This window comes from Nicotiana tomentosiformis, chromosome 7, assembly GCF_000390325.3.
Source record: "Nicotiana tomentosiformis chromosome 7, ASM39032v3, whole genome shotgun sequence".
Lineage (NCBI taxonomy): Eukaryota > Viridiplantae > Streptophyta > Magnoliopsida > Solanales > Solanaceae > Nicotiana > Nicotiana tomentosiformis.
In genome coordinates, this window is record NC_090818.1 from 115,364,199 (window position 1) to 115,436,287 (window position 72,089).

General features: G+C 38.3%; 4 protein-coding genes and 1 long non-coding RNA gene across 7 annotated transcripts in view; 3 read left to right on the forward strand and 2 right to left on the reverse strand.

The window, feature by feature from the left end:
• Positions 1-770: 770 nt before the first annotated feature.
• On the forward strand, positions 771-2,279 carry LOC104097647 (DNA topoisomerase 6 subunit A). The gene has a single exon (XM_009604249.4). The coding sequence runs from the start codon at positions 863-865 to the stop codon at positions 2,123-2,125; it is 1,263 nt and encodes a 420-aa protein (XP_009602544.1). The 5' UTR covers positions 771-862; the 3' UTR covers positions 2,126-2,279.
• Positions 2,280-2,529: 250 nt separating this feature from the next.
• On the reverse strand, positions 2,530-13,975 carry LOC104097648 (pentatricopeptide repeat-containing protein At5g02830, chloroplastic). Of its 2 annotated transcripts, none has more exons than XM_009604251.4 (12): positions 13,275-13,975; positions 12,732-12,819; positions 10,554-10,758; positions 9,700-9,807; positions 8,818-8,982; positions 7,610-8,200; positions 5,955-6,020; positions 5,757-5,837; positions 5,077-5,174; positions 3,866-4,073; positions 3,400-3,460; positions 2,530-3,098 (listed from the first exon to the last, which is right to left on the reverse strand). In XM_009604251.4, the coding sequence occupies exons 1-12, from the start codon at positions 13,801-13,803 to the stop codon at positions 2,749-2,751; spliced, it is 2,550 nt and encodes an 849-aa protein (XP_009602546.1). In that variant the 5' UTR covers positions 13,804-13,975; the 3' UTR covers positions 2,530-2,748. The 2 variants fall into 2 exon arrangements, with proteins under 2 accessions (XP_009602546.1, XP_009602545.1); XM_009604250.4 differs by having other exon boundaries at positions 10,554-10,779; positions 13,275-13,940.
• Positions 13,976-17,278: 3,303 nt separating this feature from the next.
• LOC104097649 (zinc finger CCCH domain-containing protein 11) lies at positions 17,279-24,304 on the forward strand. 2 transcript variants are annotated; one of them, XM_009604252.4, is made up of 8 exons: positions 17,279-17,613; positions 18,343-18,427; positions 18,889-19,029; positions 19,145-19,242; positions 21,439-21,627; positions 21,738-21,868; positions 21,987-22,086; positions 23,613-24,304. In XM_009604252.4, the coding sequence occupies exons 1-8, from the start codon at positions 17,446-17,448 to the stop codon at positions 23,847-23,849; spliced, it is 1,149 nt and encodes a 382-aa protein (XP_009602547.1). In that variant the 5' UTR covers positions 17,279-17,445; the 3' UTR covers positions 23,850-24,304. The 2 variants fall into 2 exon arrangements, with proteins under 2 accessions (XP_009602547.1, XP_009602548.1); XM_009604253.4 differs by having other exon boundaries at positions 23,631-24,304.
• On the forward strand, positions 19,772-20,139 carry LOC138896569 (uncharacterized). The gene is made up of 2 exons (XR_011409930.1): positions 19,772-19,862; positions 19,942-20,139. It is a non-coding gene; the product is annotated as an uncharacterized lncRNA (long non-coding RNA).
• A 47,129-nt stretch (positions 24,305-71,433) lies between the features above and the next one.
• Positions 71,434-72,089, reverse strand: part of LOC138896241 (uncharacterized) — a 945-nt gene continuing 289 nt past the window's right edge. The window contains exons 1-2 of the mRNA XM_070181033.1: positions 71,925-72,089; positions 71,434-71,636 (exon numbers count right to left, since the gene is read on the reverse strand). The exon at positions 71,925-72,089 is cut by the window's right edge and continues 289 nt beyond it. Coding sequence (XP_070037134.1) covers positions 71,434-71,636; positions 71,925-72,089 — 368 coding nt within the window. The remainder of the gene's footprint in view (positions 71,637-71,924) is intronic.

Below are 72,089 nucleotides of genomic sequence, written 5' to 3' on the forward strand. Positions count from 1 at the left end.
GAGTTAAAGACAAAAAGAATAATCAAACCAATTGTGACGTTAAGGCCGGACTTAGATTAAAGCTGGACAGTAGTTCTCCCCTCGACCGGACTCTCAATTCGAAGCCAATTGTGTATAAAGAACATCAGTAAAATAAGAAACTTTCAATAGCTAGAGAGCAGAAAAATGAATTTGCATTGCCTTAGTTTGCGTGTTACAATGTGTGTTATCGAATAAAAAGCTTCCCTTTTATATATTAGGAGAGTTTCTTCCCTAGTACAATTCAAAAAAAGGTAAAAATTCTCCTTTCTCGTCAATTATTGATCCGCTGATGACATAAGGCGAGATCCGCGTCGTGATATCCGGTGAGGTGCGGATATCACGGCCCTCTGTTAGTCGTGTGCAACCGTTGCCATGCTTTCCGAGGTCTCGAGGCTCGTTCTAGGTTCGGGGTATATTATCTTATCAGGCCTGGTGGCGAGCACCCCATTCGGACCTCGGTACAAGAAGTTCCCAGCTTCGATTTCGATCTCATATACTGTTACTTTGTTTGATTCACCGGGAAGTCGGGGTGTGCGCTAACCCCGATTTCACCCGTATACACATATAATAAGCAAATTGTTATAATGTCGAAAAACATAAACACATATTTTAGATTATACATTGTACACTAATTTGTAATATATAAACTAATTATCCTACAAAAAATAATTTACACTACATCATAATCCCAATAATAGTACATTACTATTATTTGCATTACGACCCCTCTCTTTACCAACATTTCCATAAGTTGTCTATGAGCCAGAAAAAGACCTACTACTTCTTTCCCGCTTCTTTCAACTCCACTTATCCACTAACGCCGCCGTAATCACTGTCACTAATGGCGGACAAGAAGAAACGCCGGCGAGCAGCTCACGACTCCGACTCCGATTCCGATGCCCTCCCTTTCAAATCCAAGCTAAAACCCGATTCCGTCATCCTCCAAACCCTAAAAAACCTCAAGGCCTCCTCCGCCGCCTCCAGTTCAAAAACCCTAACCCTCGCCGATGTTGGCCTCTCCACCACCTGTCGTGAAGTCACCGACCTCCCAATCGACGAAGTACAATACAATATTGGATCAGTAATGCTTAACCTCGCTCGTTCCATCCTCGCCGGCGAAGGTTTCTCTTTCAACGTCCCTTCCCGTTCTTCAGCTAATCAACTCTACGTCCCCGAACTCGACCGCATTATTCTCAAAGACAAATCCTCTGTCCGCGCCTTCAGCAATGTGTCTACTGTCCGTAAAACAACTATTACTACTCGAATCCTTCAGCTTATTCACCAGCTTTGCACAAAAAACATCCATGTTACTAAGCGTGATCTGTTTTATACTGATGTTAAGTTGTTTCAAGATCAAACACAATCTGATGCTGTTTTAGATGACGTGTCTTGTATATTGGGATGTACTAGGTCTAGTCTTAATGTGGTTGCGGCTGAAAAAGGAGTGGTTGTTGGTAGGTTAATTTTTAGTGATGATGGTGATATGATTGATTGTACGAAAATGGGAATGGGAGGGAAAGCTATTCCTCCAAATATTGATAGGGTTGGGGATATGCAGAGTGATGCATTGTTCATACTGTTGGTTGAAAAGGATGCAGCTTATATGAGGTTGGCTGAAGATCGGTTTTATAATCGATTTCCTTGTATAATTGTGACTGCAAAGGGACAACCAGATGTGGCTACTAGATTGTTTTTGAGAAAAATGAAAATGGAGCTGAACTTGCCTGTTTTAGCGTTGGTTGATAGTGATCCTTATGGGTTGAAGATTTTGTCGGTGTATGGGTGTGGATCGAAGAATATGTCATATGATAGTGCAAATTTGACTACACCGGATATCAAGTGGTTGGGGATTAGGCCGAGTGATTTGGATAAGTATAAGATACCGGATCAATGTAGGTTGCCAATGACTGAACAGGATATTAAGACGGGGAAGGATTTGTTGGAGGAGGACTTTGTGAAGAAGAATCCAGCATGGGTTGAGGAGTTAAATTTGATGGTGAAGACTAAGCAAAAGGCTGAGATTCAAGCGTTGAGCTCGTTCGGGTTTCAGTATCTATCTGAAGTGTATTTGCCATTGAAGCTGCAAGAGCAGGATTGGGTATGAGTGTTGCAGCCTGTAATGGCAGCTCTTGCATACTTATATCTTGTATGGTGAATTTGTATCTCGTTGTTTAGTTACTTGAATGTTATTGTATGGTTTACTTTTTGTTGATATCAAACTTTCATCAAATTAGAGTTCAGCTTTTGTTAACCTGGAACTTGATCTCTTCTTTTCTAAGATTGGTGTTTTCCTTTATTATTTTTTTAGTTCAGAGTTATAGTTAGACATAGCTTGGTTTATATATTTTTTGGTGAATGGGATGCTTTTGCTCCTCTAATATATGCAAATATAATGTACCAAGCAGGAGCTAGTGGAAGCATAATTGGAATTTTACCAAACAGCTATATATAATTATATATGTTATGTTACTACGACAAAAAATCCAAATATTAATGAAAGGCACCAAGAGCACAACAATCAGAACACATGTTATTTTACAGGTTGAGAGATGTCATTTTTCTTCTGTTCTGTTTACATTTTGATGGTAAAAGGTGAAGTTTTCAGCACATGTGGTATACTGGTGTTGTCAAGTGTACAATGCTATTCAGTAGCTAAAAGAATAAAGATCAAAGAACTCTACAAAAACAAGAGTTCAGAAACTTTTATACACAATATGTTTCTCATCATCATTGCTCTATAGAAGCATCTAATCTTCTTGTTAGCCAGGACTGCAGTGATTCTTTAGGTATCCTCAATTTTTGCAAAACCGCTGGTCGCCTAGTTGGAGAATGCATATTTGCTCGTAAAATACCTCTTTCTGCATGTTCTTCCATGTTTGAACACTTCTCCAGATTGTTTACCCCATCCTGGTTTTTGTCATTTCCAATTCTTGATGTTGCTGAAATTACATCAAGTCCCAAATCATGTTGCAAAAGTTTGATTACTGCTCCCTTAATTACACTTTCTTGTCTGACAGCACGTATGCCTACTTCTTGAACTCCTAGAAAGATTTGCACGTCGTCTTTAATTGAATCTCCTGCAACCATATCCAACCACAATATTGATACTTTAAAATTTATTGTAATACGATGGATCTTTGTGCTATATGGACTGCTGACATGACCACAAGTATGCCGAAATCACCATTTGGCCAATCTAATCGTAGTAAAAGGCAGATGTTATCTAAGGGTATATAGTACTTATCAAAAAATTCAAAGAGCTTATAGTAGAGTCCTTGCTGTAATTTACTCTGCATGGATCCAACCTTCTCTAAAGTAAATATTTTGAGACACTGAAGTTGAAAAGGCCAGATCTTTTGAGTTCATCTATTTTCTCACCTGCAGTGTACTTCTCTCTAATCATTCTCAAAACTGCTAGAACCACAATCCGAGCTTCAACCTGTATGTATGCAAAAATTTGATGGGATAAATCAAGAGAATATGTTAAACCATGAAAGTCTACAGAAAGATCAGATGGTTGTATAAGACAAAGGGCGGAGCCACAATACGTGTTACGGGTTCGGCCGAACCCAGTAACTTTGGTCCAAACCCTATATTTGCCATAAGAAATCTATTGAACATGTACAAATTCTTAATTTAGCGCCCAGTAACTTAAAAGAACTAGAATTTCGAACCCAGTAACTTCAAATTCTGGCTCCGCCTCTGATAAGACAGACATCCTCCAGACAAGATAATGATATTTCGATAAAATGATAAGATCACAATGGCAGACCAAGAGATGTGTGTTTAATTTGCTTTTTCCAGAATTTTTTTGTGCGAATATCTAGCTGGATTTTATATTTACCTTACTAAGCCCACGAAGATTAATGGATACACTATTTGCATTATCCTTCTGCAAGTGTTCTGCAACTTTCTCTAGAATCATACTTTCAGGCTCTAAACCAGATCTATTGCGAGAGCTGAAGTAGCCTTTCCTCTGATTGCCATTTTGGATTACTCCTTCACACCACTGCTCAATTAGTTGCTTGAGATAGTAATCATTGGGTTTATACCTGCAATGTTTCATTTGTTGTAAATGAAGAGCATATTGAGAATATATTAAATTGATTATGTTCCTAGACCAATGCTAACCCAATGGTACAAAATGTTATCCAAAAAAGAAAAAAGAATAGAAAAAAAAAGGAGATATAAAAGTGCCTCCTAACTAAAACTTGTACACGCTCTACATATGCTGTAGAAAATAAATAAACAAGTCAGAAAAGCTATTAATGATATTAATTGGGACCATCATCCTTGTACCTTAAAACTAAAAAAAGAACAAACCAAGATGTCCCACAGGAAACGGTGTCTCAACCTCCTCCACTACACCTCCACCTCCCAAGCATGACTTTCACATACCTCCCACTGATTCATGTCCCGTTTATCTCAAGATCCCCTCGAACTTGATATTGCATTTTCACATATCAACACTCTCGAGCTCATCGATACAAAATCCAAAATGGAAATTGAACTAAATTCCAAGGTCAACAGCACCACATGCACCCAGCTCCTTGACAATGCTATTTCAAGTCAATTTGAGGAGAAAAGTATAACCACAGATGACCTCACCGTCAAGGATAACTTTTGGGAACGATGTTGCACTTAGTTTTTAGGGAATCAAAGGATTTCCTACTATTAAGGATTCCATGTGGTTCAATAAACCAAATTGGATTTCCATCGCAAGGTCACAGGAGTGAGTCTGCACTAGCAAATGGCTTTTGAAGCTGATCATTACTGCTTCAAGATAGCCAGCTTTTCTTTCTTCTCTTTTTTTCCTTGATTCTTACACTTTCCGCTATCTTAGTGTCTGTTCTATTTATTTTGTTCGGAGCAGGCTATGTTGCCCATTTATCCCATCACAAAGGGAAAGAAGAGCGCAGTGAAATTTTAAAACAAAACCATAAGCAAGGATCAACAGCAAACACCCATCTATCGAGTGGAATATCTAAAGTTTCTAATGGAACACCAAAGTATAAGAAAAGGCACATTAAGCCTAAAAGATTTCGAGTTACATACCCTGCTTTCCGCATGTCCTGATATATAGCCAAGCATTGTTGTACTTCCTGCAGAGATCCATATCTACTACGAGCTCTAAGTAGAGTATTATATGTGACCTACAAAGCATTATAGAGGTTATAAAGCTGTATATGAATTTGTCGATGTCACATGACAGCCCCCGGGTACCAAATTGCCCTTATTCATTTAAAATGTTATTTCAAGTGTTCTAAAAAGCGCAAAAAGTAACAAAGTGTTGAGGCTTAATGCGAAAAGGGAGAAGTGTAAAGCACCCTTCTTTGAAGTGAAGTGCACAAGTTACAAGAAATTAAAAACTATCAACCATCTATGAATTTAGTACAACAAATAATAAATTGCAACAACTAACTCACTTCAACATCTAATATACAATAATGCTGATATTAATTCAACTCTACAACAGTGAGATTCAAAAAAGCACAGGACACTCGTTGAAATCACTTTTTGAGTCATTGTTTGAAACACTAAAAGGCATGACTCCGCCCATTAAGCAACAACAGTTTGCTTCATATTGCTTCATCGCTTTAAGGCAACAAAATGATGGCTTTTAATAACACTGGTTATTTCAAAACAAAAGGTGTGAATATAAATAAAATTCAAGTAATTTCAGGTGGAAATAAAATCAATGCCGTTTTAAGTGCAATCTAGACAAATTAACTCACCATATTTGGTTTTATCTGATATCTTTTCATTGCTGCAAATAATGAAAATGCACTCTTGAAATCTTTAGTTTCCACGCAAACCTGTTAAGTGAAGAGGAATATACAATATGTGAATCTATCATATCAACCATACTTATATAAACATCATATAAACTGTTCATGAAGTAACGTGCTATTAAGAGAGAAGAAAGCTCAGACCTTGATAATTGTTGTATATGTCACCACATCAGGTTGAATACCAGCCTCTCGCATGGATCTCAAAATCTGCATTTGCATGAAACAGGTGTAATTCATGTTGCTGTAAAAAAAATCTTATATATAAAAAATTGCATTTTTATTCCATACCTAGTTTTTATAGAGCTGTGTTTTTTGTAGAATTCTTTATGTTGTGCACACAACTCTAACTTTAACATTTACATTAAAAAGTTGGAACCTCATACTAAAGGTGTTACACTTTTGGACGAAACAAGTCATGTACTTTGCACATGATCCATTTTTTAGTCCTTTTTCAAAGCCGAATTTCACTTGCACATCTATTCATTTGTGAATGAAGTCATCAATTGTAATCAAACCTCTAATTTGCCTACAATCCTCTTAATATAGTATTACAAGTTAGTATTTATTTTATAAATATTTACAATAACATTTATATAGTTTTTTGTGCCTTTCTAATGTGAATATCTATAACCTATCTCAATTGGAAATTTCTTAAGTTTTAATTGAATGTTGAATACTCAAGAAAGCAAAACAAAATCTCTTACTCATGCTAACAATAAGTAAGCAAAAAATAAAAATTAAAAACAACTCTTGCATATGTAACTTCTTTTTCGTTGCAGATAACATTTCGCAACCAACCAAACTATATGCAAAGGAATTTCAATTGCAATGCCTGTTTTTGTCCTCTATGATAACTAATTTCAGTTTCAATGTGTAAATTCATATCTTTTGAACTATGTCAATCTCCCAAGTAATATCTGAGCCTAGCTAGGTTAGGATTAGAGAAATGAGTAAACAAAAGAAGTCAAATACTAACAGAGGCAAAGTAGCAGTTAAGAAAGTTAACTAAACTCCACATTCCACCTTTCTTTCTTTAAAGCAAGCACACAATAAGGCAGCTATGGAATTTAGTAAGATATGCAGACCAAATAGTTATTTATACTACAAAATATCTTTCCACGTCTACTAGTACTTGCAAGGTTCAATTATTTGAAGAGTTATAGCAAATTCCCAAGACAATCAGTACTCCATTAACCCATGCCGTAGCGGAACTGGTTAGATGTTGGCAAAACAATCAAAAGAAAAGGTGATCTTTTTGTCTTCTCTTTCTTCCTTTTCCATTTGGAGTTGAACAATTTGCATAGGGCATGGACTTCAGAACCATTGCCCGCCGAACCAAAACAACAGCAGAATTTGGATGAATTAGATGTAGGACAGATAGCAACTGCTGGTGCAGAGGAAAAAGACATGTCATTGAGTGCTTAAGACCTAATTAAGTTAATTTCATGGCTCTTAGCAGCTTAAAAGTTTTACATAAAAGTGGAGGTACAAAACTGCAAAGGGACTTCCTAACAGGATGCCGTGTCTCTTGTTTGTTTCAAATGCTGATCATGATACTTATCACATTAAACCGCAAATGTAAAGAAAGAAAGAGAACATGTTCAACCCCCAACAAAAAGCAGTGACTAAGATAACGGAAATAGCACTACTGCATGCTAACTGAGGGAAGTGACCTCCAACAGTTGCACAAGGTGATGGCTTAGACTGGCGCAGGGCATCTTTTAAACAAAAAGACCAGCTAAATATGGTCTAAGTGCCATGTTCCTGTTACAGTTAAATGAAATAGATTACATTACCTGCAGAGCACCCTCTACATTTCCTGATCCTCCACAGATGTCAATCAAAATAGACCAGCTGATATGGTTAGGAGAAAGACCTACTTTCTTCATCTCTTCCATCAAAGCTTTTGCTCGGTAGTAATCACTCCCGCATGCCTTCATCAAAGTATTATAGATCGAAGTAGTAGGTCTAAATGAAATCCTTGTAGAGAAATGTCCATGAGGTGAAGCAGAAGTGCAGTCGGGTATACTACCAGAAACCATAAGTGTGGGGGAGAGATCAATGGTATTGTCTGTCTTGCTGCCTAAATCTCCACAATTATCCTTCTGCAGAGCATGTTCCTTCCAGGACCTGAATAGTCGAAAGGCCCTATCATATTGGCAGGCCTCAACACATGCATGAAGAAGAATGTTGTAACATTGTGAATTAGGTTCACAACCAGCCTGAAGCATCTCTTTAAATAACTGAATGGCTTGGTCTACCAGGCCTGCATTGGCACAGGCACTGATCAATGAGGACCAAGTAACAATATTGGGAGTGACACCAGCTGATAGCATATCTCTTTTTATTTTAAGTGCCATCTGCCACATTTTTGCGTCTGCAAATACCTATAATATCAAAACAGAGGATGTGAATATATTCTTTTTCCTGATAAGTCAAAAAGTATCATTTATAAACACCACGGCGTGTCAAAAAAGTGTGTATGAGATGTGTGTGTGGCTCTGATCGAGTCATACATTGTCTTCCACCAAGTTTGACCAACTATCCATACAACATGATATTTTCTCGTTACACCAAAAATCCAATTGAACTAAAAAAGATCTTAATGCTTTCTACATCATTCTCACTATGTGTAGAAATATAGAGGATGTGAACATGTAATCAACAACGTATCACACAGCAGCTTTACCTGGATGTGGAAAAACGATTCAGGGATAGTGAAACCAGTAAATGTGTTATCTAATCTATGGATCCATGTTCAAAAGAATTCCTCTCTTTTTTCCTTATTATTTAATATAGCCCCTTGCCTCTAGGAGAACATAGTAAAGTGAGATATTCAGTCAGAGAAGCACATCAACTATCTCAGTTTTATACTGCAGCACGAATAAGGTGAGACTTCACAGCTTTTTGTTCGTAGTTATGGGCGATATCAAGCAATGGATTCCATCCACAAGGTTTTAAATGTTCAACACAATTCTTCTTAAATTAGGAGGCCCAGTTATACCTTAATTAAAGTGCTGTACGTGAAGACATCCAATTTCAATGTTCCTGCGAGTTCTAAATGCTTTAGCTCCCCATATATTTCTTTGGCCAGATCAACTCTTGTAGCAAGACAACATGACTTCAGAAGGATATTGTAAGATGTCAAATCAGCTGGAACACCTAGTTTCTGAATGACAAGAAATGAAGTGAATAAAAATTCTCCTCCTTGGTATTTTCAGCTAACAAGAACACAACAATAGATAAATCTTGATAAACAAACAAGATCCCATGCCCAAATACAAATCACAAAATAGGAAAAAATAAATTGAACATTACATTTTAGAATTCTTTAATACTAGCCAAACTTCCCTCATCAGATGCATTTAAGAAACAAATTGAAGATTAAAAAAAAAAATCACCCTGTGCCAGCAGAAAACTAAATTTATATCATACACAGGATTTGTTTGGGATGAAAAGGGAAAGGATTTGGAGGAATAAAAAATGTATTCCCCTTATTAGGTCAGGAAATAAAAGAGTGCTATACAGCAGTCCATCTCAGCTTCTCAAACCCTCTGGAACTTAATGGAAAGGAGAAGTAAAACAGACTTCCTCACTGGCTGCGCGAACAACTAGAGGTAAACAGTGAAAACTTCACCTAAATTTTTTTAAAAATAAAAATTGAAATGATAAGGTTTTATCATACAGCAATAAGACTGTGCTGGAGATCTATGCAGTGAAAATTTCAGCTAATGGAACTAAAATACTTGTAAAGAGCATCTATCCCTTCATTACTGGACACTGCACCTCCTTTTACATGTGAGTTTTTCTGCATGCGAGTTAGACTTGTTGATGTTGTGTATGTGTGCTTTGTGGTGCAGAACAAAGAGAGTAAGAAAAGGCTTACTTGCATTTGCTTGTATATATCCAAGGTGTAACTCAAGTCACAGGCATTTACATTCATGAGGCTGTTGAAGACATAAATGTTTGGTGTAAACTTGCTAGCAATTAACCCCTGCACTGAAATTTAATGTTATATACGCATGAATCAACCAAGAATAAAGCCGAACTACAACCAAAAATAAAAGTAAAAGATCATTCTACTTGTTCCTTTATAAGTTTGTTACATCTGAGCTCCACCTATGCTGTAAAAAAATGTCTCAGAGGAGAGATGCTTGTTTCTTTGATTATGTGTTTGATAATCAGCATATGGGCAAGCCAAATTATTTTATGGGCTGCGCAGGTGGAAATAAATTGATCCCAGGTAGCAGTGAGACTCGAACTTGAAAGTTGAGAACTCTATCAAGTTCGACTTCGTTCCGAATTACAAGCTCTAACTTTAATAAAAGCTTAACTTACTAGAGAAGGGTGAATTAGTTAGTTAGTTACTCAACAATTTTATTTTATTTTTAAAAAAAAGCAAAAACAAATAAGGAATTAGAATGAAGTCAAGGATATTCTAATTTCTTTTACTATGTGTGATGCGCAATTCCCATGCCTCCATACAACTATATTGTTTTCCAAATCCCTTTATTACTCATAACAATAAACTGATTCTGCAAATAAGTATTTATCAACAAAATCTTAATGAATCGACAAGGTTTTCTTTCTCATATAATCGGATCACCTGTAACCCCTTTATTGTGATAAATAAGAGCAATTTATTGATTGCAAGCATCAAGTCTTGGATTACCGTAACAGGAAATCTGATTTATTAATTAGATGCACAAGTCTATCTAAGATTCAAATGGTATACGATACCTCATATATGGACCTGGACTTCATGTAGTCACCACAAAGACCACAAACATCTATTATTGTGCGGTAGATATACAAATTCGGGGTGTCCTGGTTCTGCTTGGATGCTTCAAAGACAGTTAGAGCAGACGCCAAATCTCCTTTCTTCCCAAATTCAAGAATTACAGTACAGAACATAATGTCCACATGTGGAAAAATATGTGCATACCTGCAGAGAGTCATGATTGAACTTACACAGTAAAGACATGTCAGGTAATCATGGTTTCCTCTATGATAGTACTATGTTTAAAGCATTTCTCAATCCATTATAAAACCAAGAGAAGTGAATTTCCAAGCACAAAAGAAAAGAAAACCATTAATTGGATAATGAATGCAGGAAACTGACAAGTACCTGGAGCAAACAAAGTTCAAGACCAGGCGGATAAAGTGAACCAACCAACTAAACATAAGATATCTGGAGCTTCTATTTAAGTGAACTAACAGCCCTGGTAATAAATATCATTCATTTTGTGCAGGTATGCCATATATCTGCTTTTCAGTGCCTCAATTCAATCACAAGCAATGAAGCGTAGATGAAAAATACTTCTAACCCATTCCTTGATCATAAAAGAAAAAAGAGTTTCTAACCCATTCCAAGAAATAATAAGAAGGCAGGCCTAACGTATGACTAACTATCACTGTGTCATTGACAAGTTACGTATGTTCAACTGAAGAGGCTTTAGCCACCCACAGGAAAGAGTGTACAGAACAGAAAAAGTCACTAGTCTAACTACCTTTCCTGGAACATGTCTCAAAGATGGTATATGAGATGAATTTTTTTTTCGATAGGTAGTATATGAGATGAATATCACTTATGCCTCATCCAAATAGCTAGGGCTGCTATATGAATCCTTTGCATCCATACTATTATATTCAGGTCCATTTCATTCTTTTGATAAGTCCATTCAGGTCAATTTCTTTACAACACTAAAAAGTTGTCATATAAGGCAAATTAGTAGTTCTCCGAAACTAGAAATGCTATCAAACGCAAATTTATCCCAACACTGTCATACAAGTCTCTGATAAAGAAAAAGGACTCTTGAAAATAGCAAGTAAACTTTAATTCCAACTAGTTGCCGTCGCCAAAAGAGATGAGCTTGAGAACCAACAAGCACCATTAAAATAATGCCAAGAAAAGGAGAGAATGGTGGATAAAGGTCCTAAATCTTGTCCTATTATGTTCCTTATTTTCATTTCGGGAAAAAGAAGTATCAAACCCAGAGTCTCGAGCATATCTACTACAGATATCCAAGTACCTATGTGTATTTTGGTCTTAAAACCATAATCTTTACATATATTCAACTTTAAAGTTTTAGAACTAGCCGTGTCCCGGTCCACTTGTGTGCACCTTGACTTACCTCCTACCAGTACAGCTACCAGATAACTCTGCCCACCTAGACTAACATATGGGAAGAAATCATGCTGTGTTTTTTCTTTCGGCTGGGATTTGAACACATCCTCCCAGGACTTTCCCACTTCATTGACTACAAGGCCATACCTTTGGGTGCACATTGATCTCTATGTTCTGATGTCCATTAATCTTTATGCATGCCACATGTTAGTCAAACATATTCTAGATGATTGATCACTCAATATGACCACAAATGTATATATTCTCCTCAGAAGAAAATAGTGGGAAAACTAACAACTCTGCTATCAAGAATAATTCGGTAAATGTCAAAAACGATATTTCAGATAAATAAAATAAAGAAAAATGTCTTAATGGAGTCACCATTACAAGACATATTCGAAGAACTGCACTATTTGAGAGAACAAAGAGAATTTGAACCAAAACCCAACTCTAAGAGGTCTATGCGAAGATTGGGAAACCGAAGCTAACTAAGCATATCACTGATAGAGAGTCTAAACACAATAAATATAGTGATTCCACCTAGATAGTAGGAAGATGCATATGTTACATGCTTAGGCACATGGAGTTTGTCAAAATAAAAACATTAGAGGTGCTGCACAATAGAAAAGGACAATGAAAAGTGCTTAATGATAGTTACTTGTTTCATACTCACAAAAACAACTGTTTTGTTATTCATGATAAACAACCATTTTATTTTTATGCAGTCATCTCAAATGGAGCATTATGTATCAAGAACATTTCAAATTCATGCCAAATTGGAAGAGTAATACCTTACAGCTGTATTTGGCTTTCTTTGGCTGATACAAAGTCTTATAATCTCAGACGGCTTCACTAATTCCTTAATTGGCATACCACACCCTGAAGCAATAGCATATCTTAAAATATATCAAAATGCGAATGTATTTATAATAATCTTCACAAGCCTATTTGGAGAAAGATTTTTGGCCATATGCAATTCAAAAAATCTATAAACTTCAAGCATTTTGGTTTTGCACCTTTTTAGATATATTAGATATACCAAACAAATGTTGGAATTTGAGATACATACTCAAACACTAGTCATTTAAGCCTTTAATTTAGATTAACAAATAGAGTTAAAATTATATAAAGCGTCGGTGTAAGGAATTTTTACAACATCATGTCACATTTACTGTATAATTTTCAAGAATACAAATCCCATACTTTAAGGAAGCTTTACCGGTAGATATAACTTAAACTCTAGCAAATAGCACTTGAAAACATATCTGAAATCATATATGTATACCTTAACAGTAATTGGAGAATAATGTAAGAGCATAACACATAAATTATACCTTTAAGTGTTTCCATCAAGCTCACAGCTTCCTCAATTTCACCACATTCCATAGTCCGCCTACACTCTCGAGAAAGAGAATCAATAGCAGCTCCATCGAGCAGCTTCAACGGCTCAATCCCTAGCTTCTGCGCCCCCGTCAAAAGCTCAACAACGCTCCTTAGCTTCCCTTCCTCAAGTAAACGAACAATTCCATCAGAAACAATCTTCGCATTCAACAAAGCCGCGAATTCCGCCGCATTCACTCCCGAAACCACAACGCTCTCCGCGATCATCAATGAATCATTGAACCTCCCATCCTGTGCTAGCTTCGACGCCAATTCTGCATAGTATTTGAGACCGTGAACATTCTGTGAAGCGGAATCCCATCGCAGTGTAGATAGAAGTGGAGACTGAGTAGGCTTTTGTTTGGGCTTGAATTTAGGCTTGGGCTTAGCGGTGGCGCTGCGGTGGTGATGTGGCGGAGTAGGGGAGGAATTGGGCGGGAGAGTAATGGAAGAAGATGGAAGAATCACCAGCGCTTCTCTCATTCCTAGCCAACCGTTTTTCTGTTGGATGTGAAATGCATTTTTAAAAAGATTTTTGGTGTTGTGCTGTAATTTTTGGAGACTGGGATTGAATTTGAAAGGCGGAGGCGTTTGCACTTGCTGTGTACTTTAGCCGTTGTTTGGTAAGTAAAGGATAAAAATGAAAGGGGAATATGGGAGAAAATGGAGGAAATCCACTCTTTTTCACAAGTTGAAAGAAAGAGAAAAATACAAATAGAATAAGAAAATTGTGGATCAAAAGTTAAAATTATTTTTACGTCTCTACTTTTTCCTTCTTCTTTTTTATTTGCGTTAAAGAGAGAAAAAAATGGTTAAATTGTATGTTTTGTTTTATTTTTCTACTATGCGAGTGAAGAAATGGATCCTATATTACAGCTTGTTTGGATGGTTGTTACGTATCGTTTCATAATGTATCGTATTGTATTGTATTGTATCGTTTGATGAATATAATTTTTGGATAGATTGTGTCGTTTGCCATCATTTTATGATATCACACACCAACAATATGAATAATAAACTTGTAATATTATTAAAAAAAATTATGATATGGTATATAAAAAGGTAGGGTAAATAATAAAATAAAATTATTTTATAATAATGAAGGGTGAGATTGAGAGAAAAAGACAAGGTAGCGACGCGACCACACCAAATTCGTTACATAAAGTGGCACATTTCGTCGTTACGTAATGACGGATTAAACGATACGATACAATAAAATTTAACTAACAATCAAAACAGACATCATATTTAAATTAACAATACTATACAATACAATAGGTAACAATCCTCCAAACAAGTTGTTAAGGACTTAAGGTGGTATCATTTTCTTTATTAACTTCTAATCATTTAGGGGTGGTTTGGTAGCCGGTTAGAAAGGAGTTATTCATGTATTAAAAATAGGATAACTTTATACATTGTTTGGTTAAAAGAATGGGAAAAAATAATCTCCACATAGAAGCTAGCATAAATTATACACAATGTTTGTTTTTTTTTTCCTCTTTTCCACATAAAATGTAGCATTGCTAATACAATATTTGGTTCATGTTTTTCTTTTCCGCATAACTAATACATGTATAAGTTATGAGGGAATCTATGTATTATTTATGAAGGGTAGAAGGTGGAATAACTTATACATGTATTAGTAATACTTGTATTAAAACACAAAATGACAAGAATACTATTTATTCAAACTTATATATATATATATATATATATATATATATATATATATATATATAAACTATACTAACAATTTTAATAAAATAAAGTAAGCTAATAATAAATAACACTCGCATTATATTTATATTATTAATCTCCCCATAACTAATCCATGCATAACTAATCCCAACATAACTCAGTCTTGCATAACTTATCCCTGCATAACTAATACATGCATTACTTATTCCTGCATAACCAATACATACATAACTAATACCTGCATAATTAATACATATATAACTAATACCTGCATAACTCTAACCGACAACCAAACTGACCCTAAAGGCTTTACCATTCTCTTTGCAATTTTAAACAAGATACGTTAGTAGGATTTTACCCCAGCATTGTATGTTCTTGCAGGTCGTTCTTTAATAATTTAATTTTGGTGTGTTACTCTTTAATCTTTATGATAATTATATATTACTCTTAATTAATTATCTTTTATCACTATAGTCTTACACCTAACCAACATTGGGAGTATATAGTTCGGTTTTTTGTGGTTTTTGTCTTAATTTTCACATTGGAATTAAATGGGTAATTTTTAAAATTTAAGAACATAAATCAATCAAATGATGAAGAAGATTAACGAGTCTTAGTTTATGAAGAATATTATGTTGTTTAAACTTAAAGGCGGACATGCAGGAGCTTCATAAAATTAAAAGTCTAAGTTTAATTGTTTTATTAAAGAATAAAACTTAAAAATAAAAGCAACATCTAGAAGGACATGATTTGTTAGAAATGAAAGCGTGAGAAAGTTGACGAGAGAGAGTTTGTTTCTTATATGAGACACATGCATTAATGAAATACGAGGAATAATAGAAAGAATTAAGAGACGTCACCAAACGATCACATAAAAAACTACAAAATGATGAAAAATAATAGAGAAAATGAAATTATATTGTGAAAGGCCGAAAAGGTATAATATGATATGCCAAAGATCCAATTATTTAATTCATGTTTAGTGAGTCACGCAATCATAAATATTGCATATAGTAATATGTGCTTAGTATTAAAATTTGTGGCTCACATGATGATTTTAAAATACAAAATGAACTTCAACATCATCGAGTTATCATCAAAAAAAAATTGCGACATTTATTGCATAGGGAAGGGGATCCCATGACCAAGGTTACTTGGGCCAACTTAGGAGCCCTTTATGGTCAAAATATGATCTTTTTTAGACCAATCAATTTGCACGCGAAAATATTTGGTGATTGAGAATGTGGTACAATATTTAAAAAGTTATGTACGATGCATTATTCTTAGACCTTTCTAATATGCAGGAATGATTGACGATGAAAGTGTGGTGTGATGCTATTCCATATAGCTCGAAAAAGCTTGAAGATTGCATGAATCAAAGTTGGAACAAAAATAAAAGGGATAAAAAACTAAAATTGAGAACGGTATCATAGCGGTAGTGTACCAATATTATAGTTTCTTGAAAAAGAATGCAGTAAAGATAGATTGCTATAGCATTGGTACAACACAGTTATACCTAATATAAAAGCTTCTTAGCTAATTTATTGGTTAGTATATGCTTTGTTCTTAAATTAGAAGAACTCTTAAGAGAGATCTGATACCTCTTGGTTCGCATTTAACTTTGGATTACTTATTTTCAAGAGTCAAGATTCTTGAGAGTAATTTTTTTTTTTAATTTTCTCTACATATGAGGTTCTATCTCGTTGTTCTTTAAAGGCAATCGGGTTAGTTGTCGATTGTTGTCCCAAATCTTCAATTATTCCATTTTCATATTCCGATGTCATTTATATCTCAAATCATAAGGTTGAGTGTTGTTCTAACAAAATCCATATATCAGTATCCATGTAAACTTCTATAGAAACCTATTTTTTAGCGAACCACGTGAACATGTATGACTTAATCTAACACAAATTGCATAACCAAATAAGGCAAATGTAAACCAGAATCATTTTAGGTCGAAGGTCCACGAATTCAAATATTACTTATGGCGTAACCCCGAAATCTTTTATATGTGAAAGAAACTCGAAAGAATCTTTATCCATACCAACAACTCATCAATGGATGAATAATCCTTAGCCACCTAAAAATTTTAAGTCTTCACATGTTTTATTAGGCCGATAAAAATTTTAAGAAAGAAAAAAAAAGACTTTATTGTAAGAAAACATTTATTCTTAGTGACTATAGTGTACCTCTCACAACAAATTAGGACTCATAGCGTCATTTACAAAAGTTGAAAGATTTGCTATTTTAACCATTTCTTTCCCCTAAAACACCTTCTCACAAAAGCGTCACACATAGAACCCCATCTCCGCCTCCGGCCACACTCATTAATCTCCGAGCCGCCTTTAGGGTTTTGAATCGCCGGAAAAATCCGATTTTGCGACGAAACTATCTAGGTGATTGTGGGGATTGGATGATAATATAAAGATGCCACCAAAGCAATCGAAAGCGGATTTAGCAAAGAAGCAGAAGGTAGTAGAAGACAAGACATTCGGTCTGAAAAACAAAAATAAGTCCAAAAATGTCCAGAAATATGTTCAGTCCCTTAAGCAAAATGCTGTGCCTAAACCTGACCCTAAGAAACTTGATGCCAAGGTACTACGCTATTTTGTGTTATTATTATTTTTTGTGTATTTTTCCCCGATAGATATACAGTATTGATGTAACTCACATCGGCTAGATTTTTGAGGTATACTTGTTGTATCATTTTTTTTGGAATTGTTGTCTTATGCAGGCTAGAGAGGACTGATATAGCTGACTCGATTAGTTTGGAATTGATACATAGTTTGTGTTGTATTCTTTTCGTGTGATTTTTTCCGAACCGAAATAGAGAAGGTGGATGCAAAGGATTCATATATCCTACACTAATTAGCTTGTTTTTGAGACACAGTTGTTTTTTTAAATAACTGTGGTGTCCGGGCTAGCTTGCCTGAGCAGATGGGAAGAATTTTTTTGCCTCTGCTGGGATTTGAACCTTAGACCTCATGATTCTCCTCACTTCATTGACCACTTGGCCACATCCGTTGGATGCTTAAGACATGGTTGTTGTAGTTTTTTTTTTGTTTTTTTATAAATATTTTTAAGCCCAAATAAGGCAGGTTGAATACAGACCTCTATATAGCTGACTCCAACTAACTTGAATTTGACTACATAGTTGTTGCATTTTTTGTTTGTGCCGTTTCGAGCCCAAATAGATCGAATGAAGTGAATCACATAGCTGGCCGCCTGACCCCAATTAGTATGTGATTGTTTGTAGTTTCTGTAGTATTATTTTTGTGTGATCTTTTGCTTAAATGTTGACAAGTAAGCTCAATTTTGTCACAGAAAAAGAAGGAAGAAGAGAAAGCCAAAGAGAAAGAGCTGAACGAATTGTTCAAAGTCGCTATTAGCCAGCCTAAAGTGCCTCTTGGTATTATTCATGTTCTTCTTCTGACTGATTTCTGGCATCAATATTTTTTTTTTGGTTGGTGCATAGTAGTCTCAATATTAAAGAGTTACAGTGGCTTTGTTTGATCGAAACAATTGGAAATGTAGTGTAGGAAGACTTGTAGCAATTATCTGCTCTTTCCTACATCAAACTGGGTCTGTCGAAGGCTGAATTATAAACTTGACTTTTTGCCAGTTTTTATAAAGCTGATAAACGTTGTAACTTTATTATGGCAATTCCGAATATGGCTTAATATAGCCTGTCAATTTATTTTAAGAGACTTTTTTATCGTTCATAGTTGATTATCATTGTCTCTTATCAGTAGTAGTTTGTTTTGTTTCACTCGCTTCTTGCTTTAAAGGGTTGATCTTGTTTCAAATTTTCATATGAAATGCTGCAGCAAAAATTATCATATTTCAAGAATGTTGGGAATTTGTGTTCAGGTGTTGATCCAAAATCTATCTTATGTGAGTTCTTTAAGGCGGGGCAATGTGTTAAGGGTTTCAAGTGCAAGTTCTCTCACGATCTGAATGTTCAGCGAAAAGGAGAGAAGATTGATGTTTTCAGTGATAAGCGTGATGAAGGTGGTTAAACAACACCTTAACAGTTGACATTTTGCATAAACTTTTCTGTTTCTGTGTAATAATCTGTATTATGGTTTTGGTGTTTATTAACTGGCATTTCTTGTCTAAAACATAGATGGAAAGGAAACAATGGAGGATTGGGATCAAGAGACATTGGAGAAGGTCGTGGCATCAAAAAGCCAAGAGTATAACAAGAACAAACCAACTGACATTGTAAGTGTTATCCTTTCCAGAGTATACCTTGAACTGCTTTGGTCCAAACTTGAAAGTCATATTCCGGGGATGATTTGAATTTGTTGATCGGACCCTTTCAATCATTTGATATCAGCTTACCAATATAGCAGTGATTTCAGGATAAAATTCATTGCATATGATCTTCTAAATGGTTACTTTCTTACCTAATTTACTTTCCACTGATATTTACTGTTGTGAGGAAACTTTGGTTATGGTCTATTTGTATAAAATGAAATCCTTATGTGGTCAAGTATTTATCTTCTAGGAGATACAAGAGATCATCATTGCATAGTGTTTTAGACGTCAAACGAGTATGCAATAGCTTGGTAACTAGTCATAGAACTTACAGAATCTGCAGACGTTGCACCTAATGTCCTTTCTTGATGATTTTTATTTAAATTAAATTGCTGAATTCTGTAAAGTAAATGGGTGAAAGATATGGAAAAAAGTAGTTTTTTTTGTTGTTGTTGGTAAAGTACTAATTTTATTAATATGTGGGCAAACAGAAGTAGCTAATAATGAGGAATCGGTGTGCTCATAGACTCAGGAAGTAACATACTGAAGAAAGGCTTTCTCAGAGATATTTTCAATGAAGAAAGGTTCTTCCACACTTTTGCATTACCAGGCATTTTGTTGTTGGATTTGACGCTCTCTGCTACATGTTTTATGACTTTTCAGAGGCTTCCTAGAAGTTGGTCAGCTACAACCTGCAGAAACCAACAGCGAATTTATTGTGATCAGCATACTATGCCTGGTGACAAGAGCAAACTAGTCCATTGAAATGGAACAAAGCTTCCAAATTAGATATGGCTATTGTGATATCCTATTATCATCCACAAAACAGAAAAATATTCTCACTAAAGCAATAGAAACTACAATTTTTCATAGTTTAGTAATACGAAGGAGAAATGGTAAACCACAGAGCAGATATTTTAGTACTGCTCTTTTTAAATGAAATATTCTTTTCTGTTGATCCCCAAAAAATAGAACTATTTACCAGTTCATGAACTGTACTATCCTTTGCTCAGAAACATCTACATGTTTAGAAAAGTGAAGACAGAAGATTGCAATCAGATTCAGTGACAGCTGAAAACAGAGCTTGTCATATTCACCAAAAAATTAGAATCCCCATAAATTTGTTGAGCTAATCCATGATATTCTGGTTGGTATTGAGGTTTGGTTGAGTGATTCCATGAGTTTCTGGTTAGCCTTTGGACATCAAGTGGTTCCTAGTGATTGTGTATCGCAATCTCAAGAATATGGATGGCAAAATGTTATGTACCTAGAAATCAGGACGGATAAAGAGTACCGGAGGAAATGATGCGATGTGACTATAAACTTGTGTATCTCTTGGATAAGTGTTATGATAGATAGACTTTTAAAAGTTCGTGGTTGGTTGTCATGCGCTGGCCAATAGGATGACCTTAAAAGCCCCCAGGGCTTTGGTTTAATGGTAAGGACGCACCGCAGAAAGTGTGGATTGAGCGTGCATCACGGGTTGGACCTTGCCGTTGACACAAAACCTAAGTGGGAGCAGGGGAGAGGGACAGGTCCATGCTCCCCAGAGTTTTGAGCATGTGAAAATAGGATGACCTAGATAGTTTGGTCGTGCAGAATGCATGCAATATCATTTAAGTATTTGTGGACATTGAGAGTTGGGGAAGAAATGTTACTGCTCTAGCACTCCACTTAACTGTCATAATTATTTTGATTTTTCATTGCATGGAGCATGGGACAATGATATGTAGTCCTTTGGTTTGACGTAGTAACTATGACCATATTTCCTCATTTTGAGGTGTATTTTTATGCTTTCATTTTAGTTTGTCATTTGAAAAAGTCGTATTGTAGCAACAAATTTACTACTCTATTCCAGTTTCTTCAGCACGCTTTCCTCTTTAGTCCATGCCAAAATAATCAAAATAAAAAAAGCTTGGCACCTTTTGTATCCAGAAACTATTTAATCTTTACATGCTCATTTTCTGCTTACTGTTATCTCCACTGGATAGGAAAGGAGGGGTTCTTTTGGTGTTTTATAGCATTTATGCATATTTAGCTTATGTGCCTAAAGTTTTAACTTTTTCCGTAAATCCGCCTCCAGTTAAATACTGCCAAACATATTGGAATGGAGGGAGTATTTGTTTCTGAATTCAAACTTTAGATTTGGCTTATATGCAGGTATGTAAATACTTTTTGGAAGCTGTGGAGAAAAAGCAGTATGGTTGGTTTTGGGTCTGTCCAAATGGTAGTAAAGAATGCCATTACAGGCATGCGCTTCCTCCTGGATACATTCTAAAGTCACAAATGAAAGCTTTGTTACAAGAGGAAGCTGACAAGATGCCTATTGAAGAAGAAATTGATGAACAGGTGACTGTACTATCTGAGTATTCATATTGCCAACTACTGATTGCCATTAAAACTTTTATAAACATGTTCATTAATGGAACTGCTTTACATGTTTTCTGCTCTGCCTGCAGCGTGCAAAATTGACTGCTTCAACTCCTTTGACCACTGAGTTGTTTATGGAATGGAAAAAGAAGAAGATGGAAGAAAGAGAGGCCAGTTTAGCTAAGCAGAGGGCAGATAGAGCTAAGAATGATCGCATGAGGTATCATTCTTTTCACTTCTTTTCCTCTTTAGTCAATAATATGTGGTCATCAGCTGGGAAAAGCTCTTTTGGTGGATGCTTATACTTATTGGCAAATCTTATGCTCTCTTTCTTGCAGTGGTCGTGAGCTGTTCATGTCGGACGCTAGCTGGTTTGTGGATGATGTCGGGGCCTATGACAAGTATGAAAGGGAAGAAGAGTCTGGTGAACCCCCGAAGGTAAATATGTTATGATCAATTTTTTTCCGCGTTCTATATCCTTTGTTGGACTGTGTTGAGCATTCAAGATTTTCCGTTGTCCACTGGTGACTGTCATAGATCTACTCATCTATAGTACTGCATAACCTAGGATAGGTAAAATGTCTGGGACTAAGCAATTAACCTGTGTGTAGGGGTAAGAGAGCATAAAAAAACAACAATGTATAATGATCTGTTGACTTTTAGCAATAATTCGCATTGTTAGATTAAACAGTGTCCATTTGATCAAAGTAATAATTTGATTGAGATGCTTCTGGAGCCTTCATCATGATGAATTTTTCATTCATTTCTTAATCTAACTCGAGAGGAAGTCTTAGTCAGATACACTTTTTTGATAGGTAAGCCAGTCAGATTCACTTACTAGTACTGTTTCTTCACATGCTTTTTTTGGAATGCTCTCTGATTTTCTTGCTATTGGGGTTTAAATTTATGAGGTTGATTTATATGACTTAACCTTTTTTGCTGAAATTTTTAAAATTATGTTATATAGTACCTGAGCGAGATATTCAGAGTTGAATATTTTCAGCTAAGTGATAGGTTGTACTAGGCAAAGATTAGGGGTCTTGCTTGAAAAGTTTGTTCCCTCTACTTTCACCTGCCTTGGTAGATTGTATGCAAGATTCGATAGAACTAGCAGATGACAAATTTTCTAAAATATGCAGAATGAAATACAAAATGAAAGACTAAAGCATCTATTTGAAAGCGTTTACTTAACCACAGATCTTATTGATCATTAAAAGAGGTAAGTTTTTGCTTGGGAGGGCCAAAGCATGGTGTTTGTAATCTAGCCATGACTTGGGAAAGTAGACAGAAAAGTGTGCATTCATGTGGTGGTTGTTGGTCTACGGCGGTATAAGTATTACTTTAGAAAGAGTAGGGGTGGCAAAATGGTTAAAAGAACACAATTAACCATCCATATTATCCACTAAAAAATGGGTTGGATAATGAACTTTTTAAAAATGGGTCAAATTTGGATAAGAACCATATTATCCATTTAGAAAATGGATAACCAATAGGTAACCAATGGGTTTAACTTTTACATTTGTAAAGCCTCAAATTGGGGGTTCCTCAAGTTTGGGAGACTAAGAATTCTCCCAAAAATGTTCATATTCAAGAAGTCAGGGATAATATGGTTATCCGTTGGTTAACCCATTTTTTATCCATATTAAATATGGGTCGGGTCGGATAATCTATCCGTTTTTCATTACCCGTTTCGACCCGAACCATACCCAAACCGACCCGCCCGTTTGCCACTCCTAAGAAAGAGATTTGAAAATCCAAGTGTGTAATAGTTGCAGTGTTTTTTAAATTAAACAAAGCTATGCCTATTAGCCAATGATCCCCTAGTTTGGACATTTGATGAGCATGATACTGATGCCATGTGTTTTTGCTTGCTTATTAAAAAAAATAAACTGTTGCCATGTGCATTTCTTGTGTTGTGCTGCTAGTTTATATGCAAAAGCGTCTGCATATCATTTTCTAAATAGATTAGATTTCCTTTACAGGAGAATAAGGAATCTGCTAGAGATGAGGCAAGCTCCTCAATGTCAGCCCAGAATATTCATGATGGTGGTGAGGCTTCTCATAACAACGAAGTTAATGACAATTTTGATGATGATGATGACGACGATGATGATGACCTGGATGTGGACGAGTTAAATGAACTGGAAGCTAGCCTTTCAAAAACATCGTTACAAATCAATGAACCTGGTAGTCACGCTTGATCCTTGTGCCCCAATTTTTGCGTACGATCTGCTTTTCGGTGCATGCTCTTTCATGTCTACGTGATGCAGAATCATTATAGCATGCAAATGGGGTGGAGTGAAATAGCATAGCATATCCGTGTCGTGATGCTCCTAATAATAGTTTGCTATTTTATTAGGCTTTTTACCCTCAGTTCAATGAGTCGTGACTGTTGCTTCCGGAATTTTGTGATGAATTGAACTTTTTTAGTCGTTTTGCCAGCAACATAGAGAGCTATCATTTGTATTTAATTACTGCTGCTACTACTATGCTTTGAAGCATGGGGTGGCCTTCTCCCCTCAATAAATTACAAATTCTTTGAGGGCCATTATGTCATCTGTTGAGGTTTGCTGACAGTTTTATAGGTGTTATGTTGTCTGTCATCTGCAAACATGTTCCAGGAAGTAATCAAAGTTCCATGTTTATTCTCACAGAACTGATAGAGTACTATGACCTGTGCCTTCTTTTTCCTTTCCAGTTCTTTATACGTATGTGATTTAATCAGGTGTGTATTTTTTATCACGTTTTCAATGATTCTCATATCCAGAGGTTGCACATGTCCATCAGTAATAGTGTTACTTCCTCTTGCACTTGGTCTAGTATCTCTTCAGTTCTAAAATGACCACATTTTTAGACGATATGTTGTGTTTTAAAGGTTTGCTTTAGCATAGAGCATAAGTGATTAGGTTACTTGCTGATTAACCAGTTACCACCTTATGGGCTGAAGATATACTTTGTCAATGTGGTGCCTTTGCTGACAGGCCATAACTGAACACTACTCTCTCCTCTCAAAAAAGAATTGACGGAGTTCGAGATATAAGAATTAGAAGCACTGGCGGTGTAAAATTGTTTACACCATCAGCAAGTAATTTTCATTTAATAAGCTTTAATTGATAACTTATAGTAAATGGTAAGTAACTTACTACTATAACATGTTAAGTTGCACTATTTGTGTAAAAAATCTTCACTTAAACTACAGAAGCAAATCCTCGAAATCAGTGATTTTACTGCTTTCGGCGATGGAGGTTGGAAAAAGGGGGTAATTCTGATTACAAGTACAACTTGGAAGTAATTTTAGTTACAGGTCGGAAATTGTTTTACGCTATCCGGTTGTTTACCCGTAAAATGGTACAGTTGAAGTTATATGTGGTTTCTAGAAAAGTGAATTAATTTGATCCTGAAATAAATAAATAATTGAAGAATTACGCAATACTTAGCCTTAAGATATAGACGAAACAGCAGAAACAACAATTCCGGGAACAAGGTTTCCGGGCACAATAACAAAAGGATTGAGAAATAAGACGATAAGATTGGATTGAACTTTGTATAAAATATAGTGTAAGCTTGCCAGAAAATTCGTGTCCTTTAAAATGACAACCGAGCTCACTATTTATAGCTATGAAGAAGGTCTTAGGGTCGTGCCTTTCGTTAATGTCAATTATGAGGAACATTGATGAAGATGTAACGGTGAACCTAAATGCCAAATTCCTTGTAACAGGTAACTGCTCTTAATGCTATGAATATTTTCTATTGAATGCTACTGGGAGAAGAGCGTTTATCACATCTTTATGAACATTATTCTTCCCGGTGACAAACGAAACAGTTGTCTTCAGTCTTCAGTCATCTCTTGTCTTGGGTTCCACGTGTTCCTTTCTCCGACGGCCACGTGTCATAACATATTTTACCCAATACAGATAGTCCCCCTGCTTTCCGGTGACATAACTTTGTGTTATCGGGAAGTTGATTGAAACACTCTTTTGACGGGAATTACTATAATTCCCTCTAAATGCTTCTGTCGGTTGATTAGACGCATGTCTCTCCGCATTTAAGGCTTCGAACACGCGTCTTCCCATGATTCAGCACATCTTTTGTCGATTATCGAGATAATCCTGACCATGAATTTAGCCGCCAAAACTTTTACTTATACGTATCAACTTCCACCCTTATACTTCATAACTTTTCAAACTTACTTCATCTAACTTGCATATTGTTTCTTTATCTTTTTTCTAATTCTCTTCAAACGAAAGACCCTTTCTTTCCTACAATGGCTTCTTCCTCAAAACGTACCGGTTCCTCAAAAAGAGAAAACAAAGCCGAGGACTTTGCTCCTCCAACAACGGGCTCCATCATCCTTAGACGTCTTATTACCACAAAAAACTTCGAAGAGAAATTCCCTATTGCTAATTCTCGTACGTGGGCCGTTAGCAAGTACTTTTTTCCATACGTCCTTCGAGCATTCCTGCTGTGAAGGAAGAATGTCGCTGCCATGACTTAGAAATTATCGTTCCTGATCTATCGGAGCGAGTCACCCTTCCCAAGGAGGATTTTACATATGTTTACACGGATCCCTTTACTTTGGGTGTGTTTTCTTTGAGCGGAGAGCTTGACTCCGTGATTGCAGAGTTTTGCCTCCGTTATCAGGTGTGTTTGGCACAAGTAAGTCCTTTCGTGTGGAGGACAGTTGCTTGCCTTCGACATTTGTGCCAGGAAACTGGAGAGGAGCTAACTGTAGCTCACATTATGAATCTTTATTCTCCCAAAATCTTACGCAGGGAATGATAAACCTCTGCAAGCGTGGCCACCATGCTTTATTGTCTAGCATGGATGATGACAATGACCGTGGGTGAATGGAACGGTCGTTGCAATTGCCACCGACGACATCATTCCGGCAACAACTTCATCCTTTCCGACCACTTGGAACCGCACTCGTAAGCTCTTTGTTTAGTATTTCCTTTTACTACAATATTTTTAATGGCCATATTGATCCTCCATCCTTCATTTGTTTCAACAACTCGATGGTTCCCACCGGTGATTGAAGGTTTGGACCAGTGGGTACAAAGAATCTTGGGCGTTACGATGCCCGAGACTCGCTTGTGGAAAGAACTGGCCCCTAAATACGGGTGGAAGGCCAAGAATCATCGTAATTCGAACTCATCTTGTTTCAATTTTTCATGTAAAGAACTTGATTGATCTCTTCTAACATGTCTATGAAATTAGGTCTACTTGCGGGCTCTGTTACTGTTCCCGAGGAGGATGTCTTGGCTGATCCTGCTGATGTAGCGAGGCTGCTTCAGGAGGCGCTTACTCGAACAAGTAGCTCCGGGCCTGTTTCGAGAGCAAATGCTTTTTTTCGGAGTCCCCGGTTGGAAGACAAACAACCAAAGAGAAGACGTTCCTCTGCAGCCGGGGAAAAGAATAAAAGGGCGAGGACCGATGCCCCCGAGTCTTCTTCGGTAGCGATGGTGACTGGCTCTCCTTCCGGGCCGTCCATAGACACCGTGATGATCGATAATGATGAAGAAGCTAGTGATGAGGGAGCTTCTCTACATAGAAGACGACGATCCTCATCATCTCAACAGGACGCTCAACCTGTTGAGAGAGTTACACCAACCAAGGACGATGCCTCGACACTTTGGGGAGAATTTGATTTAGTAGATAATGTCAACTCCCATTTTCGGGCCCCAATTGTTGTGTCCGGTACTGCGGAGCTGAGTACCGGACCCTTACCGTCTTTGGTTGGCGAGCATCTAACAACCAGCACTGCATTTGACGCAGTTGCTTCTCACTCTTCAACTCCATCAGCTTTATCTCCATCTTCACCAACACCAACAACTGCTACATCACTTTCATCTTCATCCATTCTTCTACCAGCAATTGCTACACCACCTCCGTCGGTTGCGTCTGACGATGAAGAAGGTGTTCCTCTTCCACAGTCCCTAGTTCATGGGAATTTGGGGCAAAATTATGCTGCCCCTTCTGAAGATCCACAAAGGAGGAGGAACGTTATTCTTTCGGTCTCTACCGGATGCAACTTGCTATTCCGGCTGGTGGAGCTTGCTAATTATCTGAAGCTTTTGGCTTCAGAGAAAGACTGGGAAAAGATTCAAGCACTCTCGGGAGAGTGTTTGTTGAACAATGCTATGCATAACGCTCAACGGTACGTTCCTTTATTACTTCTTCAATTTTTGGGTGTGAACATCTCCTGAATTTTACCCTTATTACTTTGTAGGCCAACTTTCTTGCTTCCGAGGGCCTTCAGAGGTTGATTCGTGAAAAAGAAGAGATTATCTCCGCACGGGATCAGCTTTTGGCAAAGCAAGAGCAACATATCGCTCGCTTTTCGGAACTGGAAGCCAAATCCTCTGAGGCTGTTGTATTGGAAGATTATTTGCGGTAGAGTGAGCAAGAAGTAGTAACCCTTAGCCAAAAAATTGGTCCTCTGAGGGTTAGATTTGACGAAACCAGGGCCAAATGGGTTAAAGACCATAACGCCGTTCTTGCTGCAATCGAACGGGAGGCTGCCTCCGCCGAAAGAGTGATAAACTTAGAGGCAGCCTTTAACTCCAAAATTGAAGAGCTTCCTGCCGTGGGAGCGAAACACGCCCAGCTGGAAGAGAAGTACAGGAAAACTATCGAGCATAATAGGCCCTTTAGTTCAACTTTCCGCGACCTTGATGTCAGCCTCAAATTTGCTAGGTCCTCCCGGGAAAACCTTTCTGACGAGGTAACCTAACTCAAAGAAGAACTCAAGCGCCGAGTGGCTTCCCTCGTTGTTGAAAAACCTTACGCCATGTACAACATGAGGAGAAAAACCTTGGAAGAGGCCAAAGCTGGTGTCATTGATTTTGATGCCGAAATTGCTAAGGCCCGCGAGCTTGAGTTAGCTGCTAAAAGTGGACTCCCATCGAGGTCTGATGCACCTGATCCTTCTGGTTCTGGTTCTGAGTTTTCGGGAGCTGAAGAAGAATCAGAGGATGATGATGTCGAAGGCCAAATTGGTGAAAATGTTGAGCCATCGGTGGATCCGTCTACTTCTTCCGGGGGCGCGAACACTTCTCTTCCTCCTGGTTCCGGAGACAATTCACTTTAGCTTTTCTTTTCTTTTTTCAGTTCTCGTATCTATGCCATTTTGTCATGTTGTTGTAAATAAAAACATCTTTTGCTCAAGTATTGTTTGAGTCTTCTCATCATTAGAATATTCATGCAAGCCTTTAATCTTTGCATTTTCTTTAAGAATTTTGCGCAGACTTTATTGCGTCTTGTTATGTGAAACTTTTGGGTGTATTCTCCCCGAAAGCATTTTTGGCTCCGGGCATCAGCCCTTTTCCGTGAGGGCTTTGATAAGTATTTGCGCAAGTTTACTTTTTGCGTCATTTTCGTATGCGACTTCGGGTGTATTTTTTCCCAATGGCATTTTTTATTCCGGGCATAAATTCTTCCGGAACCAACCCTTTAACGTGAGGGTTTTTATAAGAGAGGGTTCTCTTATATTTACGGTGCTCTTGAAGAGGACGTCTCTTGTTCATTACGACACTAGCATTTGAAGTACTTGTTTAACTTTTATATGACAAAGTTAATTCATCGTTCAGACAAGAAACAAGATAAAAACAAAAGGATTTCATTTTACTCCTTCTATTTTCAAAAAATACATAAGCATTTGCTATGCTTAAAATAAATTGAATTACTTGTGGCTAACTTGTACAACTTGTTTCTACGGGGCTGTTCGCGCAGTCCCCCGGTCGACGTGGAAGTCATTGTTGTCGTATCCTCATATCATTCCCCCCAGTATTCGAATGCGAAGAATGCGAATTGGAACAATGGAAGTCTTGTATCTTCGAAGATTCCACTAATGCATTACTAGATAATCCTTAACTTGGCAACACACTTTACTTCCCCTTAGGAATTTATGCTATCGAGCGAAGGATTATCTAACAAGCCTCTAGTGATTTGTGCTTGTGTATGATCAGATAACCTTTGCGCAATAGCAAACTTAACTTCCCGGTGGGAATTTGCTATAGAGCAAAAGATTATCTAGCCATCCCCAAGTGGATCTCTGCTTGTGTACCTTGCTCTTAAAGGTTTTATTGCTGCTGTCTTCGTACTATGCTTTCTGTTGCTGCCTCGTTAAAAACCTTTTCAGAAAAACTCAATTGGGACAAAAACTGAACGAAGGGAAAAAGAGTGCAGCACATACTTTCTTATCGGATAATGTTCATAAGCAATAATATCTTTTGAGGTGTGCCACGTTCCAATTGCCGGGCAACTTCTCTCCATTTTGGTTTTCCAACACGTATGAACCTTTTCCGGTGATAGCTGAAACCCGGCATAGGCCTTCCCACGTTAAACCTAGCTTCCCCGCGTTGAGCTCCCGAGCATTATGAGTTACTTTCCTTAGTACTAAGTCACCTACTTTGAAATAACGGAGGTTGGCTCTTCGATTATAATACCGCTCCATTTTTTGCTTTTGAGCTACCATTCTTACATATGCCAATTCCCTGCGTTCATCGAGCAGTTCCAAGTTGACAAGCATTGCTTCGTTGTTCGATTCTTCTTCTGCCTGGAAGTATCTCAAGGTTGGTTCCCCTACTTCCACCGGGATTAAAGCTTCTGCACCGTACACGAGGAAAAAAAGGTTTCCCCTGTGCTCGACTTGGCCGTAGTTCGGAATGCCCATAGAACTCCGGGTAATTCCTCGGGCCAATTTTCTTTAGCCGCTTCTAACCTTTTCTTGAGGCTTTGAATAATTACTTTGTTCGTTGACTCCGCTTGACCGTTTGCACTCGGATGATAAGGGGAAGATGTGATCCTTTTTATTTTCAAATCTTGGAGGAACTTTATAACTCTTGCGCTGATAAATTTGGTCCATTGTCGCATGCTATATCTTTTGGTTTTCCGAACCTGCAAATTATATTTTTTCACCAGAAATCCACCACTTCGCGTTCTCCAATTTTCTGATAAGGACCTGTTTCCACCTACTTAGAAAAATAATAATTTAAAATTAAAAGAAATCTTACCTTTTCGGGAGCCGGTAGTAATGGTCCGACGATGTCCATTCCCCATTTCATGAACAACCACGACGATATGACCGAATGTAAGGGTTCTGCCGGTTGATGCACCAGTGGCGCGTAGCGTTGACACTTATAACATTTTTGCACGAAGTCCTTGACGTCTTGTTCCATGCGGGGCCAGTAATATCCTGCCATTACCAACTTCAACACCAAGGAATCTGCGCCCGAGGGGTTGCCGCATATCCCTTCGTGAACCTCTCTCATGACATAGTTAGCTTCGGACGCTCCTAAGCATCGGGCCAGCGGGCCTTGAAAAGATTTTCTATACAATTGGCCTCCCTTGAAGCTATATCGCATTGCATTGGCGCACAACGTCTGAGATATTTTGGGGTCTTCAGGTAGCTTCCCATGTTCGAGATAATCGATAATTTCATTCCTCCAGTCCCAGACCAGACTAGTTAAATTTACCTCGTAGTAACCATCTGTATCCAAGACTGAGTTCATCAGTTGTACTACCGACTCGGGCTCCGATCCCTTTGTTTCTGTTGATGATCCTAGGTTTGCCAATGTGTCTGCTTATGTGTTTTCTTCCCTTAGGATATGAGTAATTGACCACTCTGGAATCGCGCCAGTAGAGCTTGAACCTTTACAACGTATTGTTGCATGCGCTCTTCTTTGGTCTCGAAGATCCCGTAGACCTGATTTACCACCAGCTGTGAGTCGCATTTGATTTCGATGACCTCAGAGTCAAGTCTCCGGGCCAACTTGAGTCCTGCAATCAAAGCTTCATACTCTGCTTCATTGTTAGTTAAATGGACCGTCCTGATGGCTTGCCTCAGGGTTTCCCCCAAAGGCGTGATTAAGACTATTATACCGAGCTCGGACCCTTTCACGTTGGAAGCTCCGTCCGTAAATAAGGTCCAAACCCCTGATGTCTATTCTGACATCATCATTGCTTCCTTGGTTTCCTGAGGCAATAATCCCGAACTGAAATCGTCCACGAAGTCAGCCAAGACTTGCGACTTAATTGCAGTCCTCAGCTTATATTCTATGTCAAACTCACTCATTTTGACGGCCTATTTGGCCAATCTACCTGAGAGCTCAGGTTTATGGAGGATGTTCCACAAAGGAAAAGTAGACACCACGGCTATCGGGTGGCATTGGAAATAGGGCCTCAGCTTTCGAGCGGAGACTACGAGGGCTAAGGCTAATTTTTTCAAATGTGGGTAACGAGTTTCTGCTCCCGTTAAAACTTTACTAACATAATAAATGGGAGATTGAGTACCTTCGTCTTCTCGGATTAAAACCGCACTTACCGCAACTTCCGAGATCGCGAGGTAAACCAGCAACATTTCCCCTTATTTTGGTTTTGAAAGCAATGAAGGGCTTGACAAGTACTTCTTTAAATCTCTCAAAGCCTGCTGGCACTCTAGGGTCCATTCGAAGTTATTTTTCTTTTTGAGCAGTGCGAAGAAATGATGACACTTTTCTGACGATCGAGAAATGAATCTGCTCAAAGCTGTCAATCTCCCCGTAAGCCTTTGGACTTCCTTCATGCTTGTCAGTTGGTCTGGGATATCCTCTATGGCCTTGATCTTATCAGGGTTTACTTCAATTCCCCTTTGTGATACCAGAAATTCCAGAAACCTACCAGAGCTGACCCCGAATGCGCATTTCTCGGGATTAAGCTTCATGTTATGCTTTCTTAGGATGTCGAAAGTCTCTTGCACATATTTAAGATGATCACCTGCATTTGAAGACTTAACGAGCATATCGTCTATCTAAACTTCCATAGTTTCTCCTATTTGATTTTCAAACATCTTGTTCATGAGCCGTTGATAAGTGGCTCCAGTATTTTTCAACCCGAAGGGAATCACATTGTAACAATATACACCTTCAACACGAAGGGAATCACATTGTAACAATATACACCGAAATTCGTTATAAACGAAGTTTTTTCCTGATCTTTCAAGTTCATCTTAATTTGGTTATACCCAGAATAAGTATTGAGGAAACTCATTAACTCGTGCCCGGTCGTGGCATCAATCATTTGATCGATGTTTGGCAGTGGGAACGAGTCTTTTGGGCACGCCTTATTAAGATCTTTATAATCTACGCACATGCGAAACGTATTGTTATTTTTAGGAACTACTACTACATTAGCTAGCCAGTCTGGATATCTTACCTCTTGGATCGAACTGATATTAAGTAGGCGGGTTACCTCTTCTTTGACGAATTTATTCCGTCTTACTGGAGGTATGTTAGGATCCAAGCTTAACTTGTGTATGACTACCTCTGTCGGGATACATGTCATGTCCTCATGCGACAATGAAAAACAATCAGCGTTAGATTTAAGGAATTTAATGAAGTCGGACCTGAGTTCTGGGTGCAGTCCTGTCCCCAGGTGGAATTTCCTTTCTAGGAATTCCTCGAACAATGCCACTTGCTCCAGCTCTTCCGCTATGGACTTCGTTGCATCGGTCTCTTCTGGAACTTGGAAATATCTCGGCACCTGATTATCTTCCGACGCCTGGCTAACTTCATCTATTTCAGGAAGGTGCCGTGTGCTGTAATTGTTATGCCACGTGTTTCTTTCCTTTGCTACTGGAGACCGAAATTGCATTCATCTCCCTTTCCGCCGGTTGGTCACCCCTTATCTGCGTAATTCCCTCGGGTGTTGGAAACTTCAGCAATTGATGGTACAACTTTCATCTCTTGCAACCATGGCCTTCCCAGAATGATGTTGTATCACATATCACCATCTACTATTTCGAAAAGAGTTATTTTCATTACTCTTTCAGCGTTTGTGAGTAATGAAATTTCTCTCCGAGTTGTCACACTTGTGAGGTTGAATCCGGTGAGGAGCTTTGTGGCCGGAATAACGCTTCCGGTGAGTTTAGCTTGCTCCAATACTCTCCATTGTATGATATTAGCTGAACTCCCTGGATCCACTAAAAATGTTTAATCTTAAAATCTAGCACATTTAAAGAAATTACCAATGCGTTGTTGTGTGGTAGCATCAATCTGTCTACGTCCTCCTTCGTAAAAGTGATATCGTCTTCCCGAAGCCTTTTGCTACGCGTTATTGATACTTTCATTTTCTTTATTGCTGAAAAGGTGACCTCGTTAATATCGTTCCCTCCGAAGATCATGTTTATTGTTTGACACGGGGGATCTTCTCCCGCTTTCAAGGGTTCCGCGTTGTCTCAGTTATGACCATAATTATTCTTAGCTCGATCACTTAAGAATTATCTGAGGTGACCATTCTTTAGTAATGTTTCCACTTCTTCCTGGAGATGTCGACAGTCCCCTGTCCGATGGCCATTCGTCCCGTGGTATTCACACCATAAATTGGGATCCCTCTGGTTAGAATCTGATCTCATCGGTCTTGGGAACCGTGCTTCTTTGATGTTTTTCATGGCCGATACCAATTCCACTATACTGGCGTTGAAGTTGTATTCTAATAATTTGGGGTATGAAGGATCCCGCGATCCTGTCACTTCTTTATCCTATAGTGATCGATTATTCCGACCGCGATCGGTCCTCCCGTCGATCGTGAACTTGTCTGCTGTCCGAAAACCTCTGTTGCGACCTTTAGTTCGTTCGTAAGGAAAACACCGCCCCCTCGAAGTTTGCGTCATAATCATCCTTTGATTTTTCCTTAATTCTTTTCTCGTACTTTGGTCGACGATGGAAAACCAACCCGATCATCTTCGATCCTTATTTTTGATTCATACCGGTTGTGGACGTCCGCCTAGGTCGTTGTTTGAAACTCGAGGAGGCTCTCTTTTAATTTCCTGGAAGCATCGGAACTCCTAAGATTCAATCCTTTGGTGAACGCCTCAGCCGCCCATTCATCTGGGACAACCGGGAGCAACATTCTCTCCTTCTGGAATCGGGTAACGAACTCTCGTACCAGCTCAGACTCTCCTTGCGCTATCCTGAATATGTCAGCCTTTCGAGCCTATACTTTTCTTGCCCCGGCATGAGCCTTGACGAAGGAATCCACAAGCATTTCAAAGGAATCTATGGAATGCTCGGGTAACAGCGAATACCACGTCAAGGCGCCCCTCGTGAGGGTTTTTCCAAATTTCTTCAGCAGCACAGATTCAATTTCGTGAGGAGCTAAATCATTCCCCTTTATTACTGTTGTGTAGGTGGTAATATGCTCTTGGGGGTTCGAAGTTCCGTCATACTTTGGCATTTCAGGTATTTTGAACCGCTTTGGGATTAACTCTGGTGCTGCACTTGGCTTGTACGACAATTGATTATGCTTCTTCGAGTCCGGGCCTTTCAGCACTTGTGGTGTGCCCGAGATCTGGTCCATGTGGGCGTTTACTTCCCTCATGTACCGTAAAAGTTCATTCTTGAAAGAATCATTCTCGTTGTTGAGATCGGATCCGTCCCCTCTGCCCCATCAGAGCCAATTTCACCCCTGGGAGTGTTGTTGTCGACCCCCCGCATTGTTTGATTCGTGGGAATCCCGGGAGGGATCAGATCTTGTCTGTTTGCATTATTTGAAGCTCCCGATAGCGCTTGCTTCAACTCTATCATAACTTTATCCTGTCGCGTGAGGTGGCCTCAAAATGATCGCTTGCTGCTCTTGCAAGACCCTTACCGTGTCGATGGCATGCTCCTCATCAGCGTCATCGGGAGTGGTCCCCCGAACATGTCGAGGATATTGCCTGTCATGCGCTAGTGTAGCGTCACTCCCTTCGTTATGGGTGTCGCTGATTGAGTCCTTAGAATGATGCTGATCCTCTCGAATCTCGGGGTTGTGCATATCGTTAACAATGTTATATGCCATTTCTTATGATTATTTCTAAGACAAAAACGATCAAAACACGTTCGTAAAAAAAATAAGGATCAATTTAATTACACGGCTATCTAGTCCCCACGGTGGGCGCCAAACTATTTACCCGTAAAATGGTACAGTTGAATTTATACGTAGTTTCTTGATAAGTGAATTAATTTGATCCTGAAATAAATAAATAATTGAAGAATCACGCAATACTTAGCCTTAAGATATAGACGAAACAAGAGAAGCAACAATTTCGGGAACAAGGTTTCCGAACATAACAACAAAAGGATTGAGAAATAAAACGATAAGATTGGATTGAGATTTGTATAAAATATAGGTTAAGTTTACCAGAAAATTCGTGTCCTTTACAGTGACAATTGAACTCACTATTTATAGCTACGAAGAAGGTCCTAGGGTCGTGCCCTTCTTTAATGTCAATTATGAGGGGCATTGATGAAGATGTAACGGTGAATCTAAATGCCAAATTTCTTGTAACGGGTAACTGCTCTTAATGCTATGAATATTCTCTATTGAATGCTACCGGGAGAAGAACATTTATCACATCTTTATGAGCATTATTCTTCCCGGTGACAAACAAAATAGTTGTCTTTAGTCTTCAGCCATCCCCCTTTCTTGGGATCCACGTGTCCTTTTCTCGGACGACCACGTGTCATAATATATTTTACCCAATACACCAGTTAAACTGACTTACAACATAGTATATCTTTTCATATCAAGTTTAATATAATAACATGAAAAATAGAGTATAACTTGATATACATATTAAACTTCACTGATAATATTTAAAAAAATTACCTTATATATAACTTAAACTTGATAAATTGGAGGGCAAGTGTATTAAGCTATCCTTACAAGTAGTTGTAAGAGAGCCAAACATCACACTGAGGCTGAAAAAATGATGAGATATGACATAACATATTAGAAGGTAAACAAAAACATCACACTGAGGCTGAAAAAATGATGAGATATGAGATAACATATTAGAAGGTAAACAAAAGATTGTGGTGGAGTGATAACTATTTCTTTATTTTTAATTAGAGGTCTTACGTTTGAGCAGTGACGGAGTCAGAATTTTTACTAAGCAGGTCAAAATATAAAAAAGTAAATTTACGAAGAAGTAAAGAAGAGTCAATATAGTATATTATACATTAAAAAAAATTATATAGCTATACACAATGCAATTTTTCGCAAGTTTGAACCCTGAGTATGAAATCGTCTTTAATAGGGAGTGTTGTACTTTCAAAGTAGAACTTTCAAGCATGAATATGAATAATCGAGCCCAAACAAATACTCCCTCCGGTCCACAATAAGTAATTTTTAGGTCTTTTTTTGTGATCCAAAATAAGTGATTTTTTCATATTTTAAGAATGAATTAATTATTTTTTTCCTACATTGTCCATGGAGTAAATAATGTTGGAGAATGTGTTATGAGTGTTTATGTGAAGAGATAGTAAAGGTTAATATAGTCAATTTTATTGTTAATTAATGTTAAAATACGAATTTCTTAATCTGTGTAAAAATATTCAAAAAAAATCACTTATTGTGGACCGAAGAAAATATTAGATATGAGATAGTAAAAGAAAATCACAAGGTGGAATAGAGAAAGTGGTCGTAGTAATTATTAATGGGAGGAGAGACATTTTGAGGTCACTGTTAAAGAACTTGGAATTATGGCTTAAAACTTGGGAATGTTAAGTGCACGACAGAAAAGAATCAACAGATAGACAAGGTTGGATCATATCACAAACAGTTTGTCGTCAATTTGTTCCCTTCATATTCTGTAACAAAGTAACGAAAGGTATAATAAATGTATGAAAAGTAATCAACAGATAGACTAGGTTGGATCATAGGCTAGACCAGGCATGTTTGGTGAATTTGAGGTTCGAGTAATAATTTTTTTTTTTGATTTATTAAAAACAATGAATATCGTTAGTTCTTTGTTTAATTGAAATGTGAATATACTATATAAACACAGTAATCTTTCCAGCAAAAGTTTGCCAAGTCTATTAATTAACAGCTTATTTGTTTTCATTATTACTTATTCAATTGTACCGTATCGTATCGTTAAATTCCGTTACGTGATGAGAAAAAGTATCACTTTATGTAACGATCGATTTGATATGGTCTTACCTTATTTTTTTTATTATCTTGCCGTTCCATATGGAGTATTAAATAATCATATTTTATCCTTTATTCTACATTTTTTATATAATAATTCTACCACATGTTTTATTTTTGCTTTATAGTATTGTAAATTTATTCTTCATATTACCGATGTATGATCGATATCATAAAATAACAACAAACGATACAATCTAACTAAACATTATATTCATCAAATGTCCATCCAAACAAATTGTAAGTAAAATACTAGGGAGACATGCATAGTAAGCTTTGTCCCTTGAATGATTATCACAAATTCACAATATATATGACTGGCAAAATATGGAAGTTAGTGAGTATTTTTGGTCTGCCATTTTAGGTGCAGCCCGTGTTAAACAACAAATCAATCACTTTCATCTCCCTGTTCTAAATAATTTTTGGTAGTATCACTTCGGGTTGTACAAACCGCACCGAAAAATCGTATCAAACTGAAAAGTCAAATTAAATCGATTAAAAAACCCGATTAGGTTTGGTATTGAGTAAAAAAATTTGAACCAAACCGACATATAAATATTTAATTTTTTATATATAATTTTAAGACTTTATATAGAATTTTATTTAAAAGATGTCTAGAAATATTTGATATCCTCTCATGGGATATAATATTTAATAGAACTATAAAGTGCATTCATTTTTATTTACTTTAAATAATAGATTGTATCACTTTCTAATTATGTGTTATTGAAATGCATCAATTATTTTTTTGTTCTTTCATATTCATATGTCAAGATTTATTATATGTTTTTCGAATTTGAAGTGGTATTTCGATAATCTAAAATTACATAGAACATATCATTATTTAGGTATCATATTGGTTTTTATGTTTAATTATTAAATTTGGTTAACCCTGAAAGCGTACAACAATCAAAAATTATTGGTAGACGACTTAGGAAATAAACTCTTATGTGTTACTAAAATAAATTCTCCCATAAGATCACTTTAATAGATTATATATTTGTTATTTTTTTTTTAATTTTTAGTAAACATATATTCACTTATCAAAATTTTATCTATAACTTTAATAATGCAAGATTGAAATAATATTCATGTAACAAAAAACTCAAAAAATCCGAAAAATTCGACAAAATCAAACCAATCCAAACCGATATAATAAATTTGATTTGGTTTTGATAAAATCCAAACCAATAAGGTCCATGTACACCCCTAGACTGTCACTTATACACTGACAAAGATATTTACCAATTTTTCAGTTATTTTTTCGACAGGAAACCATTCCAACAATCGAACCCAAAACAGATTGTTTTTTGCTTCGAAAAGTTCGATTATATCGAGATGGGCATAAATAGGAACACGTATTGATTTCCCAATTCGGATAATGATCCTAAGTTGATTTGATGTATTTCACGAGCTAAGAAATATTTCTAATGTTACACTATTTAGAACATATAGAGTCTCTCTATGGGTGGAACCGAGCTCTATGCTTGATTGAGCATCTGAAACAATAGGTCAAGGCTCGGCACCTACATAAGATATCAAAGTTACATATATAACTGAGCTCGATATCGAGGATCGGAATTCGAACAAGACCATCAGATTTGTCCTCGAGTTTATCGAGGGCACGACCGGCCTCGCTTTTAACGATCTCGAAGAAAAGTTTTGCCAACTCATACGACAAGGATCCGTGATTCTCGCCATTAACCAATCATTATGGCAGAAATCACAGGATTAAGTCAAAAAAGGAGCCAGCAGTCTACATAATTTCTTATAAAATAATGTCTTAAAGGTTTTATCTCCCTGTATATATAAAGTGAATTGAGTAATTCATGGGACACATTGCAACATACTTCAAAGAACAACATACTATCTTTTCCAGCTTTGTTCATATTATTTTGGCTTCAAGAACATTCCGGTCCCAATAATATCATTCCTAAATTTGAAGGAAGTTAACTTCGCAAGGTTTAAGTTGTTCAATCTGTGTGGTTTGCATTTGTATTTTTATTTATTTTCCCATATTAAATCTGATTTCTCACTTTATATCAAATTATATCATGTATCCTTAAAATCACATATAAATTCAATTGTTATTCGATTTTGAGGGTAAATAGTTTGGCGCCCACCGTGGGGCTAAGGATAATAGTGGTTATTTAATACAAATCTCTATAACAGACACTACTTTACACTTGCTCTTTGAAGTGTCTTTGATTTCAAGCTAAAAATGACAAATTCTCAATTACCGCACATGCGTATCGACAATGGATTTGGTCACCAAGGTGAGAATAATAATGTGGCGCCCGGTGATGTAAGGCCACCCGCTGACCCCGATGGAGCTCGGGCCGCGGATCCAATTGACGTTAATTCATATGTGGCCATCGACGCAAACTAACATACTGGTCCCGAGAACAACGTCCATGGTGGAACCCGATCTGCAGCTCGAAACACACAAAACATCGAAGAAGACGGGATCAGCCTACGCATGATCTTCGAAATGCTGCAAGCTCAACAGATGGCGATAGCTTAGTTACAGAGCCAAACCCAGGCACCGAGCAGAGTTGAACCCGGTCCACCCCAAGAAGTCACCCACAGAACGGGGCCAATCATGGTAAGGTCAAATGAACAAGAGTCGGGGACTAACCCCGAAATTATAAAAATGCTCGAGGAACTGACAAAGCGGATAGAGTCGGGGGAAAAGAAGATCGAAGCAAATGATAAAAAGGTCGAAACCTATAATTCCAGGGTAAACCAAATCCCAAAAGCACCTCCGATACTGAAGGGACTGGATTCCAAGAACTTTGTACAAAAACCTTTTCCTCCAAGCGAGACCCCAAAATCGATCCCTAAGAAATTTTGTATGCCCGAAATACCTAAGTATAATGGAACGATCGAATCAAACGAGCATGTAACCTCTTATACATGTGCTATCAAAGGGAACTACTTGGAAGACGACGAAATCGAGTCTGTTTTGCTGAAGCAATTTGGGGAGACCCTGTCGAAGAGAGCCATGATATGGTATCACAACCTCTCTCCTAATTTTATTGACTCATTTGCTATGCTTGCAGATTCTTTTGTAAAAGCACATGCTGGTGCCATCAAGGTCGAAACTAGGAAATCAGACCTTTTCAAGGTCAAACAAAAAGACAACAAGATGCTCAGGGAATTCGTGTCCCGATTTCAAATCGAATGAATGGATTTGCCGCCGGTCGCTGATGATTGGGTCGTACAAGCTTTCACTCAGGGACGCAATATTCGCAGCTCGGTGGCTTCGCAACAATTGAAGCAGAATCTAACCGAGTACCCTGCCATTACCTAGGCCGATGTACACAATCGATATCAATCAAAAATCAAGGTCGAAGATGATCAACTCGGGGCCCCTTCGGAGTCTATTTACCCGGCCAGGACCCTCGACAGAGTCAAGAGAGACGTCGATCGTGAACCGGGATCAAACAGGGATCGGTACCGGCCATATAATGGATATCGGAGGAGTAGTGGATCCAGGCGGAACCCCATAATAAGTGAAAGGAGAAATGAACAAAGTCGAAGTAACCGGGGACTCATGACCAAAAATAGATTCGACAGGTCTATCGGGCCTAAAGAAGCATCGAGGCTATCAGAATACAACTTCAATATCGATGCGGCCGCCATCGTATCAGCCATCGGGTGAATCAAGGATACCAAATGACCTCGACCTCTACAATCCAACCCATCTCAAAGAGATCCCAACCAGGTATGCAAGTATCATAGAACACACGGTCATAGAACGGAAGACTGTCGGCAACTGAGGGAAGAAGTAGCCTGACTATTCAACAAAGGAAACCTTCGAGAATTCTTAAGTGACCGGGCCAAGAATCATTTTAGGAATATTGATCCTAACAGACATACAGAACAATAAGATATCGAACCTCAACACATCATTAATATGATCATCGGTGGGGTCGATATCCCAAAAGAGCCAGTGACGAAACGCACCAGAATCTCCATCACAGGGAGAAACGAACTCGAGATTACACGCTTGGAGGAGTCTTATCCTTCAGCAATGAGGATGCAAAAGGGATCATACAACCTCACAAAGATGCATTGGTAATATCTGTACTCATAAATAAAACTAGAATTAAACATGTGTTAATTGATCCAGATAGCTCGGCCAACATAGTTCGGTCGAGGGCCATAGAACAGCTTGGCCTGAAAGACAAAATCGTGCCTGCAGTCTAAATCCTAAACGGGTTCAACATGGTATGTGAAACCACCAAGGGAGAGATAAAATTACCGGTCAACACCGCCGTGATCATACGAGAGGCCAAATTTTATGTTATCGAAGGGGACATGAGGTACAACTCCCTCCTCGGTAGGCCATGGATCCATCACATGAGGGCAGTGCCCTCATCTCTTCACTAAGTATTATAGTCCCAACCCGGGGGGGGGAGGGGAGGGGGGAGATATAGACAGTCTATGGGGAACAACTGGCCGTAAGAGAAATATTTGCAGTCGAAGAAGTGATTTCGATATCAACATCGAAGGAACCGATCTCGGACACGAGCCAAGAGGCCAAATAGCAATCACCGATACCCGTCGCGATCCGATTGGATAAGCTGAAGACTAATGAAGACGATGATTATGGGGTTCCCCGATCTTTCAAAGCCCCCGAAGACTCCGACGCAACGAAATCACCGGTTGAATAGCTGGAACAAGTTATATTGATCGAGAATTTGCCCGATCGGAAGGTATACCTGGGTACGGGGTTAACTCCCGAGATCAGAGAAAAATTTATTCAATTTCTTATAGTTAACATGGATTGTTTTGCCTGGTCCCATCTTGATATGACAGGGATTCCCCTGGAGATAACTACCCACAAACTAAGCATGGACTCAAAAATAAATCTAGTCAAGCAAAAAAGAAGACCCTAGTTCAAGGTCAAACATGTTTTCATCAAAGATGAGGTATCTAAAATCCTTAAAATAGGGTCCATTCGAGAGGTTAAATTAAACCTGTTAATCGGGCTGGGCTGGCCCGTTCACAGCCTGGTTCGACCCGGTTCAGCCCGGTACTGTAGGGGCTGGGGACGGGCTGGGGAGGGTTGGGCGGGGGCCGGGCTAGAACGAATATATTTTGGTAACCGGTGCACCAAAACCTGGTTACTCGTTACCGGATTTTTACCTGGCTACAACCCGGTTACCGTTACAATTTTTTTTTTAAATTTCTAGACCGTTGCCAACGGTCAAATTAAAAAATGACCGTTGGGCAACGACCATTTTTTGCAAAAATGGCCATTTCGGCCTAACCTCTTAAGAAAATAGCCCCCCACCCCTAATAATTGATAAATTATAATTTTAACCTTTTAAAACTATAAATAGCCCCCATTCTTCTTCATTTTTTCTCACAATTTACTCTCTTAGTACTCTAATTCTCTCTTAATTCTCTCTTGATAATATTGATTATTGCTCTTAAATTCTCAATTACTTATTATTTCAAGTTTCATCAAATATTTACTTTAGTCACTACAAAATTATAATTATCAAATATCAAGTTCAAGTGAAGTGTGGTCTATCAATTGAAGTTTGATATCAAATTTAGTGCGACATCCAGAATTCCGGTACACTCGTTCTATCTCTTTCTCTTCTTTGGTGTATATTTTTATTTTATTATTTAGAATTATTAATTTAATTTCTTAATTTAATTGACATAATGGATATATTTAGAGCAGCCAAAAAAGCGTGCACTAGTAGGTGGTAGTAGTAAGAAAACTTCTATAAAATCAAGATATGGTGCTAGTTTTTCTAGTAGCTTTACACATATTTCTGAAAGTTCACCTGAAAATTTAAATGTAGATTATGAGCGACTTCAAGAAAATTATGGTATAGATGATGATTTAGATGATAATTTAGATGATATTCAATCACGTAATAATCTTGAAACACCACCAGCTACACCTGGTAGTCAAACTCAAAATATTAGGAGTGGAGGTCGTGGTAATACAAGTAGGCCTCCCCTCCCTATTAAGAGGAATCAGAGATTAAGAAGTAAGTGTTGGAATTTTTTTGAAAAACTAGAAGACGATAAACATTGTGTAAGATGTCAATTTTGTAAGGAAGTTTATAAACATGAGACCGGAGGTAAGGGAGGGGGAACGAGGAAACTTCGTAGGCACATGGTAGATAACCACCCTATTGCACGGGGTGCTGATGAAGAAGGTAATCAACAAAAACTTTAACCCGGGTACTGGCGGTTTAATGGGTAAATACGATAGAGTGAAAGATCGGGAAGAATTAGCTAAATGATTGTTTTAGATTGTTTACCTTTTAATTTTGTTGCTTCACCATATCTTGTTACTTATATTCAAAGAATTTATAACCCTTTGTTTAAAGGTATTCCTAGAAGTACTTGTAGAGCTGATATATTTAGGCTTTTTGGACAATATCAGACATATATCCGTTATTTGTTCGTCAGTCTTTCTTGTAGAGTTTCTCTTACTTATGATATTGGTCGTGCTGTAAATGGAAATAATTATTTGAATGTTACATGCCATTGGATAGATGATAATTTTTGTATGCAAAAACGTATTATTGCTTTTAAATATGATGAAGATCAAAGTCATACTGGTGCATTTATAAGTAATACTATCCATGAAATTGCTATATTTTATAATCTTGCAGAAAAAGTTTTGTGTATGTCATATGATAATGCTTCTAACAACAATGCTGCTATTACAATATTAAAATTGCATCTACACCCACCACTTCCTGAAATATTTCATGTTAGATGTGCATGTCATATTTATAATTTAATTGTGAAGAGTGGCCTTGAATTATTTAGAGATGAGATCACTTTAGTTAGAAGAGCTGTTGGTGTAACGACCCGACTGATTATTTTGAGCTCTAGCGCATCGTTCAACGGTTTGAGGCCCAGAGCAACATCACTCCAGGTATTATGACTTATACGCGTGGTCGGAATTTAATTTTGAGATGTTCTGAGGTGATTTAGAAAGAAAATTTTAATTTCGGAAGCCTTAAGTTGGAAAAATTTGACTAAAGTGTGATTTTTAAGCGAACGATCTCGGAATCAGGATTTGAAGGTTCCGACAGGTTCGTAGGATAATTTTCGACTTGGGCGTATGTCCGGATCGGGTTTTGGAGGACCCGGGAGCATTTCAGCGCCTATTATGGAGGTTGGCATTTTGGAAGAATTTCATAAGTTTGAGTTGAAGTGCATTTCAATGTTATCAATGTCCGTTTGGGATTTCGAGCCTGGGAATAGCTCCGTATGGTGATTCTGGTATTGGGAGCACGCCCGGATGTGGATTTGGAGGTCCGTAGGCCATTTGGCGAAAGTTAACATTTGGATGATTTTTGAGAAGTTTGACCGGGAGTGGACTTTTGATATCAGGGTCAGATTTTGATTCCGGAAGTTGGAATAGGTCCGTAATGCCAATTATGACTTGTGTGAAAAATTTGAGGTCAATCGGATGTGATTTGATAGGTTTCAACATCGATTGTAGGAGTTTGAAGTTCTAAAGTTCATTAAGTTTGATTTTGAGGGTGATTCGTTGTTTCGATGTTGTTGGATGTGATTTAAAGGCTTGACTAAGCTCGTAATGTGTTCTGGAACGTGTTGGTATAATTGGTTGAGGTTCCGAGGGCCTCGAGTGGATTTCGGATGGTTGGCGGATCGAGTTTTGACTTGGAAGGAAAGCGGAAGCATCTGTCTTCTGGTGTAACCGCACCTGCGAGGTTTTGGCCACAGGCGCGGAGACGCAAAAGCGGCCAAGAGGGTCACAGAAGCTGTTCTGGCTGGGGAAGGCTGGGACCGCAGATGCGGTCGAGTTTCGCGGAAGCGGGACCACACCTGCGCACATAGAGCTACAGAAGCGAAGGCGTAGAAGCGCGAAGGGGGCCGCAGATGCAGAGTTGAGGGGCCTGAAGGAGGACCGCCGAAGTGATATTTCGGCCGCACCTGCGGGACCGCAGAAGCGGTCAAGTGAGAAGCGGTCAAGTGACCGCTTGTGCGAGAGGTCGCTGGGCAGTGTGCTCTTTTAAGAGCGGGTTTTGGCTCATTTTTATCTCATTTCCTCCATGGAATCCGACCTAGGAGCGATTTCGGAGTACTAGTTTCACCATCAATCATGAGGTAAGTGATTTATACTAGTTGTGAGTTAAATACAAGGTTTATACATGGATTTAGACATGAAAATTTGTAGAAATTTGGGATTTCGAAGAAAAACCTAGAAGTTGGTATTTTAGGATTTTGACCACGAATTTGGGCATGGAGTTGAGAATAAATCATATCTTTGAGTACGAAATGTTATGGGTAATATTTATCTTCGAACATTTTCGGAATCCGGGCACGTGGGCCCGAGGGTTGCTTTATTGATATTTTGAGCTGAGTTGGAAATTGTTATAAATTGATTAATTATGAGTATTAGAGTATATTTTGATTGTGTTGCATTTTATTTGACTAGTTTTGGAGCGATGGATATCGGGTTGAGGTGTTAGAGAGGCTTTTGAGCCGGTTATGGAATTTCGGAGCAAGGTAAGTTTCCTGTCTAACTCTGTAAGGGGAAAATTCCCCTAGGTGTTGTATATTGATGTGTACTACTTGTTGTGGGGGCTACGTACGCGCGGGGTGACCAGAGCCCATATGTAGCTACATTCATGTTATTGTCCGGGTAGGCTTAGGTTCACATCATGCTATAACTGTACTATCTGAGCAGTCTCCCGCCTATTAAATTCCTCTGTTTTACATTACTGCTTGTGGCTAGACTTGCTATTGTAGAGAATTCACGAGTTTATGATTAGTCGCCGAATAATTTTACTCCTCTTACGACATGTTTCCGTGGTATATATGTTTCATTGAAAAGTTTTTGTTACAAAAATTACAACTCACACATTTATTCGTGAGTGAGTGCAAGTACCCGTCAAAACTTCTTATTCTAATGGATTCGGGTTCGCCTCGGCAGGATTTATGTACCACACTCTTGTGGGATTGGGCCGTTCGCCTCGGCAGGATTTATGTACCACACTCTCATGGGAGTGGGTCGTTCGCCTCGGTAGTTTAATAGATGTATTTATGGTTTGGACCGTTAGACCCTCGGCAGTGCACAGTTTAAATTCTTATGTTGGATCGGGCCGTACACCTCGACATTTCCTATATCATATCCTTATAGATTCGTGCATAATATTTGGCAAGAAGCTAGTGTATCTGTGAGTTTTTCCGATTTGAGTTATGACGATCTATCTGATGAGATCCATTATATATATATATATATATATATATATATATATATATATATATATATATATATATATATATATATATATATGTATGTATGTATGTATATATGCTCCGGTTAAGGAGGGAATTTCAAATGGAGATAGATTCGTGCGTAATATTTGGCAAGAAGCCAGTGTATCTGTGAGTTTTCCCGATTTGAGTTATGACAATCTATCTGATGAGATCCGCTATATATATGCTCCGGTTACGGAGGGAATTTCAAATGGAGATAGATTTGTGCGTAATATTTGGCAAAAAGCTAGTGTATCTGTGAGTTTTTCCGATTTGAGTTATGACGATCTATCTGATGAGATCCACTATATATATATATATATATATATATATATATACACACATACACACACACACACACACACATATATGCTCCGATGAAGAAGGGAGTTTCAAATGGAGAGCTTATATATATGATCCGGTTAAGGAGGGAATTTCAAATGGAGAGCTTGAGTTCCTCGTATTTGTTTACCTCATTTATTTACTCTGCCTCATATTTACTTATCTCTTTACTGTACCTGATGTTATTGGACCACTAGTGAGTGTCTATGTCAACCCCTTGTCACTACTCTTCCGGAGTTAGGCTAGATACTTACTGGGTACACGTTGATTACATACTCATGCTATACTTGCTGCACACTTTTGTGTAGGTACAAATGTGACTAGTGGCTTTGTGAGAGCAGAGGCGTGTATCCATGTGGGGACTTACATGAGCTGCATTCCACATTACGACCCGTAGCCGGCAGAGTCTCCTTCAGAGTATTTATATTTCTCCTGTCCAAATTTGTATTCCGGACAGATGCTGTATTTTATTTTATATTCCTAGTTGATGCTCATGCACTTATGACACCGGGCTTTGGGGTGATTATGAGTTGTTCTGTATTAAAGTTGTAAAAAAAAAATATTACCGTTTACTCTGTAAATTCCATCCTTTACTATTTAAATGATGGAAATATGATTTCAAAGATATTAAAATGAGAACCAAATTAGATAATTATTTTTGGCTTGCTTGACAGCGGTGAGCGAGTCTAGTAGAGTCTTGCGGATCGGTACGGAGACGTGTGTACTTATCTTTGAAAGTCTACCGGGCTGATAGGAGTACTTCCCATCTTCATTTCTCATCGTGCGATTTGATTCCTTTGAGGCCTATTCCTTCATTTCCTTCCTATTCAATCTTACGCAACGTGAAGCGCTTGTTATAAATTTGGAATCGAGGAATTTTAATGGCACTACTGATGTAGAGCAGGATGTTTCTCCCTGCGTATTCGACTGGGCTAATGTCGTCGTCTTGTGGAAGGATGTTTTGTCATCTCAGCTCAGTAGCTGTATTTCTGATGGTTTTGGGGCTATGCACCAATTGCTATGATATTCATAGCAATTGCTATGTTATCGCACAGTATTAAAAAAATAGTAGGATACTTGTCTACATGTAGGGGCAGCGAATGAATTGAAATGAGGTTTTTCTCAATGTGTGATTCAGAGGCTCAATATTTTATTTCCAGCAGAGGGAAATGCAATCAGACTAAGAATGTTCAGGTTGGATTGATGGGGTAACGAGACTTGGCATTTTCAAGTATGGTGAAATCTTCATTCGAGATGTGGTGTCGTCGTCCTTGATTGAATGTGTTAAGTTCGCCGGTGTTATGGCCTTCTTCAAATCGCCTTTGGGGCAGAGTATTGTGAATGGCGCCGGGGAAGCGGCTGTTAGATGTAGCCGTGTGCTGTCGTTCAGAATCGAGTCGATAATCCTAATGTTGATAGCTCAAGGAACATGATCTTCGGAGAGGTTTAGATTTGGCATCGATCTGTTGGTTCAGGTGCTACAGAGATGAATTTTGAGTTAAGGAAACAACTGGGCAGCGAAGGATGAGGAAGGACAAGTGGGAAGTGTCTTGCGATGGTTGAATTGTTAGGAGGTCAAGTGTGAAAAGTAGAAGTCGCGGAGTCGCTTAAAGAAGAGGGTTTGACCAAAGTGGGAGAGTGGCAGGGTAGCATATGGGTTCTGTGGTAGGATAGCCACACGCCTTGAGGGGAGCTTAGAGCATTTTGGGAATCGTGATGGGCAGTGACTAGGACCATGGATTTTGTTTGGATGCAACATGACTTCGAGTTTGGAATGCGTTGTTGGACTTTTAGCTGATGTCAATGGGGAAGAAGGAACCTTGGCGGGTCCCAGGGTTATGTAATTGTAGCTTCAACCTAAGTGGGAGAGCCCCACTATCTATGATTGGATTGTGTAGTTGTCAACTTGTGCGGTTTCTGGTTATCGGTGTATTGGTGGGTTATTACGACTAAGAAAATAAAACATCAGTGGTTATTTGAGCAAAGGATTTGAGGAATGTGTTCTATATTTGGCCTTATCGGTTCATGTTTAGGTTTTGGGAAGACTCAGAGTTTATGCTTCGTGTGGGTGTGATGTATAAGGAGAGGAATTCAGCCGGTTGCTTCTTTGAGATGGTGTTCATGTGCTAGCAGGGCCTTGGAATTTGATTATATTTGGGGACAAGTCAGAGTGGGTGACTCTCAACAATGGTCCTAGTAGGTTCAAAATTAAAGCGTGGTACCTAAGAATTTCGAGTTCGTAGTATGGTTAAGTATCGAGCTTTTGCAGTGGATTATGAAAGAGGCCGGGAGTGTTCTACGTTATCTTCAGCCTGCGGTGTAGCATTGAAGGAATGTGGGAAAGTAACTTCAGATTCATAGAGGAATTATCAGAATGGGTGTACCAGTTGAAGATGCGAATATGCGCACGAGGAGGGTATGAGATGGTTCGTGGGTTTAGAAACAACGTGGTCTCGTGAAATAAGGTCACTCAGGATGAGTGCGGATTTGGGTTCGTTATGTTTTGAATGGAACCATTATTATTCCTAAGGCAAGTCCAGGGTAAATTAGAAGAAGTTAGATCAGTTAGTAATGGTTGAATTGGCATGATGTGGCAATGATCAGTTCTTTCAGCATGTTAAGTTTTTACAGAAGGTTGTGGCAGTACGTGCGAGGCTTGACGGCCTCCGTAATTTGATTTATTTGGAGGTATTCGGTTATTATGGCAGGAGGAGAGACACCATGAGTTGTGATTCGCTAGGAGTTTATGAGTTTCTACACAACTCTTCTGTCGTGGCAGTATTGCGAGAGATGAAATGAGACTTATATGCTTCATGAGGTGTGTTGTGGGCATCAGATTGGTGGAATTCTGACAATTGTTATCAGAGGACGTTATTGTGGTCATGTGAATAATGTGGTCCAGAGTGTGAATTCAGTGAGAGTATACAATCATGTATTGGTACATCCTGTAGTAATTGAAACGGTGTTCGTATGTTGAAAGCCGGCCTAGTAGAGAATTTATGATGTTAGAATTTGGTTCTAAGGCTTATTTGCCTAAATAAAGGGGAGGATCTTCAGATTTGCTCGAGATAATGCGCTCAGCTGGGTTGTGGTGGCACGAATAGGTGCACGAGTTGTTGAACATTGATTTCGGACCACTCCAGAGCAGTTCTTAGCACGTTGGAGGACGAACATATGTTTAAGTGGGAGAGAATGCAACGACCCGACCGGTCATTTTGAGCTCTAGCGCGTCGTTCAGCGATTTGAGGCCCTGAGCAGCTTCACTCCAGGTATTATGACTTGTACACGTAGTCGGAATTTAATTTCGAGAAGTTTGGAGGTGATTTAGAAATAAACTTCTAATTTCGGAACCCTTAAGTTGGAGGAATTTGACTAACGCATGATTTTTGAATGAACAATCTCGGAATCGGGATCTAAAGTTTCTGACAGGTTCGTAGGATGATTTTGGAGTTGGGCGTATGTCTGGATCGAGTTTTGGAGGACCCAGGAGCGTTTCGGCGCCTATTATGGAAGTTGGCATTTTGGAAGAATTTTATAAGTTTGAGTTGAAATGTATTTCAATGTTATCAATGTCCGTTTGGGATTCCGAGCTTGGGAATAGCTCTGTATGGTGATTCTGGTATTGGGAGCGCGTCCGAATGTGGATTTGGAGGTCCGTAGGTCATTTGGCGAAAGTTGAAATTTGGATGATTTTTGAGAAGTTTGACCGGGAGTGGACTTTTGATATCGGGGTCGGATTCCGATTCCAAAAATTGGAATAGGTCCGTAATGCCAATTATGACTTTTGTGAAAACTTTGAGGTCAATCGAACGTGATTTGATAAGTTTCGGCATCGATTGTAGGAGTTTGAAGTTCTAAAGTTCATTAAGTTTGAATTGGAGGCTGATTCGTTGTTTCGATTTTGTTGGATGTGATTTAAAGGTTCGACTAAGCTCGTAATGTGTTATGGGACGTATTGGTATAATTGGTTGAGGTCCCGAGGGCCTAGGGTGGATTCCTGATGGTTGATGGATCGAATTTGGACTTGGAAGGAAAGCTGAAGCATCTGTCTTCTGGTGTAACCGCACCTGCGAGGTTTTGGCCGCAGGTACGGAGCCGCAGAAGCGGCCAAGAGGGTCGCAAAAGCGGTTCTGGCTGGGGAAGGCTAATGCAGTCGAGTTCCGCAGAAGTGGGACTGCACCTGCGCACTTGGAGCCGCAGAAGCGAAGGCGTAGAAGCGCGTATGGGGCCGTAGATGCGGAGTTGAGGGGCCTGAAGGAGGACCGCAGAAGTGATATTTTGGCTTCACCTGCGGGACCGCAGAAGCAGTTAAGTGACCGCAGGTGCGAGAGGTCGCTGGGCAGTGTGCTCTTTTAAGAGTGGGTTTGGGCTCATTTTTATCTCATTTCCTCCATGGGAGCCGACCTAGGAGCAATTTTGGCGCACTAGTTTCACCATCAATCATGAGGTAAGTGATTTCTACTAGTTGTGAGTTAAATACAAGGTTTATACATGGATTTAGACATGAAATTTGTAGAAATTTGGGATTTCGAAGAAAAACCTAGAAATTGGTATTTTTGGAGTTTGACCACGAATTTGGGCATGGAGTTGAAAATAAACCATATCTTTGAGTTCGTAATGTTATGGGAAACTTTTATCTTCGAAGATTTTCGGAATTCAGGCACGTGGGCCCGAGGGTTGCTCTATCGATTTTTCGAGCGGAGTTGGAAATTTTTATAAATTGATTAATTATGAGTATTAGAGTATATTTTGATTGGGTTGCATCTTATTTGACTAGTTTTGGAGCGATGGACATCGGTTTGAGGCGTTAAAGAGGCTTTGGAGCCAGTTATGGAATTTCGGAGCAAATTAAGTCTCCCGCCTAACACTGTGAGGGAAAAATTACCCCTAGGTATTGTATATTGATGTGTGCTACTTGTTGTGGGGGCTACGTATGCGCAAGGTGATGAGAGCCCATACGGAACTACATTCATGTTATTGTCCGGGTAGGCTTAAGTTCACATCATGCTATAGCTGTACTATCTGAGCAGTCTCTCACCTATTAAATTCCTCTGTTTTACATTACTGCTTGAGACTAGACTTGCTATTGTAGAGACTTCACGAGTTCACGATTAGTCGCCGAATAATTTTACTCCTCTTACGACATGTTTCCGTGGTATATATGTTTTATTAAAATATTTTTGTTAAAGAAATTACAACTCACACATTTATTCGTGAGTGGGGTCAAGTACCCGTCAAAGCTTCTTATTCTAATGGGACCGGGTCGTTCGCCTCGGCAGGATTTATGTACCACACTCTTATGGGATCAGACCGTTCACCTCGGCAGGATTTATGTACCACTCTCATGGGAGCGGGCCGTTTGCCTCGGCAGTTTAATAAATGTATTTATGGTTCGGGGCGTTCGACCTTCGACAGTGTACAGTTTAAATTCTTATGTTGGATCGGTTCGTACGCCTCATCATTTCCTATATCATATCCTTATAGATTCGTGCATAATATTTGGCAAGAAGCTAGTGTATCTGTGAGTTTTTCCGATTTGAGTTATGACGATCTATCCGATGAGATCCTATATATATATATATATATATATATATATATATATATATATATATATATATATATATATATATATATATATATATGCTCCGTTTAAGGAGGGAACTTCAAATGGAGTGATTTAGTTCCTCGTAAAGGGGGGGGATTTGTACCACGTGATTTATTACTTGTTTACCTCGTTTATTTACTCTGCCTCATATTTACTTATCTCTTTACTGTACCTGATGTTATTGGACCACTAGTGAGTGTCTATGTCGACCCCTCCTCACTACTCCTCTAGGGTTAGGCTAGATACTTACTGGGTACACGTTGATTACGTACTCATGCTATAATTGCTGCACATTTTTGTGCAGGTACATATGTGACTAGTGGCCTTGTGAGAGCAGAGGCGTGTATGCATGCAGGGACTTACACGAGCTGCATTCCACATTACGACCCGCAGCCGGCAGAGTCACCTTCAGAGTATTTATATTTCTCCTGTCCAAATTTGTATTCCGGATAGATGTTGTATTTTATTTTACATTCCTAGTTGATGCTCATGCACTTGTGACACCAGGTTTTGGGGTGGTTATGAGTTGTTCTGTATTGAAATTGTAAAAAAAAAAAAATTACCGTTTACTCTGTAAATTTCATCTTTTACTATTTAAATGAAGGAAATATGATTTTAGAAATATTTAAATGAGAACCAAATTAGATAACTATTTTTGGCTTGCCTTACAGCGGAGTCCGACGCCATCACGACCTTTAATGGATTTTGGGTCGTGATAGTTGGTGTAATTCAAGAAAATAATAGAAGTGCTAGATTAAATGCATTTATGAAAAAATGTGTACAATATGGACTAAAACCAAGACTCATGCCTTAAGAAATAGTTACTAGGTAAAATTATACTTATTTATTCTTAAGATGTTGTTATAAATATAAAATGCTTATAACTGAAGTTGCTAATTCGTATTGTACCGATCCTAGCCGTTTGTTAATATCTAGAACTTGGGATGTCATTGAAGATGTTGTAAAACTTTTACAAAAATTTTATGTGGCTACACTTGAGTTTTCTTGAGCTTATTATCCTACTATTGCAAATGGTTTAGTTCATATTGCTGAAATTTCTCTTTTACTCCATAATTTGAAGAAGAAAGAAGGATATACTTCTGTTGTTGAATCTATGCTAGCTAAATTTTAAAAATATTTCTACCCAATTCCCCCTATTTACCTAATTGGTGCTATTTTAAATCCTTCTATCAAAATGACCACTTGTCGCCAATTAATCACTGCTTTATATGTTTATATGGATATTGGACCAACTGAAACTCTTGATATTGACACTTGTATTTCTGATCTACACAAACATTTACAAACTTTATATAATTATTATGCTAACATTGTTGATGCTTCTGCTGCTGTAGATGCAAATATTCCTTCAAGTTCAGTTTCAACATCTGGGACCGGTGCTTTGGAGGATAATGATGGTGTTGAAGATTATTTGATTTTGTCTACACTAGGAGAGCATCAACAAACCAGTAGCAGGAATATTGATGAACTCCAATTCTACTTGCAAAAGTCACCAGAGCCCCGTACAAAGGAATTTCTACCGCTGGGTTGGTGGGGGAGCAACTCAAATCAATTTCCTGTTCTTTGCCATGGCTCGAGTCGTGCTAAATGTGCCGATTTCAACAGTCGCATCAAAGAGCGCATTTAGCCAAGTAAGGCAGCAACTAGGAGATACCCGTTATTCATTGGGCAACAACGCTTTGGAAATTCTATTGTGCTTCAGAGATTGGATAAGATCAGAACGGCGAAATCAAGGGCATGAAGAGGTAGATGAAGCGGAGGACCAAAAAATTAGAGATATAATAGTTTATGGTTCCGATTCAAGCAATGCCGGAAACCAAGAACCTCATCTTGACATGGATGAACTTACAAAAATGATGTAAAGTCTGTGATGTACTCTTTCTTATTTTTTATAATTGTTGTAAGCTTTTAATTTGCAAGTTCAAAAATAAAAAAATCAAAATATAACTTGCAAATTAATTTGAAGTATTATTTATTATTCAATAAAAATATAAAACGAAAGCCGTCGGAGTTTGATCCTTTTGCCTATTGGTCTTATTAAATAATTTTTTGTAGCCACTTACTTTCAAATTTAAATTTTAAAATTTTAAAATTCAAATTTCAAATTTCAAATTTAAAACTTTAAACTTAAAAGTTTAAAGTTTAATTCTAAGCCTTAAAAGTTAGCAAACACTTAAGTATCAATAACATTGAATAAGAAAAATAAAATATACTTATAAAAAAAAATAGCCTGGCCCGGTCCGAACCTTTAAGCCCGAACCTGGACGGGCCCACCATAACCCAGAAAATCCCAGCCCGCTAACAGCCCTAAACCCCACCCTACTAACTAGCCCGGAACGATAACCGGACAGGTTGATTTTTTCCGTGTTCAGCCCGGAACAGCCCGTCCGATTAACCCCTATAGGTTAAATACCTGGATTGGTTAGCAAACGTAGTGGTAGTCTCTAAAAAAGAGAATAAACTAAGAATGTGTGTAGATTACAAAGATTTGAATAAAGGATATCCCAAAGACTCTTTTCCCTTACCCAACATCGACCGCATGATCGATGCCACGGCCGACCATGAGATCCTCAGCTTTCTCGATGCCTATTCCGGGTATAACCAAATACGGATGGACCCGGGTGATCAGGAAAAAACCTCCTTCATCACTAAAAACGCCACGCACTGTTATAATATAATGCTGTTTGGATTAAAAAATGCCGGTGCGACATACCAACGCTTAGTAAAAAGTATGTTCGAAGAACAAATATTAAAATCGATGGAAGTTTACATTTACGATATGTTGGTTAAGTCCATGCGAGTAGAGGACCATTTAAAGTATTTGCAGGAAACTTTCAGCATATTGAAGAAGTACAATATGAAGCTGAACCCGAAAAATGTGCGTTCGGAGTTGGATCGGGTAAATTCCTCGGGTTCATGGTATCCAACCGAGGAATCGAGATCAACCCCGATAAGATCAAATCCATAGAGGATATCACGGTCGTAGACAACGTAAAGGTCGTACAAAGGCTAACCGGGCGCATAGCCGCTCTAGGGCGATTTATTTCGAGGTCGTCCGACAAGAGCCACCGATTTTTCTCTTTTGAGAGTACATGAAAAAGCAAGGTTTTTGGGTACTGGGCTCGTCTATTATGAAAAGCACTACTGAAAAAGAAGAATAACTTCTCATCGACCCCGAAATGTCAACGAGCTCTGGAAGAGCTCAAAAGATACTTATTGAGCCCACCGCTGCTTCACACACCAAATACAGATGAACAACTATATTTTTACTTAGCAGTCTCGAAGGTAGCGGTAAGTGGTGTCTTAGTTCGGGAAGAGCAAGGTACACAATTTTCAATTTATTATGTTAGCAGGACCTTAGGTGAGGCAAAAACTAGGCATCCTCACCTAGAAAAACTTGTGTTCGCTTTACTAAGTGCCTCTAGGAAGCTAAAACCCTACTTCCAATGTCACCCCATATGTGTCGTAACTACTTACCCATTGAGAAATGCCATGCATAAGCCCGAACTCTCAGTATGATTGGCCAAATGGGCCGAGGAAATAAGTGGGTACGATATTGAGTACCAACCTCGAACAACCAATAAGTCCCAAATTTTGACGGACTTCATGGCCGACTTCACGCTGGCCCTAATACCCGAGGTCGAAAAAGAGTTATTGGTAAACTCAGGAACTTTTTCGGGCATTTGGACCCTCTTTACAAATGGGGCCTTGAACGCGAAAGGGTACGGACTCGGTATCGTACTAAATCCACCTACGAGTAATATTATTAGACAATCTATTAAGACTGTGAAATTGACTAACAACGAGGTCAAATATGAGGCCATGATTGCAGGTCTTGAATTAGCCAAAAGTTTGGGGGCAGAGGTGATCGAATCTAAGTGCGACTCCCTCCTTGTGGTAAACCAAGTTAATAGAACGTTCGAGGTCAGGGAAGAATGAATGCAGAGATACTTGGACAAGTTACAAGTGAAATTACATCAGATCAAAGAATGGATTTTGCAACATGTACCTCGGGATCAAAACAACGAATCATATGCCCTCGCTAACTTGAGATCATCGGTCTAAGACGATGAGTTTAAATCAGTAGAGGTCGTACAACTTATGAGATTGGTGGTGGAAGAAGGCCATGCCGAAATCAACTCGACGATCCTAACTTGGGACTGGAAGAACAAGTATGTGGAATATCTCAGGGTCGGAAAGCTACCCTCGGACCCTAAAGAATCGAGGGCCCTGCGTACAAAGGTATCCCGATTTAGCCTATCCAAAGACGGAACCCTGTTCAGAAGATCATTCGATGGCCCACTTGCAATATGTCTAGGGCCGGGAGATACTAAGTACATTCTGAGGGAAATCCACGAGGGTACCTGTGGAAATCATTCGGGCGCCGAATCATTAGTTCGCAAAATAATCAGGGCTAGGTATCACTGGATCGATATGGAAAAGATGCAAACGAATTCGTCTGAAAATGTAATGGGTGTCAAAGATACTCTCCGATGATTCATCAACAAAGGGAGATACTGCATTCAGTTTTATCTCCATGGCCATTCATGAAGTAAGGAATGGACATCGTCGGCCCTCTTCCATGGGCACCAAGTAAAACTCAATTTATTTTATTTATGACTGACTATTTTTCTAAATGGGTTGAAGCGCAGGCATACGAAAAGTTTAGAGAAAAGGAAGTCATCGACTTCATTTGGGACCACATCATATGTAGGTTCGGGATGCCATCCGAAATTGTGTGTGACAACGGGAAATAGTTTATCGACAGCAAAGTGACCAAGTTTCTCGAAGATCATACGATCAAAAGGATCTTATCGACACCTTATCACCCTAGCAGGAACGGGCAAGCCGAATCGACCAATAGAACCATAATCCAAAACCTAAAGAAAGTGTTAACCGACACCAAAGAGAAATGGAAGGAGATCCTGCCTGAAGTCCTTTGGGCATATTGCATGACTACGAAGTCCAATACCGAGGCTACTCCGTTCTCATTGGTTTATGGCACTGAAGCTCTAATACCGATCGAAGTGGGGGAGCCAAGTTGTCATATTTTGATATGCAACAAAGGAATTGAATGACGAGGCCATGAATACGAGCCTGGAGCTATTGGATGAAAGGTGTGAAGCGACCCTTATTCGATTGGCTGCCCAAAAGCAACGTATCGAGAGGTATTACAATCGAAGGACCAACCTTCGATATTTCAACATCGGGGACTTGGTACTAAGAAAAGTCACGCTGAGCACCCGAAACCCGAACAAAGGAAAATCGGGCCCGAACTGGGAAGGACCACACCAAATTATCAAGATCACCGAAAAGGGATCCTACAAGCTCGGAACAATGAACGACGAGCAATTACCAAACAACTGGAATATAACTTACTTAAAGCGATATTATTGCTAAGGTACGACCCCAATTCTTTCTTTTATTTACGTTTTAAACTGACACTTGCAGGCAACTTACAAAGGATAATACGAGATCCTAGGTCTAAAAGCATGCGTTGCACTCTCTTTTCCTTGGACCGGTTTTGTCCCAAATGGGTTTTCTAGCAAGGTTTTTAATGAGGCAACAAGTAAATCATGCTAACTTAGAACCGAAGGTCGGAAACAAACCGGTTGTAAGGATAACGACAACATTCGAGGCCTTTCTGCGGTCAATGTCACGACCCAAAAACCACGTGACCGACACCCAACACACTACCCGACCCGAGCGAACCAAACCATGTGATGCACCTAAATCATATGCATGAAAATCAATTTAACTACGAAAGCTCCTTGAAAATCCTATACATTTTCAAGTTAAATGATAAAATATTTTTCAATTCAAAATCATACATGAAGCCTTTCATGATAATAACAATGAGACTAAGTAAAATAAATATACTTTCATGTATGTCGTGTACAACCCCGTTACTACAACCTTTCACAAATATCTATGGATCCTATATACCAAAGAATGGAACCAACGATTGGAGTAGTTCCAACAAAATAAAATAAGGAAGAACATGATAGCTACCACGAAATAAAAGTGGTGCTTCATAATACCTCGGAAAGAGAGTCATCTTGGCCTGACCTCATGCCACGTATCATACATCATCGTGAAACATGTAAAGTAAGCTGGGCCCTGGAGGGGGGGGGAGGATAAGGGCTGAGTACACCACAACAGTACTCAATAAGTGTCATAGACTCTCTCTAACTTAAGTTCTTGGAACAAACTTTATAAAAAATAATGCACCAATATTTGATATAAAACGATAAGAAATTTTATCAATTAATAATGCACCAATATTTTATCAATAACAACCAAGTGAGATATAACCCACAATATAAACTTTTAAAATATTTACATCAATCCAAGATTTTGGATAAAATCGTACAAAATCATTCCATTTTCTTTAAGTCATCGAAATCACTTTCGGCTCCTTAGGCCTAAACATAAGAAAATCATCCTTACCTTTCACTGGGAGTAATACACCATCACCGACACAAGAAGGTCAACTAGTTTATGTACCTAGCGGCAAGTATTATATACCCTACTTGCTCAGGTCGTCTCATCGTAGTGCCGTACGAATCGACTTAGCAATGCTAATAATAGCACAAAATAGTACTCTCTCGGGGGAGAGCACTTTGCCATAGTCTATACCACAAAGTGGCCATCTACGCCTACACCGACACGTGTAGTTTCATGACAACAAACACAATATATCTTAAGTCAAACTCAGTGAACACAAGTAAATCCCAAAACATTTGATACATCAAAAATAGATTCATAGCATAGTAGCTTCAAAGGATCTATTTTTATCAACTCATAGCATTTATAGAAACTCTAAATCATTTAAACAAAAATTAAATAAATAATCTTTTGCATGCTAAAGCCTTTAGTAATTTAACATAAATCTTTAAAATATACCACAAGTGCTATTCTGTTCGTCAATTTACAAAAGAAATACTTTCCATAAAAACTTATCTTTAGCACTCAAATATGTATACTCTTGTCAATATGTAAGTGTTGATAAAAACTTATAACATTTACCTTGAGTGTCACTTTGCCAACAAGATTTAAAATAAAATTTTATAAAATGGCATGACACTACATATGCAACATAATATTCTAGTACATGGAGATATCCGTACTTGTTTGTCCCCACAAGCACGAAAGCACATTTGCAAACAACTTAAGCATTAACTCGAAATATGCTTTTAGAGAAAGTCCCTCAAGAAGAGTAAGTTTTAATCAACTTACCTCGCTTTTGCTTTATTAACATTTACAAGCTTTCAATCCTCCTCCATCATTCCAATATTGATTAAAATGCTCAACATCACCAATAAGTCGATATCTACAATTAGATATCCTAATTACATCGGAATATGACCTAGGGTATTGATCAACATCCATATTTGGCTCACAAGTTGGCTACAAGCCTCCAACAACTCAAATCGCCAAATAGCTTTACATGCTAGACCATTCAACTTCATACTTATGTTTTAATACTCATTCATGAGTCATTAATGATACTACATCAATTGTCCATTGCCACCAAGTTACTATCCACCGTTTTCCATAATCAACACTTGCAAAATATACAATTCGGGTGATTACTTAGTTGATCACTTTCATCTTTTGCTAACAAATAATTCCATAGGTTCATTGTATTCATAAATTTCATCATCAAGATTACCATTCATTTTCTCCCTTATTTTCTCAAAAGTACTATTCATTCCATGAACTAGAGTTTTATAATCCAATCTTTCAACCATTAAAACTTGTAACAAATGCTTCAAATACTTCAAACTACTCATAATAAACAAGTTTGAAGCATTGGAATTACCTCTAGCAGATCAATCTTGAAAAATCACAACTTTGGTGATTTTTGTGTTCTTGAGGATTTGATGAAGAAATCTAGTATTTGGATGTAAGAATGATGTTAGAACTCATGTATACTGGGTAATAATCAACCCAAAAGATCATTAACAACTTACCTTGATTGATTGGACTTGATTTGAGCTCAAAATTGCCCCTTCACTTCAAGAACCCTAACCCCCAAATACACAAAATACCCTCTTCCCCCGATTTTATATTTATAAACCCAGAATTCTGGGTTTCAGATACGGCCCTGGATGTTTTGCATCCCCATTTCACTCCTATTTGAATTTCGGATGTGGACTTGGACGCTATGGAAGCTCTTCACTGCCAACCTCTCTTTCGGACGCGGCCTCGGATGCTTCGCATTCGCAGGCTCCTCCGCCAGCCATTGGTAATTTGGTCATAACTTCTTGTAGGAATGTCCAAATGACATACAGTTTGAAGAGTTAGAAACTAGACTCGAAGATATTACATTTTATAGGTTTTAAATCACATAACCGTTTATATATATGTAGATTTACTCGTCCAAAGTTTGATCTTGTGCGTACTCATTTGAAACTTTAGTCTATCATGTAATTTCCAACTTGACTTAGACTTAGGGCTCTCGTTAGGCCCCACATCACTTATAATATACCTCTCATACTTATTATCATATCCAATTGATATCCATCATATTAATAGTCCTTGTCTGTACACAAAATAATATAATTAGCGCATATCAACTTTCTTAATAGCGCTTAAGTATTTTTAAATTTTCTGGGGTGCTACATTTTCCCCCACTTAAGGACATTCGTCCTCGAATGTTTTACAAGTCACTTCTAAGAATAGAGTTATCATCCTTTTACCCTTAACCATCATGCATATGCACTTATGACTTCATGGGTCTAATAATTCCTTTCCAAAATCTCAACTTACTTATGGCCCTCAAAATTTGGCTATCTTTATAAATTCTTAAAACTTTCGGCAGAGCTTCCCCTATAACTAGGACTATCCAAAAATTTTAACTTGTCCAGAACAAGCCCCCACACGGGCACCAATAACAATATCGCTCAACAACCAACAATACACAATATAATGTACCATCTTGACCCCACTCGATCGTACATATACCATAAGTGTATCGAATTTAAATCTTTAAAACTTTTAACTTGTAACATATATGAATACCATCAATATCAATAATTGCCACTATACATAGCTCTCATATCACTATTATACATGTCTGCATTTTCTCTAGTCATGCATACGTCAAGTTGTACCTGAAAAGTATCTTCAAGTAAACTAAAATCTCTCTATGATTTGAACTTTTACAAATTTCATAATGTAGAATGGTACATATCCATGCTGCCTAAATTCTCATCTTCCTCGAAGCTATGGCTCATGCTTTGTGAGAGCAAAATTATATTGCCCACTTTGTACCTGTAAACTTATCCATTCCGACTCATAGTCTCGAAATTTTCTTATAACTAATACTTTCAAATTAGTCTGTTGCCCTTTTTGAGTCTTGTTTCCAGGAAAAGTTTTCCCACTTAAGACTTTTAATATTCTCTAATCATCAAAACTATTTTGGAATGTTCTTTTATTCCTTCCAAAGATTAATAAGATCTTTGTCTCAGATTTATCCATCATATGATAATTTCATACCCCCACTTTCGCTCATACCTTTAGAGCTCATGTTAGATTTATAATTTGATAACTATTGTTACCAACAAGTTTGCTCTAAAATAATTCAACTCACTTCATTTGAGTTCATGAGACTAGTTTGCCACCTACTCGCGGACATCCGTGTTCTAGTTTTATTTCTTAACTTTTACCAATTTCTTGACACCATTGAGTATCTTGTGATATTTTTCTACCAAAAATTTGGGATTGAATTTATTTTCATGCGCACCATAGACATTCTACCGTAGCCCCTAAACTTTCAACAGTCAAGAGTCATCGTTATCGCGATGGTACTTGTGCCCTTTTAATATTAGTGCCTTTTGTTTTTTGAACCCATGCCCTTTACTGGCACATTTTATTTTTTGTATAGAAGAGTCTCTTCTCATTCAAGAATGCGCATTACATTACCCTTTTCTATTTCATCTTGTACTAAGTGTGCACATATTTAAAGGACTCCCTTATTCCACACAATTCCATGTATAATTCAAAGTACTTCCTCGTTCTCCACAATACTTGAATTTAATTCAAATCGCACATGTCCCCAAGTTATAGGAATACATTCAAGTTGTGTATTAAATCCTTGACTATCAGACATAACTTTCAACATCACTGATGTAGAATATCGTAACTATTGCTCGTAATGAGTTTGTAATTGTCGTACAAGCACTTCATGAAAATTGTACCCTTTTGATCATAAAGGTTACTGATAATACCTCATTCATTTGTTCTTAGTAACTATAACCTTTCCTCTTCCTCTTTCTTTTTTTTTTTTATTTATTTATAAACCATCACTTTAAAGGTGACATCTACTTACTCAAACGCTCCCCCACTTAGGAGCAAATGAAATTTGAAACTCTTACCTACCACTCAAAGAGTTAACTGAAATTTCGGATAAATTTTCTCGGACCATTTACATGCTCACCTGCTTTTACATCCTTTATTTTGTCAAAAGCTTTATGGAGGGCTCCCCCAATTCGAAATCTCTATTTTACCGCTTCAATCTTTCATCGTACATTGTATTTTGTTTCATCATTATACCAATATGCTCATTATTCTGACAATATGATATATTGGTTATACTCGTAGGAACTTTCTTTGTTCATTTTCATATCCAAGTATCACGTCACTACTAGCTGCAATATATATTGCTAAGGGCCATTATTTTCCGCCCTTTCGACATCTTTATAGCTAGCACTTCACTCTTTCATGTTCACTCTAACTTTGAAATCACTTCTAATATTACACCCTTCAATCCATGCTCTGATACAATTTTAGCAAGTACGACTACCTTGCGCCTTTCATCTCATGCTTAAATATGATGAACACGTGTGACTCCCTTAGGCTAAATCCATATATCATTATATAACTTTTCACAACATATACCATCTTCACAACGCTACATGTTATAATTACACATCCTATATTTATGCCACCAACATGTTGTCAACCCCCCCCCCCCCCCACACACACACATACACACACACATATATATATGAGATTCCGTAGTATATATCTCTGAAATTATATTTCTTGCTCTTAAGTCCTTTCATAAAACTTTATTTTGATGGTATCCCACCGAGTAGGTTAATACTTATGATAAAGATGGCATGCATGTGGGGTCTTATTACCTCATGTCTTCATCACAATGTGAACTCTTTTGATCGTAGCTAATACCACGTATTTATATCAATATATTTCATACGAGAATTGTATACTTGCATATTTTCCCATTCTTCATGGTATTGTTAACCTCGTCCATACATATTCATGTAGGGATTTATGACATATTATCATGTAGTCTTAGAATTCTTGTAACTTCTCAATCTCCATGTAGCACCCCGAAAAAAGTTTGAAATACTTAAGCTCTATTAAGAAAGTTGATGTGCGCTAATTATATTATTTTATGTGCAGACGAGGACTATTAATTTGATGGATATCAATTGGATATGATAATAAGTGTACGAGGCATATTATAAGCGATGTGGGGTCTAAGGAGAGCCCTAAGTCTAAGTCAAGTTGGAAATTACATGATGGACTAAAGTTCCAAATGAGTACGCAAAAGACCAAACTTTGGATGAGTATATATATATATATATATATATATATATATATATATATATATATATATATATATATATATATATATAAAAGGAGTTATGTGATGTAAAACCTATCAAATGAAAGATCCTAGAGTCTAGTTTATAAAGCTTCAAACCCTTTGTCATTTGGACATTCCTACAAGAAGTTATGACCAAATAACCAAAGGCTGGCGGAGGAGCCTGTGGATGCGAAGCATCCGAGGCCGCATCCGAAAGAGAGGCTGGCAGTGAAGTACTGCCATAGCGTCCAGGTCTGTATTCGAGCTTCAAAGAGGAGTGAAGTGGGGATGCGAAGCATCCAGGTCCGCATCTGAAACCCAGAAATCTGGGCCTATAAATACAAGGTGGGGGGAGGGGAGTATTTTGAGTATTTGGGGGTTAGGGTTCTTGAGGTGAATGGGCGATTTTGAGCTCAAATCAAGTCTAATCAACCAAGGTAAGTTGTTAATAATGTTTTGGGTTGATTATTACTCAATATACATGATTTCCAACATCGTTCTTGCATCCAAATATTAGATTTCTTCATCAAATCCTTAAGAACACAAAAATCACCAAAGTAGTGAGTTTTCAAGATTTATCTACTAGAGGAAATTCCAATGCTTCAAACTCGTTTATTATGAGTGGTTAGAAGTATTTGAAGCATTTGTTGAAAGTTTTAATGATTGGAAGATTGGATTATAAAATTATAGTTCATGGCATGAATAGTACTTTTGAGAAAATAAGAGAGAAGATGGATTGTAACCTTGACAATGGAATTTATGAATATAATGAACATATGAAAATAATTGTTAGCAAAAGATGAAAGTGATCAACTAAGTAATCACCCGAATTGAATATTTTGCAAGTGTTGATTATGGAACACGATGAATAGTAACTTGGTGGCAATGGACAATTGATGCAGTATCATTAATGAATTCGAATGGGTATTAAAACATAAGAATGAAGTTGAATGGTCTAGCATGCAAAACTATTTGGCGATTTGAGTTGTTGGAGGCTTGTAGCCAACTTGTGAGCCATATATGGATGTTGATCAATATCTTTGGTCATATTTTGATATAATTAGGATATCTAATTGTAGATATCAACTTGTTGGTGATGTTGAGAATTTTAATCAACATTGGAATAATGGAGGAGGATTGAAAGCTTGTGAATGTTAATAAAGCAAAAACGAGGTAGGTTAATTAAAACTTACTCTTCTTGAGGGACTTTCTTTAAAAGCATGTTTCAAGTTAATATTTAAGTTATTTGTAAATGTGCTTTCGTGCTTGTGGGGACAAACAAGTATGGATATCTCCATGTACTAGAATATTATGTTGCATATGTAGTGTCATGCTGTTTTATAAAATTTTATTTTAAACCTTGTTGGCAAAATGACACTCAAGGTAAATGTTATAAGTTTTTATCAAAACTTACGTTGTGACAAGAGTATACATATTTGAGTGCTAAATATAAGTTTTTATGGAAAGTATTTCTTTTTTAAATTGACGAACAAAATAGCACTTGTGGTATCTTTTAAAGATTTATGTTAAATTGCTAAAGGCTTTAGCATGCAAAAGGTTATTTATTTAATTTTTGTTCAAATAATTTAGATTTTCTATAAATGCTATGAGTTGCTAAAAATAGATCCTTTGAAGCTACTATGCTATGAATCTATTTTTGAAGTATTAAATATTTTGGGAGTTACTTGTGTTCACCGAGATTGACTTAGGCTATATTGTGTTCATTGTCATGAAACTACATGTGATGGTGTAGGCGTAGATGGCTACTTTGTGGTATAGACTACTGATCACGCCCAACTATGCCTTATAAAAAGGACTAAGCGGTCGCTGCAAATATAAACCGGTTCAAATCCGGAGTCGAATCACAGAGGGAATTAACCTATTTACTACAACTTTAAATAATGCTAATGATAAGCTCAGACAACTTCTGGATGTAAGAGTTTTATGAATAATCAGTGGAATTTATTTAGCTAAGGAAAAATAACAATAAAATTAGCAATAATCAAGACTAAAATTGAATTCAAGGGTAAAAGGATCTAGGGCTATTGATTTCCCCAATTGCCGGATTAATTCTTAACTCTTTTGCTATAATATCGCCGTAATACTCTATGAGGATTATGAGTTTCGGGCTACCGTAATTATCTCTCGATCAATTACGATAATTTACCAGAAGCATTCTCTCGAACTACTCTAGTTAACAATTTATGTAACTCAGAATTATCCTACCAAAGCTTCGTTATTTCTAACCCCACTTTTAAATTCAAGTAATTAATCTCTTAACTTACCCAAAAGTGGTGTTGTTCAACAGCAATCTAACCAAGTATTCTTTCTCAAGAAACACAAGGTAACTAGACACGATTAATCAAGGGCCCTTCCAATTAACCACAATTCAATATGTAGTTGAACAATCATAGAACAAACACGGCTCAATTATAACAAAATAGAGTCAAGACTTCATCCAACAATTGGTTCCATCAACCCTAGATAATAGATTTAACTACTCATACTAATGGAAAATAAATCACTAAAATAATTCATAATCAACAAATAGAAGTATGAAGAAGAAGATGAAACTCTTAGGAAATTATCCGTCTTCTCTCCCTTGTTCTTGCCTCTAAAATCTTCTAAAACCAGCTATCTCTGACTTGTGGGCGAGTTTAGGCTTCATATAGGTTTAGGTTAGTTGCCTAAGAAATTACATAATTAACCCTACATGTTTGGCTTTCGTCCGCCCGTCCGCGGCCGCGGATTCGACCGCAAATCCGGCCGCGGATTTCCTTTGCCTCACTGCCTTGAGTTCGCGGACCAATTCGCGGCCCACTTCGAGGACGCGCACCTGGAGGGGTCGTCTCGCTTGCTTTTCTCACTCCTTTTCGACCTGGCTAATCTTCAATTGGCCTTTCACACTCCATGTTGACTCCAAAACACTCGTTAGCTTCCTCCTAGCTCGGAGTAGCTCCTGCAAAGCATCAAATTCTTAATTAGAGCATTTTGTTTTCTTTTAGCATTCAAATATCAATAAAGTGCGTCTAAATTAGAGTGTAACTAGTGTCTAAATTGCATAAATATAGCCTACTATCAACACCCCACACTTAAACCATTGCTCGTCCCCGAGCAATCAAATCATACTCTGAGAGGCCTAACTTCACTGAGCGACTTCCATACCCGTCACACCAAGAATATTTTACATAAATTGAGGACATTAGTGCAACATCTACACCTCAAGAGTTGACTCCCTCTAGCCACGCAATGTTCCTAACCGGCTTACTTACTCTAATTCATAGGTCCAGACTTACCTCTCCTTCATTAATCAAGTGCCTGCTCATAACAAAAGAGACTCATTTCACAATCAGTAAAATTCACACACACTGGGGAACTTTAAAAGGAACATAATTCACTCACCCTCAGAAATGATATTCTTGAGCCACTGAAAATGCACCATAGACTTGCCCGTAGTGTACGACTCTACTAATTGAGCTCACTCAGTCTAGGATCAAGTAGGACTTTATTTGGATGTAATGTAGGTTATAGGTTGGGTAGAATATATTTGGATATAATAGCGACTATACCTCCCTAAGCACTTTAATACATTTATTTTACAATCAAGTCCACACCTAAGTTAAACCAATATTTTCATCTTTAACACCACATATACCACCCCACACTTCTTCTTTGAGCACAATCACCTTAAAAGCCACCAAAGAATTATTACCAATCAACATGATACACTATTAACAATGTTCTTCTTTTCTCTCTTTTTTTCACAAGTAGCTTTTCCAACAAGATATACCTTTCTCCTTATTTTTCTAGTTCCACTCAAAAGCTCCACCAACTACCCCACACTTTATCTTTTGTAAATTCATAGTATTTCAAGTGCTTACGAGAGGTAAAAGGTTCATAAAGATGGTCAATTCAAACAAGGGATAGGGCTTGTAATGTGGTTGCCAAAGAAACAAGATTACAGGCTCAACGGGGTTAACTATGGTACATAGAAAATAGGTGGGTGGAGTATGTATATATGTATGGTTCAACAAAGAAATGCCTATATCACTTCCCAGACTAAACAAGACTACCATTTCGCTTTGCAGACACACAAGGCAAGTTCTAGGCGTTAAATGTCGTGCACAGAATATAACAATCCTCACACACATATGGCACATGACTCATTCCAGATTAGATCATCAAACACTCAGATCAGGGTACTTAAACCAAATTAAGAACATACATTTTAAGGCCTTCTTACAAGAGTCAACAAATGAGCCTAAGCGTCACACTAAAGTAACCGCTATATTCAAGGCATTACGAAATTAAGGGATCCTATTCTAATTCTGCCCATAGCCCATAAGTTCCTAACTAAAAATAAAAAGCTAACTACATCCAATTCAAACAAAACCCTTGGAAAAGAACCGTGGTTTAAAGAAAAACCAAGGGGGAATTGATACACTACTACAAAAGAAAATCTTTTTTTGGTTTTATTTTTCCTTTCGAATTTAGTCCCTCAAGAAACCCGTCGAATGATATCCATCGTCGGGCCAAGTCAAAATTGATTTATACAAATAAACTACGAAACTATCTACATATAACATACAACAAAGTATCCCCCACCCCACACTTAAAAAGATGGCATGTCCCCATGTCATACAAAGTAAAGTAATGTAAGGTAAAGGAACTTCCCTAGTGGATCAGTCTTGATCGGAGACAGTACCAGGGTCGAGATGACATGCTCTCCCCAGCACATGCAACCAGCCCATGATTTTCTTTTCTGACTTCGCATTTTGGGTTGCCAAAGTATCAACTCTAGCCCCTAACTCCGTGACGGAAGTGCGCAGTCACGCCATGTCTTGTTCTAAGGCTGTCATCCGTGTACTCTGTCTGACCTGGTATGGTCCTTCAGCCACTGCAGCTTATTTCTGTGGGGGTGAGGCAGGTTCAACCTCCTCCTGCCCTTCATCGCCCTCTTCCGACTCATTAGAATCATCACTATGAATTTCCCCTGGTGCCACCGGGTCTTTCCCGATGGTCATTTTGTCTGCCCGAAACTTTGCTTCTTTCTTTACCATGCCATCCGCATTTGGGTTCTCAGGCACCCTTGCTACCCGGGACAATCTAGTGATCAGAGAGGGGAAAAAGAACCCATACCTCTTATGTGTTGAACGGACGAACATCTCAGACTGAATAACCTTGGCCACATCAAAGTCATGGCTATTCACGAAGCACCAGATCAAGGCAGCTCTCGGACCATTTACCTCCGTGGTTTTGTGGGACGGCAGCAAGCGACTGTTGATGATGTACAACCAGCACTTTCCTTCAAAAGTGAGTGAGGTAGAGTGTAGCTTCGATCCCGGCACAACCCACACTACCTCTTTGTCTTATGCACGGATAGTTCTGAAAAACCTGTTCCATGTGATGGGTTCTCTCCTGTAAGTATCATAGAAATCCTCCTCCCCATTGAATTCAGGCAATCGATACACTCTCCTGATGGATTCTATCGAGGCATCCACCCCCGTGTGTCGCACCGTGCATATTCTATCCTCATATTCGGGGCAGTTGGCATAGAAATCCTGAACAAGCATCAAGTTACCCTCCTCCGGCTCTTCGAAAAAGTTGTCCAATCTGCGCCTGATCAACTCCCGATACATATTAGGGCACTCATCCTAGAGGGACGTCCTGTCAATACCCCTTTCCGGTACAGGTTTTTTAGTGGCCTTCAAACTGAACGGTCTTGGGCAGCTCTGGAGACAAACTTGGTACGATCAAACTGAGCTGCACTGGTCGGTGCCCGTCCCCGAGATGAGCCTCCATGACCACTTGATGAGGCCCCGGTAGCGCGTCTCATCCTTGAAGGTTGTATGTTACCTACATAATAAATACTACTATCAGTGGAGAGTGGAATATGTGACCAATGACGGTTACTCAGACTTCACTTGCACAATTGGTCACAATTTATATTCAACACTCATTAAGGCAAATCAACAAACAGGTAGTGTGCATATGTTCCCCCCAAGTCACCCAAAGACCCAATTAGACTATCATTCCTCACAAACCCAATAATGGCTTCCCCCAAATCAACCAATTCAAATAGCCTCCATATACCACATATAAACCACAATCCAAATCCCAGACAAAAGCACCTATGATTTTACTACCCTATACATACAATAGCAAGGGAAAAAATTGAAAGAAAAAAAATTACTGAAAAGAAAAAAAGAAAAATACTAAGAAAGAGAAATAAAATCATGTACTTACTTGGAGATCTTGAGAAGAACGGAGGTTGGAGATTGGTTGAGTGGAGAAGAGAAGGAAGTAGAAGAGTCTTGTGTTTAAAGGAAAATATGGGGGAAGGGAGGGGTTTGGGTATTTGAGTTTTAGTTGTGGGGGGGGGGGGGGGGAAGGAGAAGGGTTTGGGGACTTGAAGTTAGGAAGGAAAGAAGAGATGTGAGGGAAGTGGGGGTGATGGGCGTTTAAGTTAGGGAAAATAAAAAAAAGTTTTAACTAAAAATTAAAACAAACTTACTTGGACATGCCGCATATCCGCGCCCAGATCCGCGGTCCAATCCGCGGCCTCGAATTCTGGGCAGAGGGGGACCAAAAATCCGTGCCCCAATCCGCGGTCCAATCCGCGGCCGTGGATGGGGGATAGAACACAGGCCAAAATCCGCGGCCATATCCGCGGTCCAATTCGCGGCCGTGGATCTCCGTCTCCAACCAAGTTTTGTCTTTGCCGCATTTTTACCTATTCCTGGGTTAATTTCAACCCCCGAATCCTTCCGATGCACATAATTTTTGCCCTGCATAGTAGTAGATCGGTCAAAGTCATTCAAAATCAATTGCAATAACCAAAGTAATAAAATAATGGGTTACCTCCCAAAAAGCGCCTAAGTTAGCGTCGTGGCACGGCGATTTACAACAAACCATGAGTTGCCTCCCAGGAAGCACCTGATTTAACGTCGCGGCATGACGCATGCTTTCATTATCACTCCTCGTTTGCGTAATGGGGCTCTTCCAAAGTTATCACCATTTTATTCCCTTTCTCTTCGACCATTCCAAGGTTATGTTTCAACCTTTTCCCATTTACCGTGAACTTGTTTGTCCCATCTTCGGTCTCAATCTCTACAGCTCCACTTGAGAACACTTGCACCATTCTGAAGGGTCCTGACCATCGGGACTTCAACTTACCTGGAAACAATTTCAATCTCGAGTTGTATAACAACACTAGATCTCCGGGCTTGAAGTTCCGATCTAAGATGTGCTTATCATGGATCATTTTCATCTTTTCTTTGTATAATCTAGCATTCTCAATTGCATGGAACCTAAATTCCTTGAGCTCATGTAACTCAGTGACTCTGCTGGTGCCTGCGGTCTCTATATCCAAATTCAACTGCCGCAGTGCCCAAAGTGCTTTATGTTCGAGCTCTACCGGAAGGTGGCATGCCTTTCCAAACACCAACTCTTATGGTGACATACCAATTGGAGTTTTGAATGTTGTGCAGTATGCCCATAATGCATCATCCAGCTTCTTCGCCCAATCAGTCCTTGTTGCATTCACTGTATTTGTCAGGACACTTTTAATTTCTCTATTGGACACTTCAACTTGCTCGCTCGTCTGTGGGTGGTACAGTGTTGCTATTT

Coding starts and splice junctions, on each gene's coding strand:
- LOC104097647 (XM_009604249.4), top strand. CDS start 863: ATGGCGGACAAGAAGAAACGCCGGCGAGCAGCTCACGACTCCGACTCC.
- LOC104097648 (XM_009604250.4), bottom strand. CDS start 13,803: ATGAGAGAAGCGCTGGTGATTCTTCCATCTTCTTCCATTACTCTCCCG. Junction 12,820..13,274: donor CTTGATGGAAACACTTAAAG/GTATAATTTATG, acceptor CTATTGCTTCAG/GGTGTGGTATGCCAATTAAG. Junction 8,983..9,699: donor ATATATACAAGCAAATGCAA/GTAAGCCTTTTC, acceptor CTTGTCATTCAG/AAACTAGGTGTTCCAGCTGA.
- LOC104097649 (XM_009604252.4), top strand. CDS start 17,446: ATGCCACCAAAGCAATCGAAAGCGGATTTAGCAAAGAAGCAGAAGGTA. Junction 18,428..18,888: donor CCAGCCTAAAGTGCCTCTTG/GTATTATTCATG, acceptor ATTTGTGTTCAG/GTGTTGATCCAAAATCTATC. Junction 21,869..21,986: donor GCTAAGAATGATCGCATGAG/GTATCATTCTTT, acceptor TCTTTCTTGCAG/TGGTCGTGAGCTGTTCATGT.